Genomic DNA, 72,089 nt, shown 5'->3' with positions numbered 1-72,089 from the left:
GCCCTACACCTATGTGTGTATGGTAGCTTGCTCATGTTTCATTGGATGGCCCTATACCTATGTGTGTATGGTAGCTTGCCCATGTTTCATTGGGTGGCCCTACACCTATGTGTGTATGGCAAGCACTAATTGGACTCAGGAGGTTACAAAAAGAAGATCAGGGGAAGAAGGGAAAGTAAAGGAGGAAGAGGAAAGAAAGTGACAAGAAACATGGCTTTGTGGTCAAGTGTTTGCTGATCTTCCAGTGGACCTTAGCCAACTTCTCAACAACTACATTGGCTGGATTAACACCCACGTGTAACTGCAGCTCCACAGAATCTAATTCCATCTTCTGGCTTCTGCTGGCACCCTCATTCATATGGCACACATGTATAAAAGTAAATCTGAAAGAAGAGGAGACTAACAGAGGAAAGGCTACAGAAAATATGGTACATTTACACAATGGAGTACTACTCAGCCATTAAAACAATTACTTCATGAATTTCGCAGGCAAATGGATGGAACTAGAAAATATCACCCTGAGTGAGGTAACACAGTCACAAAAGAACATACATGGTACTCACTGATAAATGGATATTAGGCAAAAATCTCGGAATACCCTTGATACAATTTGCAGACTATATGAAGCTCAAAAAGAGGGAAGACCAAAGTGTGGATGCTTCCGTCCTAATTAGAAGGGGGAACAAAATAATCACAAGAGGAGGAGGATGTGAGGGACTTGGGGGGAAGAGAGGAGAGGAAGAGGAAAAAAGGAGAGCAGGATCAGGTGTGGGAGGAGATGGGGGAGATGGACAGGAAATTGAACAGATGTATGTAGCAATGGGGGGTGAGAAAACGGGGATAACCAAAAGAAAGTATCGGATGCCAGGAAATCAAGAGGCTCCCAGGACCCAACAAGGATGGCATTATTTGAAATACCCAGCAAAGGGAAGAGAGACCCTGTAGAAACCATATCCAGAGGTTAGGCATGGCCCCAGTTGAGGGATGGGGCCACCCACCCTTCTCAGATTCTTAACCCAGAATTGCTCCTGTCTAAAGGAAATACAGGGACAAAGAGTGGAGCAAAGACTGAAGGAAAGACCACCCAGAGACTGTCCCACCTGGGGATCCATTCCATATGCAGCCACCAAACCCAGTCACTATTGCTGATGCCAAGAAGTGCTTGCTAACAGGAGCCTGATATAGCTGTCTCCTGAGAGACTCTACTAGAGCCTGACAAGTTACAGATGTGGATGCTCACAACCAACCATTATACCAAGCATGGGGAGCCCAATGGAGGAGTTAGGGAAAGGACTGAAGGAGCTGAAAGGGTTTGCAACCTCATAGGAAAAACAGTATCAACCAACTATACACACCAGAGCTCCCAGGGACTAAACCACCAACCAAAGAGTACACATGAAGTGACCCATGGCTCCAGCTGCATATGTAGCAGAGGATGGCCTTATCTGGCATCAGTGAGAGGGGAGGCCTTTGGTCCTGTGAAGGCTTGATGCCGCAGCATAGGAGAATGCTAGGGTGGTGAGGCAGGAGTGGGTGTGTAGGTGGGGGAGCACCTTCATAGAAGCAGGGGAGGATGGGAGAGGGGGCTTCCAGAGGGGAAACTAGGAGGGGAATAATATTTGAAATGTAAATAAATAACAATAAAAAACTTTTTTCAAAAAGGAGACTAGAGAAGGTGATGGAGGTGTGAGCAGAGTATATGACACATGTATAATGAAGATGTGCACTGTACAAGGTGTAAAAGTCATGTATCTGTCCATTGGATGCTATGAGTTTATCAACTCCCTATAATCTGTAGGACATTTATCTTCTTCTACCACAGTATCCTCCACCACTTTCCCAAGAATAACCAAACAAACTATATCCAAATACCTTTGCTAAAGGTCTATAAGCCACAATTGGCCAAAGTCACTCTATGCACATTTAATGGACTTGTATGGAACTGTCTTCAATATACAAGCAGATGAAAGTTGAAGAAAGACCATTTAGAGGAAGAAGAGAACCAGTGACAGGTGACTAGAGAAAGTAATGGAGGTAAATGTGAGCTAAGTACAGGATACATGTATGAGAAAATGTCATCATGAAACCCATTATGTTGCGACATAATTTCAAAAGTAAAATAAATAAATAAATACATCACACCCCCTTCTCCTAAGGCTCAGAAACCATAATGGAAGAGTGAGGCAGAAATATTGGAAGAGACAGATGGTAGATTACCACAAAGAATTGGTTTTGACTATACAAAGTATGGGCACCTGCTATATTTTTATATGATCAACAATGCACTTGGTCTGTTAAAATATGAATAATGCATTGAGCCACCAAATTACAATGTCTGCAAGGTCACTAGTCACTAAAAGTGTCTTAGGTATATTGTAATAATATAAGACCACAACTGTATATGTGGTCCATGGTTGAATGAAATGGCACATTAATAAGCAACACACCACTATATACCCAGGAAAGAATTACCAGATCTGAACTTATAAGTCTACTTCACTTTGATGTCAAATTTTATTTAAGAACTAACACACACTGGAGGCTGACCAGGTGGTTTAATAAGTAAAGGTGCTTGCTGCCAAGTCTGATGGCCTTTATTCGATCCCTAGATCAGTAGGTAAAGGTGCTTGCCATGCAAACCCAATGACCTGGGTTTGATCTGCAGAACTCACCTAAAGATGGACAGAGAGAACCAATTCCACCAACTTGCTCTCTGGCCTCCACATTGGGCCTTGGCATAAACATACCCATGCATACTATTATTTATTATCATTATTACTGATATTATTGTTATTATTATTATGATAGTAACACAAAAACTTCTTCCCTTCCAGCATAATGAAGGTCTCTGTACCTCCCCCCATATACCCAAAACCTGGGCCAATCCAGTCTTCTAAACTCTGCCAATCTGAGGGCAAGCCAGTCTGTGTAACCTAGCCACTAACTGCGAGTACTAATCCCACCCATGAGAGTAAAGATGATCAAATTAAAGCAAGCTTTATTTTCTGTCAGACAAGGCTACCTCCCTAAAGCAGAGTTTGAAAATATAGCATTGAACATGGGAAAGAGTAGGGTTTCTATAGTCCAAACACTGCAAGATTAGGGTTTTCAAGGGTTGAGGAATTTCCAGAGGAACTTTGGTTATATAGGAATTTGACTGAACATTTTGAAATTATCTGGCAGGATATCTTATCAGGGAATATTCAAGGTGTGAGTCAAACTCCAAGCAGTAGGAAGCAAGTCAAATCTCAGAAACAGGTAAAGCACAGTCAACTAGAATTTTGCAACAAACAAAGAACTTGTTCTGACATTATAACAAAATGGCTTCCATCTTTAGATAGAGTCTGGTCTAGAGGCAGGCAGATTTCTGAGTTCGAGGCCAGCCTGGTCTACAAAGTGAGTTCCAGGACAGCCAGGGGCTACACAGAGAAACCCTGTCTTGAAAAACCAGAAAAAAAAAAAAAAAAGAATAGAGTCTGGTCCATTACATAAACTAAATGTAATTTTCCTGAAAATTGAAATTGAAGGTTAGTTCCTTCAAGTCTATGCTCTTCATTCTTTGGAGGAGGTCATTTTGTTTTGTTTGTTTTGTCTTTATTTGGTTTTTATTTAAAAGTCTATGCCAGCCCGGCGTGGTGGCGCACGCATTTAATCCCAGCACTTGGGAGGCAGAGACAGGCGGATTTCTGAGTTCAAGGCCAGCCTAGTCTACAAAGTGAGTTCCAGGACAGCCAGGGCTACACAGAGAAACCCTGTCTCAAAAAAACAAAAACAAAAAACAAACAAAAAAAGTAAATAAATCTTTTAAGGGGCTGGAGAGATGACTCAGCGGTTAAGAGCACTGACTGCTCTTCTGAAGGTCCTGAGTTCAAATCCCAGCAACCACATGGTGGCTCACACCCATCCATAATGAGATCTGATGCCCTCTTCTGGTGTGTCTGAAGACAGCTACAGTGTACTTACATATAATAATAAATAAAATCCTTTTTAAAAAAAGTTTATGCCATTATTTTTTGTTTTTTATTTATTCTTCTTTCAAAAAGTGCTTTTCAACCTCAGCCTCCCCTCAACTCTTCCACTGTAGAGACCACCTCCAGTAGATAGGCACAGCCCCTGGTCAAGGAATGGGGCTACCCACCCATCTCAAAGTTTTAAACGCAGAAATGTTCCTGTCCAAAGGAAGAACTGAGACTGAAGGAAGGCCCCATCTGGGGATCCATAATGTTTGCAGACACCAAACCCGACACTGTTGCTGTGGTCAAGAGGGGCTTGCTGACAGGAACCTAGTATGGCAGTTCCTTGGGAGGTCCAGTCAGCAACTGACCAATATAGATGTGGATGCTTGGAGCCAACCATCAGACTGAGCTCAGGGACCCTAGTGAGTGAGCTGTCGAAAGGACCAGAGGAGCAGAGGGAAATTGCAACCCCATAGGAAGAACAACATCAGCTGACTGGACCACCCCGTGCTCCCAGAGACTAGACCACCAACCAAGGAGTGTACCGGGAGGAAGCCATGGCTCCAGATACATATGTATCAGAGGATGATCTTGCTTGACAGCAATGGGAGGGGAGGCTCTTGGTCCTGTGGAGGTTTGATGCCCCAGCATAGGGGAATGCAGTGGGGCAATAGAGGGTGGCTGGGTGGAGGAGCACCCTCATGGAGGCAAAGGGAAGGGGGTGGATGGGTAACCTAGAAGTGGGATATCATTTGAGATGTAAATGAATGGAATGATTAACAAATAATTTTTTTTAATTTCAAACATGAATATGATGGAATATAATATCTGTGGGGAACAGATATTGAGAATGTGTATTGTTGACATGAAAACAGCACTGTAAAGGACCCCAATACTTCAGATCCACAGTAATGTCATAACCCTCCCCATGTAAGGCTCAGAGGGATAGCAAAGCTTTCCTCTGATCCAAGAAAGAGTGTTGACAAATGATTTTACCAGCATGCACAAAAAATAGCAACAACAAGATCCTATATAGACTACAATATGAGACTTCTTCCTTACAGAGACTTCCTACAGACACTAGTTAACTTTTCTTCTTTGTACCTTAATTAATCTGAAGTAGTTGGTGCCCTCCATCAGAGTTACTCACAGAGAAAAACCAAACTAGTTGTAGAAGTAGAAACAAAAGAAAGTAATGGGAATATGAACAGAGTACAATGGTGTGTGTGTGTGTGTGTGTGTGTGTGTGTGTGTGTGTGTGTAAAATGTCATAATGAAGCACATTATTCTATGTGCTAGGATGTCCATCACCAAAGAGAAGAGGTGACAAAGTTTTGGAAAGAATGTGGAGACACCATTGCATACACTAGCAAGATTTTGCTGAAAGGACCCAAATATAGCTGTCTTTTGTGAGACTATGCCAGGGCCTAGCAAACACAGAAGTGGATGCTCACAGTCAGCTATTGAATGTATCACAGGGCTCCCAATGGAGAAGCTAGAGAAAGTACCCAAGGAGCTAAAGGGATCTGCAACCCTATAGTTGGAACAACATGATGAACTAACCAGTACCCCGGAGCTCTTGTCTCTAGCTGCATATGTATCGAAAGATGGCCTAGTCAGCCATCACTGGAAAGAGAGGCCCATTGGACTTGCAAACTTTATATGCCCCAATATAGGGGAATGCCAGAGCCAAAAGAATGGGAATGGGTGGGTAGGGAAGTGGGGGGGGGGGTATGGGGGACTTTTGGGATAGCATTGGAAATGTAATTGAGGAAAATATGTAATAAAAAATATTAAAAATTAAAAAAAAGAAAGAATGTGGAGAATAGCAGTCACTTGTACACTGTTGGAGGGAACATAGACTGGAACAGTCTTTGTGGAAAATGATATGGAGGTTATTAAATAAATTTCAAAAGACCTATCTATTCTGTTACCCAAATCATCTCTTCTGCATATATGCACAGGTGAATTAACATCACCCCCTCATAAAGATTCTTGAAGTCCCATGTTTGTTTCAGTATTTTTCACAGTACCAAATGATGGCAAGAATTCTCTTTACTCTTGACTTATCCCTGGTGCCTGTATATCTCCATGAGCAAACCTGAGTGATTCTACAAACCTGGAACCCAAAGTTTTACTGAAAAAGCTCTAGAGAATGATAACCTCTTTGTTTTCTGAATTAGTTACTTTTCTGGAGACCGTGATAAAATCAAGTTGAGGAAGAGAGAGGGTCTTAGTTATTTTTCCGGTTGTTATGATTAAAAAAAAAAAAAACTGACAAAAAGCAACTTAAGGAAGAGTCCATGGTTACAGCTCATCATGGTACAGAAGTCAAGGCAGCAGGAAGCTGATATGGCTAACATATTGCACCCACAATCAAAAATAAGAAGGCAATGAATACTGTGCTCAACTGACTATCTCTACTTTACATAGTCTAGAAGCCCAACCAAGGGAATGCAATGGGCAGGTCTTCACATCTCAATTAATGTAATCAAAATATTCTCTCACAACTATGTGTAGAGGCCAGTCTCCCAGGAAACTATAACTCATCAAGTTGACAACTGAGAATCATCATCACCAAGGGTTTATTTTGACTTAGTTTTAAGGTGTAGTCTATTATGAAAGTGAGGATACAGTAGATAGGTGTGTAGTGGTAGACACATGATACAGATGGACGTTCTAAATCCATAGTCAGGAAGCAGAGACAGAGATCAATGAATAATGAAGTTACACTTAATTTCTACTTTACATTTAATCTAAGACCCTGCCCCATAAAATAGTATCACCTATATTCATGGTGTGTCTTTCCACTTCAGGTAAACATCTCTGGAGGAGCTCTGAAGACACACCTACAGGTATATCTCTTAGATGATTCTGAAACCCATCAACTTAACAGTCAAGGTTAAGGATAACACTGTTGAAGTGCTCTGTATCAGTAATCAAAAGGAGTCCTCTTGTTCCTCTTTCAGTAGATAATGGAAATCGTGTCTTACTAAGTGTAGTAGCTATTCCTGGTTGTCATCTTGGCTATATCTACAATCCAGAACTTGAAGGCTCACCTGTGATCCTAATCTTGAGGCTGGGAGATATAAGTTTCTGACCTGGATCTTGGCATGGAGATCTTGAGGCATAGTGGCTATGTATCCCAGAAGATTAAGACAGGAAGATCTCTGAGTTCAAGGTCATCTGGGACAAAGCAAGTCCCAGATCCAGAGGTAGTGGCACACACCTTTAATCTGGGCCACACCTTCTGCTGGAGGCCTACATAAGGACATTGGAAGAAGGAAGATTCACTCTTCTTCACCTGCTTGCCTTGTGGTACTGAGCAACTGCTAGATCCTTGGACTTCCATTCACAGCTGCTGCTGAGCACTGTTGGGGAATTGAACTGCAGACTGTTAGTCATCAATAAGTTCCCTTACTATATAGAGACTATCCATAAGTCCTGTGACTCTAGAGAACCCTGAATAAGTTAGCAGGAGCCCAAGGAAAGAGTTATCTGTTTATATCTGACAGGTACACAAGTGAATACATGAGCAAATCACAAGGAATCACAGCTTGCTGAGTGATGTCTGTGAGCTCCAGAGTTCCTTCGCAGTTAACAAGCTACTCCACACTTGAGCTCATTGGATCCCCAAGCTGATGGTTTGAGTTGAAGAACATGAGAAGCTTCATTCATCACTCATGGCACCTCCCTCTGCTGAAGAAATACCTGCGTGCCTCATTGCTAGTTCTGGCTCTTTTCTTGGGATAATATGCATGTGGCATATACCCAGGTCTGTGTAGATGTGTGGTGAAGAGTATTGGAGGGAAGTGAATGCATGTTCTCTTGGCATAGCTGGGCATAAGTCACCTCCTTTGAGTCTTCTGCTGCAGATGCCTGTCATCAGGAGACACAAATTATGAAGAGAATGCCTAGGTAGGATTCTAGGAAAGAAGAACAGAAAGGTAGGGAAAGCTCACCTGTGTGTCCACCTGGCTGCAGTTCTCAGGCTGAATGCATTCCAACTCATCATCTGGAAGAAAGGTGAGAGAGTGGGCCTCTTTCACATGAGCCTTTAAACTATATAGCTTTGTATTTTATGTTTCATAAATGACCAACAGAATCCTAGGGAAAGATGAAAACATGACGTAGCAGAGTCGCACCTCCCGCCTCTTCTGTTCGTCTCTGAAGGTCTCCTAAGTCCCCCAAGCATCCCTTTCCTCAGAGAGATGTACTCCACCTTACATTTACTGTTTTCCTCAATGTCCATGACTGGGCTGGAGCTGAGTAAAAAGAAGTTGAAAAGTTAAATTATCCCTAAGAAATGACATATAAGTAGAATTTTTAGGAGTTAAGAGTGTCCATTGAGCAGTAGAGACCCTGGCTTCAATATCCAGTACTCAGACAATAGTCTTAGATGGAGATGCAGAGGTGTATTTATTGGAAGAGTCAAATTTTCGTACCTCTTATATTTCACTTGGCTCATGATCTCACCACTGCTGGTCTCTACAGAAAGACAACGCAGTCTTAGAACCCACCAACCCCCATACACCACTCCCATACTAATCCTTCCTCCATCCCAGGACATACTACATTTGGCCCAATGGCGGCAGAGGCAGAGGAGGAAGAGGAGGAGAAGGAGGAGGAAGAGGAAGCAGACAGCAGCAACTGCGACCCAAACCACAATGGGAGACCCAGATGGACCTGCAATTAGAAAACAGAGGTGATCTGTTATTAAAGGTCTGTTACATTAGTTCACTCATTCAATCAAAGAATTATTGAGTGCCTACCTTATAGCAAACACAGAACTAGGTATTTAGGAAACTATAGGGAACCTACCTAAGAAAACAATATGTGATTGATCATATAGGTAGTGGCTATGATAAGTCTTATAAAATAGAGTCTTAGCCCAAGATGACTTCAACCCTGAGACCTTCCTGACTTCAGCTGCCTTCAGCTGGTATCATAAGCATGTACCAGCATGCCTAACTGATGAGAGAAATTAAATACAATACCAAAGTTCATTTGGGGAGGTGGTTCATAAAGGATAACACTCAGTCCTCTAGTGTTAGAGAAGAACTTCTTCCAGATAGTCTGGGAAGAGCATACACTAATCTTGACTGAAAGCCCGAGTGAACCACCTACAGAAAAGACAATCACCAGACAACAGGCAAAGGGCTTTACAATAAAAATTGGAGGTCAAACATGAAATATGACATTCAGAAATTGAAAAATGTTACAATCTACAAAGACATTTCTAAATTAAATAACAGCCTCCAAAGTGTCTAACAGCATACAGTGTCTAATATATTATATTTTGTTTGTTTTCTTTTTGTTTGTTTTAATAAAAGGGATGGAGCTTCGTAGCTAATCCTGGCAAACTCTAAATCAACATAGCAAGGTCTTGCACAATTGTGTGCACTTCTACTGCACTAGTCACAGCAGATAGGAAATTTACACAGGGCAGCTTGGATGCACATAAATTAGACAATGTAGTATGTAGGCAGAATGGAACTTTATACATTTGGAGAGAAAAATGAAGTCATGATGCCCATAAGAAACTGGAAATCATTATATTACACCAAGTAAGCCAGACTCGGGGATAATACCACATGGATTCACTCATGTAAGAAACTTACATTTAAAACTATGTGAGTGGAGGTTGGGGAGGCGACTCAGGGGGTAGGAGCACTGACTGCTCTTCTGAAGGTCCTGAGTTCAAATCACAGCAACTACATGGTGGCTCACAACCACCTGTAATAAGATCTGCCGCCCTATTCTGGTGTGTCTGAAGTCAGCTACAGTGCACGTATGTATAACAATAAATAAATCTTTGGGCTGGAGCAAGCAGTGACTGGGCAAACAGAGTTGACCAGAGCTGACCAGAACTAACAGGAACAATCAGAGCCAACCAGAGCAAGCAGAAGTCCTAAAATTTCAATTCCCAAGAAATGATCCATTCTTATCTCCTGTACAAAGCTCAAGGCTAAGTGGATCAAAGAACTCCACATAAAACCAGAGACACTAAAACTTATAGAGGAGAACATGGGGGAAAGCCTTGAAGATATGGCCACAGGGGGGAAAAATTCCTGAACAGAACAGCAATGGCTTCTGCTGAAAGATCAAGAATCAACAAATGGGACCTCATAAATTTCAAAGCTTCTGTAAGGCAAAAGATACTGTCAATAAGACAAAGAGGCCACCAACAGATTGGGAAAGGATCTTTACCTATCCTAAATCATATAGGGAATTAATATCCAATACATATAAAGAACTCAAGAAGGTGGACTCCAGAAAATCAAATAACCCCATTAAAAAATGTGGCTCAGAACTAAACAAAGAATTCTCACCTGAGGAATACCAAATGGCTGAGAAGCACCTGAAAAAAATGTTCAACATCCTTAATTATCAGGGAAATGCAAGTCAAAACAACCCTGAGATTCCACCTCACACCAGTCAGAATGGCTAAGATCAAAAATTCAGGTGACAGCAGATGCTGGCAAGTATGTGGAGAAAGAGGAACACTCCTCCATTGTTGGTGGGATTGCAAACTGGTACTACCACTCTGGAAATCAGTCTGGCGGTTCCTCAGAAAATTGCACATAGTATTACCGAAGGATCCCGCAATACCTCTCCTGGGCATATATCCAGAAGATGTTCCAACTGGTAATAAGGACACATGCTCCACTATGTTCATAGCTGCCTTATTTATATTAGCCAGAAGCTGGAAAGAACTCAGATGTCCCTCAACAGAGGAATGGATATAGAAAATGTGGTACATTTACACAATGGAGTACTACTCACATATTAAAAAGAATGAATTTATGAAATTCCTAGGCAAATGGATGGACCTGGAGGGCATCAACCTGAGTGAGGTAACCCAATCACAAAAGAACTCACATGATATGTACTCACTGATAAGTGGATATTAGCCCAGAAACTTAGAATACCCAAGATACAATTTGCAAAATACAAGAAAATCAAGAAGAAGGAAGACCAATGTGTGGATACTTCATTCCTCCTTAGAATAGGGAACAAAATACCCATGGAAGGAGTTACAGAGACAAAGTTTGAAGCTAAGATGGAAGAATGGACCATCCAGAGACTACCTCACCCGGGAATCCATCCCATAGTCAGCCACCAAACCCAGACACTATTGTATACACCAGCAAGATTTTGCTGAAGGGACCCTGGTATAGATATCTCTTGTGAAGCTACACCAGTGCCTGGCAAATACAGAAGTGGATGCTCACAGTCATCTATAGGATGGAACACAGGGCCCCCAATAGAGGAGCTAGAGAAAGTACCCAAGGAGCTGAAGGGGTCTGCAATCCTATAGGTGGAACAACAATATGAACTAATCAGTACCCCTAGAGCTTGTGTCTCTAGCTGCATATGTAGCAGAAGATGGCCTAGTTGGCCATCATTGGGAAGAGAGGCCCCTAGGTCTTGCAAACTTTATATGCCCCAGTACAGGGGAACGCCAGGGCCAAGAAGTGGAAGTGGGTGGGTAGGGGAGCAGGGTGGTGGGAGAGTATAGGGAACTTTTGGGATAGCATTTGAGATGTAAATAAAGAAAGTATCTAATAAATTTTTAAAAAAAGAAAATAGAAAAATTCAATTCCCAACAACCACATGAAGGCTCACAACCATCTGTACACCTATAATGTACTCATATACATAAAATAAAATAAATAAATCTTTAAAACTATGAGAGTTTGTATATTGAAACTAAAAATGGTAGCCATAAGAAAGAGAACTTAAGATATGTAGGAAACTGAAAGTGTAATGAAATTATGTAACAGGAAAGCAGCAGTGGGGACTATTTTGGGGGAGAAAAAAGAAGTAATGGCCTGTTTCTTCCTCCCAGTCCCATGTTCCCAGAAGTAAGACTCACACTCAAATATATTTACAAATACCTTAGCCATATAGCTAGGCTATTTTCTGACTAGATTTAACTAACAATAATCCCATTTATTCTAGCCTACATTCTGCCATGTGGCTGGTTACCTGTGCTCAAGTACCATGCATCCCTCACATCACATCTTCCCAGCCTACTTCTTTCCTTTCGTCTCCTAAGTGGCTATCCAAATTCCCCTACCTGCTGGCTTATGACCTTCCCCCTCAGTCCATCTCATATCTCCAATATCTTCCTGAGTCTCTCTTGAATCTCTCATTTATACTTACTATTTTCTAGAACCTTCTCTCTTCCTGCCAGTGTCCTACCTCCTATTTCCTGTCTCAGCTCATTGGCCATCAGCTTTTTTATTGACAGGTGATGTTTGTAAGAGATTCTCGATGCACAGTAATAACACTTATTGCCTCAAACTCACAGAGATCTGAGTACTGAAATAAAAGATATGTCTGCCTGTGACAATACCTGACCTGAAATTTTAATGTAAACATGAACTGAACAGTCAGGAGTGTCGTATACCTTTAATCTCAGCACTTGAGAGACAGAGGTAGGCAGTCTCTCAAGGTTCTATACCTTGAGTTCAAGGCCACCACAGTCTACAGAGCAAGTTCCAGAATGGGTAAACAGAGAAACCAGTCTCAAACAGCCAAAACAAAATTATTTGTTTAAAAAGAAAGCTTTATTTTCTGAAACTAACGCTTTCAAAGTTTCTATCACCATTGGCTAGTGCTGTACTTCTCACACACAATTCAGAAGGAATGTTGCAGTAGCAGTAAACAAGTGGTACAGCATCATTCAGAATGCATCTCACGGGGTTCCTGGATCCCACCAAGACTGGGCTGCCCAGGAGAGAGTGTGGAGTGCAGAAGCTAACAGCTTCTGGGACAGGCAGAACCCACAGAGCTTCTGGGGCAGACCATGTTTCGGGCTCCAGACACCCAGGCACCTTCCCTGCCAGAGGCGAGGTGTCAGCCCCACCCTGGAGGGCTTCACCACAGCATCTGGGGGAGCCATCTTGGGTTCCCTGATTCCACCAAGACTACTCTGCGCAGGTGAGAGTGTGGACTACAGAAGCTACACAGATTCTGGGACAAGCTCTGTTTCAGGCCTTCATCTTCTGCCAGGAGGCAGGTCCAAACACCAGATATCTGCTCACCTTCCATGCAAGAGGAGAGCTTGCCTACAGAGAGTGCTCTAACCACTGAAACTCAGGAGAGAGCTAGTCTTCCATGTCTACTGCTAGAGGCTAACAGAATCACGAGAGGAACAAGCTCTAACCAGAGACAACTATAACAACTAATTCCAGAGATTACCAGATGGTGAAAGGCAAACATAAGAATCTTATGTTCCTTGACAGAAACCAAGACCACTCACCATCATCAGACGAGGGCACTCCCACCACACCAAGTCCTGGTACCCCAACACACCCAAAAAGATAGACCCAGATTTAAAAGCATATCTCATGATGATTGTAGAGGACATCAAGAAGGACTTTAATAACTCACTTAAAGAAATACAGGAGTACACTGTTAAAGAGTTACAAGTCCTTAAAGAAAAACAGGAAAACACATCCAAACAGGTGATGGAAATGAACAAAACCATACTAGACCTAAAAAGGGAAGTAGACACAATAAAGAAAACCCAAAGTGAAGCAACACTGGAGATAGAAACCCTAGGAAAGAAATCTGGAACCATAGATGCGAGCATGAGCAACATAATAAAAGAGATGGAAAAGAGAATCTCAGGTGCAGAAGACGCCATAGAGAACATCGGCACAACAATCAAAGAAAATACAAAATGCAGAAAGATCCCAACTCAAAACATCCAGGAAATCCAGGACACAATGAGAATAGCAAACATACAGATAATAGGAGTAGATGAGAATGAAGATTTTCAACTTAAAGGGCCAGCAAATATATTCAACAAAATTATAGAAGAAAACTCCCAAACCTAAAGAAAGACATGCCCATGAACATACAAGAAGCCTACAGAACTCCAAATAGACTGGACCAGAAAAGAAATTCCTCCAGACACATAATAATCAGAACAGCAAATGCACTAAATAAAGATAGAATATTAAAAGCAGTAAGGGAAAAAGGTCAAGTAACATATAAAGGCAGGCCTATGGAATGACACCAGACTTTACAACAGAGACTATTAAAGCCAGAATATCCTGGACAGATGTTATACAGACACTAAGAGAACACAAATGCCAGCCCAGGTTACTATACCAACCAAACTTTCAATTACCATAGATGGAGAAACCAAAGTATTCCATGACAAAATCAAATTCACACATTATCTTTCCATGAATCCAGCCCTTCAAAGGATAATAACAGAAAAAAAAAATACAAGGACTGAAGCCATGTCCTAGAAAAAGCAAGAAAGTAATCCTTCAACAAACCTAAAAGAAGACAGCCACAAGAACAGAATGCCAACTCTAACAACAAAAATAATGGGAAGCAACAATTACTTTTCCTTATTATCTCTTAATATCAATGGAATCAATTCCCCAATAAAAAGACATAGACTAACAGACTGGCTACACAAACAGTACCCAACATTTTGCTGCTTACAGGAAACCCATCTCAGAAAAAAAGACAGACACTACCTCAGAGTGAAAGGCTGGAAAACAATTTTCCGAGCAAATGATCTGAATAAATAAGCTGGAGTAGCCATTCTAATATCTAATAAAATCAACTTCCAGCCCAAAGTTATCAAAAAAGACAAGGAGGGGCACTTCATTTTCATCAAAGGTAAAATCCTCCAAGAGGAACTATCAATTCTGAATATCTATGCTCCAAATACAAGGGCAGCCACATTCATTAAAGAGACTTTAGTAAAGCTCAAACCACACATTGCACCTCACACAATAATAGTGGGAGACTTCAACACACCACTCTCATCAATGGACAGATCCTGGAAACAGAAACTAAACAGGGACACAGTGAAACTAACAGAAGTTATGAAACAAATGGATCTAACAGATATCTACAGAACATTTTATCCTAAAACAAAAGGATATACCTTCTTCTCAGCACCTCATGGTACCTTCTCCAAAACTGACCATATAACTGGTCACAAAACAGGCCTCAACAAATAAAAAAAATATTGAAATTGTCCCATCCATCCTATCAGATCACCATGGCCTAAGGCTGATCTTCAATAACAACATAAATAATAGAAAGCCAACATTCACATGGACACGGAACAACACTCTTCTCAAAGATACCTTGGTCAAGGAAGGAATAAAAAAAGAAATTAAAGACTTTTAGGGTTTAATGAAATGAAGCCACAATGTACCCAAACTTATGGGACACAATGAAAGCATTTCTGGGAGGAAAACTCAAAGCTCTGAGTGCCTCCAAAAAGAAACTAGAGAGAGCACACATTAGCAGCTTGACAACACACCTGAAAGCACTAGAACAAAAGGAAGCAAATTCGCCCAAGAGGAGTAGACAGCAGGAAATAATCAAACTCAGGGGTGAAATCAACCAACTGGAAACAAGAACTATTCAAATAATCAACCAAGCAAGGAGCTGGTTCTTTGAGAAAATCAACAAGATAGATAAATCCTTAGCCAGACTCACTAGAGGGCACAGGGACAGCATCCTAATTAACAAAATCAGGAATGAAAAAGGAGACATAACAACAGATCCTGAAGAAATCCAAAACACCATCAGATCCTTCTACAAAAGGCTATACTCAACAAAACTGGAAAACCTTGATGAAATGGACAAATTTCTAGACAGATACCAGGTACCAGAGTTAAATCAGGATCAGGTTAATGATCTAAACAGTCCTATATCCCCTAAAGAAATAGAAGCAGTCATTAATAGTCTCCCAATCAAAAAAAAAAAAAAAAGCCCAGGACCAGATGGGTTTAGTGCAGAGTTCTATAAGACCTTCAAAGATCTAATTCCAGTTCTTCACAAACTATTCCACAAAATAGAAGCAGAAGGTACCCTACCCAATTCATTCTATGAAGCCACAATTACTCTGATACCTAAACCACAGAAAGACCCAACAAAGATAGAGAACTGCAGACCAATTTCCGTTATGAATATCGATGCAAAAATACTCAATAAAATTCTTGCTAACGGAATCCAAGAACACATAAAAACAATCATCCATCCTGACCAAGTAGGTTTCATTCCAGGGATGCAGGGATGGTTTAATATACAGAAATCCATCAACATAAACCATTATATAAACAAACTAAAAGACAAAAACCACATGATCATCTCCTTAGATGCGGAGAAAACATTTGACAAAATCCAACACCCATTCATGATAAAAGTCTTGGAAAGATCAGGAATTCAAGGCCTATATCTAAACATGATAAAAGCAATCTACAGCAAACCAGTAGCCAACATCAAAGTAAATGCTGAGAAACTGGAAGCAATCCCACTAAAATCAGGGACTAGACAAGGCTGTCCACTTTCTCCCTACCTATTCAACATTGTACTTGAAGTCCTGGCCAGAGCAATTTGACAACAAAAGGAGATAAAGGGGATACAAATTGGAAAGGAAGAAATCAAAATATCACTTTTTGCAGATGATACGATATAAATGACCTTAAAAATTCCACCAGAGAACTCCTAAACCTGATAAACAGCTTCAGTGAAGTAGCTGGATATAAAATTAACTCAAGCAAGTCAATGGCCTTTCTGTACACAAAGGATAAACAGGCTGAGAGAGAAATTAGGGAAACAACACCCTTCTCAATAGTCACAAATAATATAAAATACCTTGGCATGACTCTAACTAAGGAAGTGAAAGATCTGTATGATAAAAACTTCAAGTCTCTGAAGAAAGAAATTAAAGATCTCAGAAGATGGAAAGATCTCCCATGCTCATGGATTGGCAGGATCAATATAGTAAAAATGGCTATCTAGCCAAAATCAATCTACAGATTCAATGCAATCCCCATCAAAATTCCTACTCAATTCTTCAACGAATTAGAAAGAGCAATCTGCAAATTCATCTGGAATAACAAAAAACCTAGGATAGCAAAAACTCTTCTCAAGGATAAAAGAACCTCTGGTGGAATCAGACCTAAAGCTTTACTACAGAGCAATTGTGATAAAAAAAACTGCATGGTACTGGTTTAGTGACAGACAAACAGACCAATGGAATAGAATTGAAGACCCAGAGATGAACCTGCACACCGTTGTAACAACGGTTACTTGACCGTTGACAAGGGAGCTAAAACCATCCTGTGGAAAAAAAGACAGCATTTTCAACAAATGGTGCTGGCTTAACTGGCAGTTATCACATGTAGAAGAATGCGAATTGATCCATTCCTATTTCCTTGTACTAAGGTCAAATCTAAGTGGATCAGGGAGCTCCACATAAAACCAGAGACACTGAAACTTATAGAGGAGAAAGTGGGGAAAAGCCTCGAAGATATGGGCACAGGGAAAAAATTCCTGAATAGAACATCAATGGCTTGTGCTGTAAGATCGAGAATTGACAAATGGGACCTCATAAAATTTCAAAGCTTCTGTAAGGCAAAAGAGACTGTCAAAAAAGGCCACCAACAGATTGGGAAAGGATCTTTACCTATCCTAAATCAGATAGGGGACTAATATCCAATATATATAAAGAACTCAAGAAGGTGGACTCCAGAAAATCAAATAACCCCATTAAAAAATGGGACTCAGAGCTAAACAAAGAATTCTCCGCTGAGGAATACCAAATGGCTGAGAAGCACCTGAAAAAATGTTCAGCATCCTTAATCATCAGGGAAATGCAAATATAAACAACCCTGAGATTCCACCTCACACCAGCCAGAATAGCTAAGATCAAAAATTCAGGTGACAGCAGATGCTGGTGAGTATGTGGAGAAAGAGGAACACTCCTCCATTGTTGGAGGGATTGCAAGCTTGTACAACCACTTTGGAAATCAGTCTGGTGCTTCCTCAGAAAATTGCACATAGTATTACCGAAGGATCCCGCAATACCTCTCCTGTGCATATATCCAGAAGATGTTCCAACCGGTAAGAAGGACACATGCTCAACTACGTCCATAGCAGTCTTATTTGTAATAGCCAGAAGCTGGAAAGAACCCAGATGTCCCTCAACAGAGGAATGGATACAGAAAATGTGGTACATTTACACAATGGAGTACTACTCAGCTATTAAAAATAATGAATTTATGAAATTCCTAGGCAAATGGATGGACCTGGAGGGCGTCATCATGTGTGAGGTAATCCAATCACAAAAGAACTCACATGATATGTACTTACTGAAAAGTGGATATTAGTCCAGAAACTTAGAATACCCAATATACAAGATACAATTTGCAAAACACATGAAACTCAAGAAGAACGAAGACGAAAGTGTGGACACTTTGCTCCTTCTTAGAATTGGGAACAAAGCACCCATGGGAGGAGTTACAGAGACAAAGATTAGAGCTGAGACGAAAGAATGGACCATCTAGAGACTGCCATACCCGGGGATCCATCCCATAATCAGCCTCCAAACGCTGACACTGTTGCACACACTAGCAAGATGTTGCTGAAAGGACCCAGATATAGCTGTCTCTTGTGAGACTATGCCGGGGCCTAGCAAACACAAAAGTGGATGCTCACAGTCAGCTATTGGATGGATCACAGGGCCCCCAATGGAGGAGCTAGAGAAAGTAACCAAGGAGCTAAAGGGATCTGCAACCCTATAGGTGGAACAACAATATTAACTAACCAGTACCCCACGGAGCTTGTGTCTCTAGCTGCATATGTATCAGAAGATGGCCTAGTCAGCCATCAGTGGAAAGAGAGGCCCCTTGGTCTTGCAAACTTTATCTTCCTCAGTACAGGGGAACACCAGGGCCAAGAAGTGGGAGTTGGGGGGGAGGAGAGTAGAGGGGAGGGTTTGGGGGACTTATGGGGTAGCATTGGAAATGTAAATGAAGAAAATACCTAATTAATAAAAAAAGAATGCATCTCACCATGGATAGGTAAGGACTGTTACTCCCAGGATGAATATACTTGTATCTGCCAAAAAAATTAACACATAATATTCAAAAGATGTTGTGAGAAAAGGTTAAAGACTTCCTTAGTGAAAAAGCTAGTATAGGCTCTTTCGTTTTCAATATCACGATTAAATAGGGAGGTGTGCGTGTGTGCATGTGAATGTGTATGCACTAAAGTAATTTATACAGCCACAACTGAGTGGAGCATCATATATCATGATGGGTAATATCTGTTCTCCAAAAGAATACATCTTCATCTGTACTAAATTCACATGAGTAGCAGAAAATATTCAGAGTAATATCCAGATGCAAATAAACAATTCCAGTCAGAATAGCAGTGCATTGTGCATCAAATAGCACACAGCAGACATAAAGTAGACTTGATATATCACACATGGCATCCCTTGGGACTGCTCTGACCACAGAGACAATGACCAGCTATCAGACATTCTTTCCTGGGATTGAAAGCTCAAGGGGGTCACTAGGCAGTGACCAGCAGTAGGATTTCTTTTTCAAAGAGGCAAAGTGTCTGTAGGTCCTCTCGTACCCAGGGCTCACAGGGGCTATGAAGAATGTGTTGTGGTCCTGTTGTAAGCAGTTATGAGGAAAAGAAGCATTTCCATCTCTGCAGAGAACAAAGATCTAGAGAAATAAGGTTCGTGACAGACAAGAGTCACATTTCTTTCTGAGAACCCCTCGGGTCCAGAATCAACAGTAAGGGATGGCTTCTCCTTGTAAACACTTAGAAGTGAAAAGATACTGTTTTTAGCTGCTGGTGGTACAGGCCTTTAGTCTTAGGACTCAGGAAGCAGAGGTTGGTAAATCTCCGTGAATTTAAAATCATCCTTGTCATATATAGATTTTAAGGCCAGGCACAGTTACACATGAGACCCAAACCACCCCCTCAAAACACACACACACACACACAGACCCTGTTATTTTAAAACATTATCAAAATTGGCCATAATATTCAGTCTTAAAAAACAGAAGACAATATGAAATTAAAAGGAAATTCACCAACCTATAAATATCATGAAGCATGTTTCCTATTATTTTCTGTGAAACACAACCATAAAAGGCTCTATATAGGTACAGAATGCTGCTGTCATTTCCATGATATATGATGATAATGTAAATGTACCTCAGTCAGTCCTGGAGGGGTCCTGCAGAAGATGGTCACAGCACTGCCTGTGGAAATCACAGTTCCTGGTACTGCCCAGATGGAAGGCTGGGGAGAGTGCGGTTCCCATCACTTAGAAACCATAGTCAGCATTCTGAAGTGAGGCTAGGCCACAGTCAGCACAGAGGGAGGATCACAAACCTAAAGAGGGTCAGGGTATGAATCTAAGTTGGTAGACCTCTTGCCAAATATATGCAATGCCCTGAGTTCTATGCCCATCATCACATGAATGATGTGGCTGTCCAAGTATACAATGCTGGTACTAACAGAGTAGAAGTAGAAGGATCAGAAGTTCAAGATTATATGGGGATACACATCAAGTTCAACTATCATACAGATAGTTGAGATCCTGACTCAAAAAAGTAGAGAAAATGGAAATTAAAAAGGAAAGGATAAAATAAGAGAAGAGGAAGCAAAGGGAGGAGAGGACATCAGAGGAAAAGGAAGAGGAGAGATCAATATGTAGGAGCAGAAATACAGGACAGGGCCTGTGACGGGCCATGTGCAGTTCACTGAGGTAGGCAAAAGAGAATAGGCTGAAGAACAGTGTTCATGGCAATTACTCACCTGTCATGATCAACTCCAATTTGTCATTATCTTGTGACCATTTGCCTCCATTGTAGAATGTACATCAGTAAATCCCAGCATTGGTGTGCATCGTATTCTTCAGACTGAACTCGAAGACTTCCTGGGTTCCTCCCTGTAGGGTGTAATAATACCATATTCCACTGGATACATGATGATAATGTAGCTGTACCTCAGCCAGTCCTGGAGGGATCCTGCAGAAGATGGTCACAGCACTGCCTATGGAAATCACAGTTCCTGGTACTGCCCAGATGGAAGGCTGGGGAGATGGCCCTACAGAGACACAGAAAAAGAAGTCTAGTCATCTAATGTCAGGGGAGTGTGGTGCCCAAGGAGCTAGGAAGTAACTCCCACATCAGTCATGAATCAAGAAAATGGCCACACGGACATACACACAGGACAATATGGTGGAAGCAATTGCTCTGTTGACATTCAATTTTCCCAGACAACTGTAGTTTATGTCACACTGAAAGGAAATTAACCAGCAGAATTTCCGGCATGTTTCAATAGGCCTAATCATCTTTACTGTTTTCAAACAACCTAAGAATTACTCTCATACCTTAGTGCTATCTAGTAGCTTCTCTCCTTGTCTCCTACCAGCCCAGGAATCAATCCTGAGGACTGACATTATTATCACCAAACCTTGACACTCTCATGGGCCAGTCAACATGGTGTCCCATTAAGTCACTGGCATATGTCTTACTTTGCTTCTTTCCTCCCTCTAAAATCCATTCTTTATATATGACTCCAATCTTACAGATAACCTGGGAGCCTCTGAATATATATCATGCTTTTCTGTGTTACCCCCTCCTTGCACACCAGTTATTTCAATTCTGTCCCATGGATTATGTGTCTTCCCAGGAGCAGGTCTCGATAAGAGAGCCAAACACAGTCTACATGAGAAGACATGGAGAAAAAATTAAAACAAATTCAAAATTAAATATCTATACCCTCAGAAGAAAGTGTGTGTGCAACATTCTCCTGAGCCAGACAGCACGTGGGCATTAGTAGTCCATGGTGGAGAACCCATACCCTAAACACAGCTGCAATAGTAAGGACTAAACATAAAGGAAGCAGACAGGGAGCTGCCAATAAAAACCCCATCTCAGGGTCTGCTCAAGATGCCTCCTCAAGCTCCTTCCATGCTATTCCCAGCCAAGTTCACTTCCCCAAGGCTAAAACAGAGAACAGACTCACCATCATGTGCCCAGATCTTCTGCTCCATTAAACATACTGAAACAGGGAGGAGGGGGGCAAGACTTGGTGAGAGAAGTCTGTCCTATTATACACTGATCCCAACCCAGAGCTCAGATAAAAAAGACCATGGCGCTCAGACGACGGCGGCTTTTCTCTGAAGCGCACAGCTTTCGTCAGGCTCTCTCGGCTCTCTCCCACCTGCTTGCTACCCAGGACCGGTGCGCGGGTCTCCGCCATGGCCTCTGAGACAGAGAAACTTCTGTGTCTTAACACATAAAGCGCAGAGATTCCTGCTGATTTTGTGGAGCTGCTGCCACCGGATAATATCGGTGATATCGAGGCGGTTTCTTTGGAAACCAGCGTAGGCCAAACCATCGAAGTATATGGAGATGTAGGTGTCGATTGGGCGCATGGTAGCCAATACCACTCTCCTGTTATTGCTCTGCAGCCGCTTGTGGGCGGCAGCCTGAGTAGTAAAGATCATGATAAGGAAATGTTTGTCGTTCAGACACGAGAGGAGGTGGTGGGCTACCAAGACTCAGACAACCTACTATTCAGTACTGAATTTGGAAGCCAGATGGTTTTGCCAGTTAATGAAGACGACTATCTCCAGCCGACTACTGCCTCTTTTACGGGCTTCCTGGCGGCAGAGAATGGTCAAGATGAGCTCAGCCCCTATGAAGGGAATCTCTGTGGTTTGACGACCTTTATCGAGGCCAGTGCAGAAGAAGGCGTGAATGCTGACCTGGGTGACAAACAGTGGGAGCAGAAGCAGATCGATCTTCTTGATGGAGAATTTCCCTTCACCATGTGGGACGATGTTAATGAAAAAGAAGATCCCATAGCTGAAGAAGAGGCTGGTGAGTCACCCCCCGATTATTCTGAGTATATGACAGGAAAGAAATTTCCTCCTGAAGGAATACCTGGCATTGATCTTTCTGATCCCAAACAACTGGCAGAATTTACTAGCATGAGACCCAAAAAGCCAAAAGGAGACTTTCCAAGACCTATAGCATGCTCTCATAAAGGCTGCAAGAAGATGTTCAAAGATAATTCTGCTATGAGAAAGCACTTGCACATCCATGGGCCGAGAGTGCATGTCTGTGCAGAATGTGGCAAAGCTTTTGTTGAGAGTTCCAAGCTGAAATGTCATCAGCTTGTTCACACTGGAGAGAAACCCTACCAGTGTACCTTTGAAGGCTGTGGGAGACGCTTTTCCCTGGATTTCAATTTGCGCACACATGTGCGAATCCATACTGGAGACAAACCTTTCGTGTGTCCATTTGATGCCTGCAACAAGAAGTTTGCTCAGTCAACAAACCTGAAATCGCATATCTTAACCCATGTTAAGAATAAGAATGACCAGTAAAAAGAAGTGAGAGTCCTTTTGAGGCCTGGGAAGTATTTTACAGTAATGTGCCTGAGAATAAATATGCCCCTAGTTTGAATAGTTTCTAGGAAAGTTATTGCAAATGAATTTTGTACATATCTGAAGTTTATGTTTTGATAGATCAAAAAGTTAAAAGTTTTATGTTCATAAGATGCTCTATTTTATACTGCCATGGTGTTTTTGAAAAGTTTGGTTTCAACAGGAGACTAATTCACAAACCTCATGTTGTTGCTAAAGATGGCCTGCATTCTTTTTATGCTGAAGTGTTTTGAGATATTTGGTTAACAAGAGACAAAACTGTGAACCTTATATTCTTAAGATACCCTATCTTCTACAGTGGTAATTTTATGAAAGTTGCTTTCAACAAGAGACTGTTTCAAGAAGTAGATATCCCAAGATGACCTGTTTTATTCTGCAGTGATATTTTTATGAAACTGCTTTCAGCGGACTAATTCAAATGGTCTGTGCTATTTTGCACTGAAGTTTTTTGAGAAGTTTGATTTCAGTAGGAGACTAAATTACAAACCCTATTGTCACTAAGATGTTCTGTGTTATTCTGTGAGATGATTTTTTTGTGAAGTTTGGTTTCAACAGGGGACTAAATCACAAACCTCATACTGCTCAGGTATCCTATCTTCTGCAATGGTGATTTTTTTTGGAGTTTGGTTTCACCAAGAGACAATTTCGCAAACTTTATATGCTAAAATGATCTGTATTATTCAACAAGGTGTTTTTATGAAACTTGCTTTCAACAAACTTCATTTTGCTAAGGTGCCCTGTATTACTCTGCAATAGTGTTATTGTAAAGTTGATTTTGACATGAGAATAACTCATGAACCTCAAAACATAATGTTGCTAACATGTCCTGTTTGTTTAGTGGTGTCTTTTGAAGTTTGGTTTCAACAGGAGACTTAATTCATGAGCCCCATTTTTGTTAAGATGTCCTGTCTTATTTTGCAATGTTTTTTTTTTCTGTGAAGTTTGGTTTGGACAGGGAATAATTTATGAAATCCATGTCAAATTACATTTCTTTATACAAATGTGTGAAATGGGATTCTCAAATATGAAGTTTACTTATAATATTTTAAAATTGTGTGTTCTAAATGCTCATGTTTATACTTTTAGGAATATGTTTAGTAATTGTATATCTGATGTCTGTGGAGTTGATGTTTGTAAAGAATTGACAGCTTTATGCATTCATATTATTCTGATAAAGAAACCTTAAGTTTGACAGTATTCCTTGATAACGGAGACATTTTGTACAAGTTTCTTCTATCTGTATTATACAGTATAGAATGTTATATGACATAATTTTATTAGCCATTTCTTTTAGTCACTTTATCCCATCCCCGAATATTATTTAGAGTGCTGTTGTTGAGTGTAATTTCTTTGATCAATTAAGAAGTTTGTGTTGATTACATAATATCTTGTCTTGACATTGATTGCATGTTTGATGGATATTTTCGTGCTATAGAAAAAACAAAAATAAAACTGTTTGAAGAATTAAAAAAAAAAAAAAAGACCATGGCAAGATGAACAGGCTGAGATCAGAAATGGGCCTTTTGCAGCCATTAGGCCAGGTCTTCATAGAGGAAAAATTTTATTAAAAAAAAAAAAAAAAACAGCCAGTGTTTTAAACCTGGGAATCTGTATTCGTTATTCTCTAGCTAAGAATAATGACCCCTTTGATACTTACCAAATCCAAGAAGTGCAGCTACAAGGCCCATGGCAGTGATTCATGCCAGATCTCCTCATACACACACAAAGAAGTAGTGACACTGTCTTCACAGGGGAGCACACCCATCAGATAGAGCAGACTAGCATTCGGAAACCCTGTCAAGAATTATGACATCCAACAGAACAGGAAGGGGATAAGTTCTTGCACAGACCTGACTCTGACTCATCAACTCTATACCACAGATCTGAACCAGGCAATGGTTCGTCTATACACTTCCAGTTTTAGCTTTAAATCCTCAAAGATGTTATGAGTATGAGTATACTATCCTCTGGCATTCCTATACATGTGTGCATTTGTGGGCAGTGTTTGAGAGAAAACAGTGATATGCAAGTAGAAGACATGGATCCCAAATGTCCCCCCACAAGTCTACTGGAAGTGTTAGACTAGTCTGGACAGAAAATAAGCAGACATGAAATAGGAGAACTTGGAATACAGGAGTGAAGAGCCAGGGAAGGTAGTGAGCAATGCTTCTGTAGTATGTGCATATTCGCAGTAAATCATTCTCCTGACTAACGTCAGAGCCGAGGTAGTTAGTAGAAGCTAACTACAAGTCCCTACAGCTGACAATGCGAACAACAGAAAACATAACTCAACTTAAAATCAGACTACAGAACTAAACAGAGTTCTCAGAGGAAAACAAATGCCTAAGAAATATTGTCAGAAGTGTCCATCATCCTACCCATCATAGAAATTCAAATTAAAACTATCTGGAAATTTCATCTGATTCTAGCCAGAATGGCTGATTAAGAAAACAAAAGGAGAGCCAGGACACATAGGACAGGTGGGGAAAGACTCCCAGAGGCATGTCTGCAGCTACACCATGTGGCACAGATGAAGGGAAGACACCAGGGGCCAATCCACTGCTCCTCACAGTGGAAACCACGACAATGTGCAATTATGTGATACAGCGATGGTAGAAAAAGGGAAGTGGAACAGTTTGAGCGTTATGAATGGAGAAAGAACTAGAGATTCAAGGGTGGAAAGGAATAACCCAATGTGGTAGCATGCCCTGCTACCTGAGGCCATGGTAAAGTCCTAGCCCATGCTGCAACTGATGGTCATGTCTGTGTCCATGGCCATGCAGCAGCTGAGGTCTGTGTCCATGTCCATGGCTTATATTACCACTTATGGCCATGTGGTTATCCCTGGTCTGGGCTCCATCTGGGACAATATTTGATACCCAGGGCTGTACAGTGCTGGCCCCAACACTCACTGGCTGCAACATTGTGGCATCCTAAGCACACACTTTGCTGTCTCATCTGGACAGCACAGTAGATCTGGCCTTGATTATAAAGGCACCATGGAGCAAACTGAGGGTGCGAGAGCAGGAGGGCTGGCCCACTCCCCTACCACCTGCAATACTCAAGAGAGAGGGACCCACACCTCAACTGAGCTGCACATTAGATCTGGCCCTGATAGTGAAAGCATCCATACATAAGAGCACCTACAGAGCATGAGAAATGGAGACCTTGCCAGCTGAGGCATTGGGTGAGCAAACCAGGGCAGTGCTAGAGAGCTCAGCCTGGTGGTATGGGTGTGGGAGCTGGTGGGCTAACTAACTCCACTACCACCCAGGCCCAAATCCAGGGCTATTATATGACTCACTCCAACAGCTACATCTATAAACTGATGGAGCATGCTCAAGGATTTGTCTTTTGGATCCAAAGATGCAGGATCTTGTGACACAGGGCAACAAGAGGATATTCAAGAGGAGTCCCCATGAGGGGCCACTGTAGAATATTAGGAGAAGCCAGAGACCTTGAACCAAACTAATGAACATTTTCAAGTAAAGACATGTGGACAAAAGAGTATATTATATGACACACTACAACTCATGAGTTTCCACAATGAAATTTTTTTATGTTTTCTTTGGTTTGGTTAAATTTTTATTGATTTTCATTTTCTTTTAAAAGGGAGGCTAAAAGGGCAGATGGTGGATACAAAGGGACGGGGAGATAAGTGGGATTGGGGTACATGATGTGAAACTCACAAAGAAGGGATAGAAAGCTAAAAGGGAGAGAGGAAGGAGAGCAAGGTGGGAGGGAGAGAAAGAACAAAACACTGCTAGGTATTTTGGAGGAATTGGGGAACTGTGGAGAGCCGTGCCGCAAGCAATCACCATTATAAGATGGCACTGGCCTCTGTTGTGCCTAACTAATAAACAAGCCTTGTGCACAAGTGCAAGAGTGAACTCACGCCTAGTCACTGCCCACAGGGCGTAGTAATGGGGTGATGGGCGAGCAACAAATCAGGAGCTGACACGCCACATCAGGTGCTGAAACGCCACGCTGAGGGCTATATAAGCAACACCATTTTCCGGGGTCTGGGTCTTCCCTCTTGAAGAAGCAATAAAGCTTTTTGCTGCAGAAGAATGCGATTGTCCGAGTGTGTTCTTGCCGGCGAGAACCATAGCTCAGGACAGGGAACCTTCATCTACTGTGGGCAGGAGTACAAATTTGTGCAGCTGAAAGACTCTAAGACTCCCAAGGGGAGACACCCACTCAAGCCTCGGGACAGCCGCGCACCCAAGAAGACACTGGGACTAAACTTAAGATGTAGAGAGTAAGATTTAATACAGCAGCAACAAGAAAGCACATAAAAAGCACATAGACCAGAGCCCTATAAAGCAACAGCAAGCAAATACATGAACTAGAGCTCTGGGGTCGAAACCCACACACCCAGCATGGTGTAGAGGAGATTCGACAACTAGCCCAAATTTTCACAGGCTTTTATAGGAAGGAGGCAAGGGGGGAGCAGGGCAGGGAAAATACAGGTTTTACGTCACTAAGAGATTCAGCCAAGGGTTTTTTTCAAAGTGCTTTTCGCAACGCGTCCCACACTTTGGCCATGTACTTGATTCATTGGAACTGAGGTTTTTACTCACACCCTTATCTCAAAAATGTCCCTGGCACAGTCCTTAGTTGGGAGGGGTTGGACTGGGTTCGTTCCAGGAAACCCTTATCTCAGAAATGTCCCCGGAACAGTTTTCATTTGAGAGGGGGTCTGACTCTGGTGTGAGAGTTCAGAATGTACTCTGGGGTGAGAGTTCTGGTGGTCAGTAATTTTCCTCTTTCACAGCCACTGTGGAAATCAGTGTGGTGATTCTTCAGAAAACTAAAACTGAATCTACCATATGAGCCAACTGTATGACTCCTGACAAATACCCAAATGATTCTATTTCCTACTGCAGAAACACAAGCTCTTCCATGTTCATAGTAGCTCTATTCAGAGTATCTAGGGGATAGAACATCCAAGAGATCCCTCAGATGATGAGTAGATGACACAAATATGACTTGGATAAAGATGGCTCCCGCCGGGCGTGGTGGCGCACGCCTTTAATCCCAGCACTTGGGAGGCAGAGGCAGGCGGATTTCTGAGTTCGAGGCCAGCCTGGTCTACAAAGTGAGTTCCAGGACAGCCAGGGCTATACAGAGAAACCCTGTCTCGAAAAACCAAAAAAAAAAAAAAAAAAAAAAAAAAAAGATGGCTCCCATAGGCTCCAAGATGTGGATGCTTGACTGTTAGGGAATGGCACTATTTGAACAAATTAGGAGGTATGGTCTTTTGGAGGAAGTATGTCACAGACTGTGGGCTTTGAGGGTTCAAAAGTGCTTGCAAAACCCAGGGTCTCTGTCTCTGCCAATTTACTGCTCCAGTATCTGCTACATCCACTCCAGTAGTGACAAGCACAACAGGCCCCAAAAACCTGGGCGCTGTCCTGAGGCGAAAAGTTCATGGAAACTTAGTCTCCTGGAATCATGGCATCCTGTATAAAGAATGCTCCAATGTCCTTGCTTTAGTTGGTAAACTGATCTGTGTGCTTTCCCTTAATATTGCTTTATTACAAGTGCTTCTAAGGATTGATATTTTGACATATAGCTAAATTGGATTCTAGGCAGTCCTTGATTCGACCTTGAGCATGGATAGCTAAGTCACTGCCCTACACAGAAATTTACCATTATCTAGGAAGAAGGAAGTTTGTGACCAAAAGAGGAACCAGAGTAGATACTTAGAACTATAGATAGCTGAGTTACACCCATACACAGGTATTTACAATGGGAAGGTGGACTATACAATAGAATAGAGTAGGAACTATGGCAAGGGCATGAAGCCCTTGCCCCTGGCTTCTAAGATTAAATGGACCTTAGGCAGAGCTGTTTTTTATCTCAGTTGTTAACATTGAATTTTACTCCAGTTGATTCCTGCCAGTTCTTCCATATTTGCATTCCTCTGTTTTGTGTAAGAATCCAGTAACCTCTTTGTACCTTGCCAGTGTGTCACCCAACTTCCCTATTTTCTTCTGTAAAAAAAAGTTTGATGCTCTATTTAACAAATTACATTCAGATCCACACTCCCTTGTGTCGAGTGTCTGTCAATTCCCACCAACTCCTTGCCCACCTGCAACTAGAGACCCGTTCCACACAGACAAGGGACCAAGAGGGTCTGCGGCAAGTATCTGTCTGTATGCCACCACGCTTCCTGCCATGATGTTAATGGACTAAACCTCTGAAATTGTAATCAAGTGCCCAATTAAGTGTTTCCTTTCATAAGATTTGCCTTGGTCATGGTATCTCTTCACAGTAATAGAGCAGTGACTATGACAGACACCTATATAATTTGAGACTTTATTCAGCTATAAAGAAAAAGGCAGTAAGGTAAGCAGATAAAGGTGGAAAATGTTATACAGAGCAAGGTCATCCAGACCCAGAAAGACAAATATTACTTGTTTTCATTCATATTTTGATCTAAGTGTTGAGTCTTTAGATGAATGTGTGGTAGGAGGGATGTTGTGGGAGTCAGAGGATGGGGAAGTCAGTGTTGCAATAATGTGTGTGTGTGTGTGTGTGTGTGTGTGTGTGTGTGTGTGTGTGTGTGTAATCTCCCTCAGCCTTGAAGCAGGCTGATCCAGACTTTGACCTTGCTGCCACTAAGAAGGAAATTACCTAGGGTGGAGCCTTCTGACCTAGATGGCTCTATTGTTCTGTCACCTGCTGAGAGGTAGGTTCCCTCTGAGATATTCCGGAGGAACATCCTATCCTGCACGTCGCCTTCAGGCTGGCTACAGACACCAAGAATGGACTGGCAGGGGATGGGCCTTCCCCCTTATAAGCACACTCTCTTAGTAAACTGGCGGGCCTTGATCAGGACCTTTGTCTTGGCTTCATTAACTCTCTTGCAGTCTAAGTCTTTTTCAGCCCCAGCCTGCCACCCAGGTGTACCCAGTTCAAGTAGGCCACAGGCCGGCATACAACACGTGTGTGTGAAATTTGAAGCACCTGAAGAATCCAGAGAAGTAGAACAGGGCCATTGGTAGGGTGAAGAAAGATTCTAAGGGATTTAGGATAGCAGAGCACAGTTGATGTAAAAGGGAAAGATGGAAAGAGTTTAACTGCAGGTACCCCACCCAGGGGATTGTGTCCTCTAGAAGGAATTAAATGTGATCAAAATTCAGTGTACGTAATTCTCAGTGATCTTAGGGGAAGAAGAAATAGACAGAAAAATGGAGTGTATGTCCTAAGATGGCAGTAGGCATGAAAAGAAAACACAGGAGAGGACCCAGGTAGTTCATGAAAACACTAGGGGGAGGGGTGAAAACAAAGTCTAATGCCACAAAATAGGAACAAAATCTCAGATACATTTGCTGATCAAAAGATAAATCTAAAGACTCCTAAATTCTTTTATCCCCATCTTCCACAGGATTGCCCAATCTCTGAAATGCAGGACCCGATGGAGACCTCCAATTAAGACCTCCAATTAAGACTTTATCCACATAATGTCTGACTGTAGGTCACCTGCTGCATCTGTTCTCCTCTGGTAGCAAGGAAGCCTCTGCTGATGAAGTCACACAGCATGTGACTTAGTGAAGGTTTCCATTGTTCTGAAGAGAAAACACAACCAAAGCAACTTTTATAAAGGACATTTAGTTGGGGCTGGCTTACACTTTCAGAGGTTCAGTCCATTGTCTTCATGGCAGGAAGCATGGTGCTGAAGAAAGAACTGAGTTCTATATCTTGATCTGAAGGAAGCTAGATGGAGACTGGCTTCTGTGGATAACCTGGAGGAGGTTCTCTTCTGCATTGGGTGGAGCCTGGGCATAGGATCTCAAAGCCCATCAGTGTTGATTCACTTCCTTCAACAAAGACATACCGATTCCAACATGGACACACTTCTAAACAGTGTCACTGCCTAAGGGCAAGTCATCCAAACCACCACAGTATGGATCTATGAGTACTGCAGGCTAGCATTAGGAATTATTTTATTGCTTTTTTTTTTACAACAGCCATGTTTGGTTCTCTCCTAGATATTTGGGCTATCCAGTCTAGGGTTCCTGGTTTTCCAAGCAGTGATGTGAATAGGCTCCTTCTTGTGGAGTGGGCCTCATCAATGGGGTCTGTACCAGGTCCTCTTCATGCACGTTATGGCTGTTAACTTGATGTTTTTGTGGGACAGGTAGAGCTCTAACTCTTTTGCCTACTCTTAAAACTCTTTCCCGGGGCTGGAGAGATGGCTCAGTGGTTGTGAGCACTGACTGCTCTACCGAAGGTCCTGAGTTCAAATCCCAGCAACCACATGGTGGCTCACAACCATCCGTAATGAGATCTGACGCCCTCTTCTGGTTCATCTGAAGACAGCTACAGTGTACTTAGATATAATAATAAATAAATCTTAAAAAAAAAAAAAAAAAAAAAAAACTCTTTCCCATCCTTCGGGTTTATACCTGTGCCCAGAGCAGAATCTCTGCTCTGGATCCCCACCCACTCAGCGCACACCCAGTTGCAGCTCGACCCCTCCCCAGGTGTTCAGACACATCCAGGATCGCAGGTGAGACCTGAAACCCCACCCCAATACCTGGCATAACTGGGACCCAGTGACACAGGTCTCCACCCCCAGCCAGAGACTCATGTGCCTTCCTCTTTGCACCGGTGCCCAGAGCACAGCCTCTGCTACAGATCCCCACAAACTCAGCCCACACCCAGATGCAGCTTTACCCCCAGGAGTTCTTTACCCCACAGCCAGGATCATAAGATAATAGGATCGCAGGATCACAGGCTCGTAGAAGGGACAGGCTCCAGTCAGAGACAGCAAGGCCAGTTAACACCAGAGATAACAAGATGGTGAGAGGCAAGCACAAGAAACCAATACTACATGGCAACATCAGAACCCAGTTCTCCCTTCACAGCAAGCTGTGGATGCCCCCACGTGCCTGAAAAGCAAGGTTCAGAATTAAATTCTTATCTCATGAAGATGATAGAGGGCTTTAAGAAGGACATAAATAACACCTTTAAAGAAATACAGGAGAACACAGGTAAACAAGTAGAAACCCTTAAAGAGGAAATATATAAATCCCTTAAAATAATACAGAAAAACAAATCAAACAGGTGAAAAAATGGAACAAAACCATCCAGCATCTAAAAGTGGAGATAGAAACATTAAAGAAAAACAAAGGGAGACAACCCTGGAGATGGAAAACCTAAGAAAGAGAACAAGAGTCACAGATGCAAGCATCACCAACAGAATACAAGAGATCAAAGAGAGAATCTCAGGTGTAGAAGATACCATAGAAGACATTGACAACAGTAAAAGAAAATGCAAAAAGCAAAATGTTCCTAACTCAAAACATTCAAGAAATCCAGGACACAATGAAAAAACCAAACCTAAGGATAATAGGTATAGAAGAGATTAAAGGTACCTAACTGAAACTGCCAGCAAAAGTCTGTAATAAAATATAGAAGAAAACTCCCCTAATCTAAAGAAAGAGATGCCCATAAATATACAAGAAGCCTACAGCACACCAAACAGACGGGACCAGAAAATAAATTCCTCCCAACTCATAATAATCAGAACAAATGCACCCATGGAAGGAGTTACAGAGACAACGTTCAGAGCAGAGCCTGAAGGAATGACCATCCAGAGACAGCCCCACTTGGGAATCCACCCCATAAACAATCACCAAACCCAGACACTAGGCAGATGCCAACAAGAGCCTCCTGACAGGAACTTGATATAGCTGTCTCCTGCGAGGCTCTGCCAGTTAAGCTCACATACTGCTCTTGCAGGACATAAGTTAGTTCACAATACCTGTGACAAACAGCTCATAACTGCCTGTAATTCCAGCTCCAAGGGACCTGATACACACACACACATGCACTCGTGCAATCATGTACAACTACATATGCATTAACAATTGAAATTAGAAGTCAGTAGATTTATGATATGCCTAAATTATTATTTAATTTTAAAAAACACAAAACAGCAACAGTTTCCATTATCATTTCCCCAACCTCTATCCATTTTCCCAACAACTTTCTAGGGCACCATTATTGCCTGGCACTGGATGGAGCACAAGGTCCCCAATGAAAGAGCCAGAGAAATACCCAGAGAGCTGAAGGGGACTGAAGCCCCATAGAAGGAACATCAATATGAACTAACCAGTACCCTCAGAGCTCCTTGGAACTATACCAATCAAAGAAAACACATGGTGGATCTTGTGGGTCTAGCTATATATGTATCCGAGGATGGCCTAGTCGGTCATCAATGGGAGGAGAGGCCCTTGGTCCTGTGAAGGCTTTATGCCCCAGTATAAGGGAATGCCAGGACCGGGAATGGGAGTGGGTGGGTTGGGTAACAGGGGGAAGGGGTAGGGGATAGGGGATTTTTGGAGGGGAAAATAGGAAAGGGGATAACATCTGAAATGTAAATAAAGAAAATATCTAATTAAAAAAAAAAAAAAAAAGAATGCTCCCAGAGACTAGTCTAAGTCTGGAGGAATAAAACCATTGTGTCTTTTTTTTCTTTTGTTTCTAAAAATTTATTATTATTTATGTGTATTTGTAGAATTGTAGATGTGAGTGTAGTGCCTGTGAAAGCCAGTAAAGGATGTTTGATCCCTGTAGCTAGAACTATAGGCAGCTGTGAGCTGTCCTTTATGGGTGATGAGTGTTATGAACTAAATTGATCTTCTAGAAGAGCAAGAACCACTCTTAACCCACTACCCTCCTTTTCTTTTCTTCAGATATCAAGAGCATAAGATTGTTTTGCGAAAGTGTTCACAGGGCCCCATCCCTCCCTAAGAAACTGTTGTCATAGTGGCTGGGGAAAGAGGAGTCATTCTCTTCACTGGTTGCTCCAGCAATAAGGCCTCCAGCTATGTCCATTCAAGCAGCCCTATCAAACTCTTTGGATCAGATACACACATACACACACAAACACAAACACACACATGTACAAACTCACAAACACACACACACATGTACACACATACACAACCTTGCATGCATGCATGACATGAAAGTGAAAGTGTGTCTTGTTGGGATGAGGTTCCATGGGAACCAGAGGGAGGAAGAAGGCAATAATAGGAGGTGAGTTTGATCAATATATATATATATATATAAAATTGTCAAAGAATAAATGAATAAATAATTTTAGGCTGACAAATTTCCGTGAGTTTGATGCCAGCCAGGGCTACATAGTGAGTTCCAGGGCAGCCAAGCTTACATAGTGACTGCTTCAAAAAAAAAAACAGGGGCCAGTGAGATGGTTCAGCGAATAAAGGCACCTGCAACAAAGCTGATGACCAGAGTTTGATCCCTGGGTCCCATATGGTAGAAGGAAAGACCAACTGTTGCAAGTTGTGCTCTAATACATGTGCCCAGACCTGTGTACACACACACACACACACACACACACACACACACAAATAATAATAATAGTAATAATAATAATAATAATAAAATAATAAATTAATTAAATTAGCTTTAATAAATACAAATTATAGCCAGGCAGTGGTGGTCCATGCCTTTAATTCCAGGACTTGGGAGGCAGAGGCAGGTGGAGCCCTGGGTTCAACTCCCAGCACTGCATTAATCTGGTATGGTGATGCACATCTGTATTTCTAGTACTCAGGAGGTAAAGGCAGGATAATCAAAAGTTCAAGGCCAATCCTCAGCTACACAGGAAGTTCAAGTCCAACTTGAGCTACATGGGAGCCTGTTCTCACTGTGGAAAGCAACTGAGGCAGTAACAGAAGGATAAAGAGGTGATATGCCATGTGTTTCATTGCTGTGAAGAAACACCATGAGCATGGCAGCTTTTGAAAAGGACAACATTTCTTTAAAAAAAAAAAGATTTATTTATTATTATAATCTAAGTACAGTATAATCTAAGTAGCTGTCTTCAGTACACCAGAAAAGGGAGTCAGATCTCATTACAGATGATTATGAGCCATCATGTGGTTGCTGGGATTTGAACTCAGGATCTTCAGGAGAGCAGTCAATGCTCTTAACCACTGAGCCATCGTTCTTGCCCAAAGGACAATATTTAATTGGGGCTGGCTTATAGGTTCAGAGGCTCAGTCTATTATCACCAAGGCAGAAGCATCGCAGCATTTAGGCAGGCATGGTGCTGGAGGAGCTGAGAATTCTACATCTTGTTCTGAAGGCAAACTAGAGAAGACTGCTGTCTTCCAGGCAGCTAGGAAGAGGACCTCAAAGCCCACCCACTCTCACCGTGACACACCTACTCCAACAAGGCCACACCTCCCAATAATGCCACTTTCTGGGCCAAACATATTCAAGCCAACACACTATGTAAGAAACAGAGCCTCAGAGATAAGAATAGAATGGTGGACACTCCACCCTAACCAGTTAGAATGCCAATAGACATTAGAACTTTGTCTATTGACAAAGCTTACTCAGCTATTAAAAAGAATGAATTTATGAAATTCCTAGGCAAATGGATGGACCTGGAGGGAATCATCCTGAGTGAGGTAACCCAATCACAAAGGAACTCGCACAATATGTACTCACTGATAAGTGGATATTAGCCCAGAAACTTAGGATACCCAAGATATAAGATACAATTTGCTAAACGCATGAAATTCAAGAAGAACGAAGACCAAAGTGTGGACACTTTGCCCCTTCTTAGAAATGGGAACAAAACACCCATGGAAGGAGTTACAGAGACAAAATTTGGAGCTGTGACGAAAGGATGGACCATCTAGTGATTGCCATATGCAGGGATCCATCCCATAATCAGCCTCCAAACGCTGACACCATTGCATACACTAGCAAGATTTTGCTGAAAGGACCCAGATATAGCTGTCTCTTGTGAGACTATGCCGGGGCCTAGCAAACACAGAAGTGGATGTTCACAGTCAGCTATTGGATGGATCACACGGCCCCCAATGCAGGAGCTAGAGAAAATACCCAAGGAGCTAAAGGGAACTGCAACCCTATAGGTGGAACAACAATATGAACTAACCAGTACCCCGGAGCTCTTGTCTCTAGCTGCATATGTATCAAAAGATGGCCTAGTCGACCATCACTGCAAAGAGAGGCCCATTGGACTTGCAAACTTTATATGCCCCAGTACAGGGGAACCCCAGGGCTAAAAAGGGGGAGTGGGTGGGTAGGGGATTGGGGGGGGGGTATGGGGGACTTTTGGGATAGCATTGAAAATGTAAACGAGGAAAATACCTAATAAAAAATAAATTAAAAATAAATAAATAAACAAATAAAATTAAATTAAAAAAAACCAAAGCTTACACTAGACAGAGCTTACATTGCTGAAGAAGAATTCAACCTCATCCTGGGAGCCCTGTGAGGTTTTATTGTGCCATAATTATGAGTGGCTGCCTTATAGCTCCGGGCCATACTGAGTTGTCACTGGAGGTCCACCACAAATGAACAGGGAACATCCCTGAACAACCATAGGATTCAGCATTGCCCAGATGGACAGTTAAGAATCCTAGAAGAAAGACAGATGACAGTCACAAAACTAATAGTCAGGTTAGAGGCAGGGATCCATAGGTAATCTACCCGTTTAGCATGCATGAGACCCTGTGTTCAGTCCCCAGTGACACATTAACTGGGTATGGTGTCACTCTAGAACAGCAGTTCTCAACCTATGGGTCTCAGGCCCATGTATCACATATCCTGAAAATCAGATACTTATATTATGATTCAAAACAGTAGCAAAACTATACTTAAGAAGTAGCAATGTAATAATGTTATGGTTGGGGTCACCCCAACATGAGAAACTGCTTTAAAGGGTACAGCCTTAGGAAAGTTGGGATTTCTGAGTTCCAGGGATACATAATGAGATCCTGTCTCAAAAAGAGAAAATGATAAGGATGAAAAAGAGATTAAACACCTCCAGTTCTCAAGTGGTAGGATTATAGATCTGTCCCACCACATCCAGGGAAAACATGATTATGGTTGGTGGTCACTACATGAGAAACTGCTTAAATATCACCTAATAATTTCTACAAGCTGACATACAGTAAGAAACATTAATGGAGAGAAATAAGATTGTTTGATGATTGTCTTAGTTAGGGTTTCATTGGTGTCTCTTCACAGCATTATCATCATGGTTTTTGTTCTGGTCAAATTTCCACCTGAGCCATTTACAAGTCTTTGCCACTATGAGTTTGAACCCATTAAACAACACAGTCTGCATGTCCGTAGAATGCACAGATGCCTAATAGTGGGTTTAAAGATAAAACTCTCCATTCCAAAAGAACTGGAAATACAACTAGTTGAGACAGAAATGTTGAAAGTGGGTGTAGGGTGCAGGTCTATAATCCTAGGTATGAGAAAGGCCAAAGCAAAATGATCAAAAGTAATTCTGTGGGTTCTTATCTCAATATAAAAAGCAAAAAAGAGAGCTGAGGTTATAGCTCAGTGATGGAGTGGCTGTCTAGAATCCAAAAGTGGGGGGTTGGGGTCATAGGGCCAACAGTAGACAGAGTACCTACCAGTATCCACCAGTAAGAGGATTGTGGGGGCATTGTTGGGCATTGGGCTATACACAGACAGTCTTGTCTCCAGTAGAGCTGAGGTGGAACCCCGGTGAAACCCAGTGGTGATCATTCACCTACATGGGATGGAAGAAGTTCCCTCATGTCTCCTGGAACTCAAGGCTACTGTCAAAGTTACTGCCCCCACAGGAGAAGCGTGCCTAGTAGTCACTTAGACAATGTCTCAAGCTTCTGACCTTCAGGCTAGACTCCTCCCTCCCCTTCTTCTCCCACACCCCTTAGTTCCCTACAGGGCATGGCTCAGCAACAGAGCACATACTTAGAATCCCCCAGTGAGAGGCTGGGCACCTACTTAGAACCCACTTAGGAAGGCCTCAGAACAAAGGACAGAAGCCAAGCATCTATCCTTCATGAGGCCTTCTTTTTGATCCCTAGTATAAGAAGAAACCAAACTGAAGACATTTTGAATAAAACTTCCATTTTGAATAGAAGTCAAATAAAGTTTAAGTTCCCAAGACCTCCCTGGGTAACTAACATCCCATTTTGCAAATTAAGACCCGAATGCTAGGCAAGTCACCCAGATGCAGTTGAATAACCCAACCGATGGGAACAGGATAAGTGGGCCATAAAGACAAGTTCCTAAGGAAGTCCCTGATCCCTAAATCCTGACTGGCGGGATAACTTGGCACAGATGTTTGTGGTTTTGAAGCTTAAAACCTCTGTAGCATTCTGGCCTGGGGTCACAGTTCAGCTCCCACGTCTGAGCTGCAACCCTGATCAATCAGCAGCAGCTTAAGCACAATGCAGTTTTGTCATCTGCTTACATACTTATTAAGGTGAACATTTGAACATGCAGTCGTCTCCCCGGTCTGTGCTGCTATCGCTGACTGGTCAAGTTTGTATCCCTAATTCAAATAAAGATCTTGCTTTGCTGCACTCTTGTGCCTGCTTGGGTTGCTTTACATTTTCAGACCCTAACATTAAAAAAGATAAAGGAAAGGATGCAACCCCGTGTCCCCTCCCCCACCCTCACAACTCTGCATTGTGGAAATGACTTCTAGGCTGTGGTCAGAGAAGATAAGTGAAAATCTAATCAGATGTCAGTTAACAGCCTATGAGAGAGGCTGGGAAAACTACTGAGATTTAGAGCACCTCTCTAGCCAACATAATGCCTTGGGTTCCATCTCCAACATCACATAAAATCGATATGGTGGCACACACCTTCATTTGGGAGGTAGAAGGCATGATGTAAATTCAAGGCCATCCTTGGCTACATACTGAGTTCAAAGCCAGCTGTAGTACATATGACTCTGTTTCCAAATGAATAAAACAAAGAACCTCTGAGAAAGACTGGGTGTGTAGCTCAGTGGTAGAGTACCTGCCTGACATAAATAAAGCCCAGGGTTCATTCTCCATTACAGAATGTAATTTCCTCTGCTAAGCCAGAGTGAATATTGGAGGGGAGAGATCAAGCTTGGGAAATGGCTCAGTGGCTAAAAGCACTTGTCAGACAAGTGTCAGGGCTAGGGTTTGAACTTCAGAGCACACACAAATGCTGGGTGGTCACGCAGGTAAAGAAGCAAGGCTGCCAAATGTACTTAGAAAAGGTGTGTATAACCCAAACCTAATTGAGTTCTAGGTTACTAAACTTTCCCTCCCAAGGCCTGCCTGCCTCAAGGATGCACTACCTCCATGTTGCCTCAAGGAGGTGCCACAGCACTACTGCATGGCAGTTTCCTCTGAAAAGGAAGCATAAGATATAGGATGTTCTAAAAGGAAGTAAAACATTCCATACTGCAGGTAAGCTCATTAAGATCTGGAAGTAAATAACTCAAAATATGCAGGAAATCCCTGAAACAGACTAGATTCACTAGACTCCTTCCTCAAGCATATATAAGCAGTAAGGACTGAGAGACCCTCTAAGACCAGCCAAACAGTGGCTCAGTCCAACTGAGCTACTTAGAAGAGACAATGTGGTAGTTTGAATAGGCACGTCTCCATAGACTCAAGATTTGAATGCTTGGCCCATGAAGAGTGGGACTATTAGGAGGTGGAGGTGTGGCCTTGTTGGAGTAGGTATGACCCTTTTGAAGTGTGTCAGTGTAGGTCAGGCTTTTAGGTCACCTATACTCAAGCTACACCCAGGATGGCACACACTCTCCTTCTGCTGCCTACGGATCAAGGTGTAGAACTCTTGGCTCCTCCAGCACCATGTCTGCCTGCATACTGCCCATGTCCTGCCATGGTGCTAATGAACTAAACCTCTAAAAATGTAAGCCAGTTCCAATTAAATGTTTTCCTTATAAGAGTTGCCAAGGACATAGTGTCTCTTCACAGCAACAGAAATCCTAAGACTCTCCAAACTGTCCATGTGCTCCAGCTTTCATGACCTCTCACTCATGTCACTCATGCTGTCACTCATGATGGGGTGGGCTTTTGATGATGGCACTGTCTTTGAGTCACTTCTGCTCCTATAGTACAGGCTGGCCTCAAACTCATGTGCATAGTGGAGGCTGACCTTAAACTTCTGATCCTTATGCCTCTACCTTCTAAGTGCTAGATTACAGATAAGCCACAAAACACTAGATTCCCGGTGGAGGTATGAAGGAGAAAATGTCCCCCATAGTCTCAGACATTTGGATGTCTATTCCCTAGTTGATGGTGCAGTGTGGGATGGATTAGAGGGTGTGGTCTTTTGGGAGGATATGAGTCACTGAGTTAGGCTTAGGGGCTTAGGGGTTTAAAAGCCTTGTACCATTCCCATTCAGCTTTCTGCCACAGGCTTATGGTTTAAGATTCAAACTCTCAGGTTGATGTTCCAGCTGTCCTGCCTGCTGCTATCCTGCTTCCCCATGATAGACTCCTAATTCTCTGGAACCATAGCCCAAATAAACAACTTTCTTCTTCTTCTTCTTCTTCTTCTTCTTCTTCTTCTTCTTCTTCTTCTTCTTCTTCTTCTTCTTCTTCTTCTTCTTCTTCTTCTTCCTCCTCCTCCTCCTCCCCCTTCTTCTAACTTTGTCTTTAGTGTAGCCAGCAGCAGCCACGGGTTACTGGGTTCCTGAAAGGAAAGCTGGGGGTGGATGGGAAGGGTAGCAAGAAAAATAATAAACCAAGACAAAGATCTCTGATCAAGGCTCAATGTTTAATTCTAAAGTCTGAGTTTAAAGGGGGGAATCCACCCTCCACTTTGCCAGGATCTCGTCAGAAAGACAAGCTCACCTGCTCAGCAGGAAGCTGTAGATGTGGCAGGAAAATAGACTTCACCTAGGTTAGAAGACTCCACCCTAGATGGGCTAGCCAACTGTGGCAAAACAAGGTCTGAACTAGCCCACTCAAGGCTAGGGGAAGGGCACAATTTAGTCTTTGTGAATTTCACATCATGCATCCAATCCCACTCATGTCCCCATCCCTTCATGTCTGCCCTTCCCCCTTGCAACCTCCCCACATACACAGAATAAAATAAAAAATATAAAAATAAAAACATCTCATCATGGAAGCTGAAGTATGTTACGGTGTGTCACACAGTATATTCTTCGTCCACACCTCTTTACTTGCAAATGTTCATTGCAATGAAGCTCTTTCTTCTACAAGCTGCTTTGGTCATGGTGTTTTATCACAGCCACAGAAAGGTAAGCAATACACTCCCATTCGTGCTTCTTCACAAGCATCTCTTCTGGAGTTCTAAGGAAGACTCATCCACAGTGCCAACTCCTGCCTATGTTGCGGCCTTCCTTTTTTCCAGTGCTCTACATATGGCTTGAGCATGTTCTTGGAGGTTGGAGTGAGGGAAGTTTGGCCCTCAATTTGCTGAAATCAAGGTGATGGAACCAGAGATAGAACACAGATGGAGGTGTTAGATCACTGGAAGTGTTGCCAGTCCCTGATAGGGCAATAAAACTCACTGGCCCACCAAGATGGGCTCTAGTGGAATCCTTACTTCGGTCTGTCATCTGGGATAAGTACACATTTGTTCACATCTCCTCAGGAAGAATGCCACACACCATTCCTGGATTAAGGTTTACAGGCAAATTCATTATGCCTCAGATGCCTAGAAGGTATATTACAGTGAATCAGAACACACAGGTCCAAGTGTGCACTTGGGTATCGTGCTCCCTGCCACATGACTGCCTTCATGTGAAGGCAGAAGACCTGTGACATCTCACTTTTACCTGACATTATCTGATGTGAATAACAGAGCTGAGTGGCTGTCTTCATCCACTTTCCATTACTGTAATGAAATATGTGAAGCTAGATAACGTATTTAGTTCACACTTCTGAAAATGGAAAGTTCAAAGTCAGGCAGCTCCAGCAACTCAGTCTCTTATGAGGACCTGAGATGATGGCATCATGGTGGGAGTGTGTGCAAGAAGGAGATGCCATGCGGTATCGAATGCATGAGGTCCTGGGTTGAGTCCCCATCACTGGGGGGGGAGGGCTAGTATGGTGGCTCACGCCTATAATCCCAGCATTCATAAGACTTAGGCAGAAGAAGGATTGCCACAAGTGTGAGGCCAACCTAGGCTACATCCTGAGTCCCAAGCTAGCATGTACTACAGAGTAAGACCATCTCAACAAATAGAAGAAGAAAACAAGAAGCCTGAGAGAAGGAAATTACTAGAAACCCAAAAGAACTCCAAGTCCCTCCAAGGGCATCAACACTTCCAATAATCTACTCAGTGCCTCCACTCCCATCATTTTCACATTAGCACACTGGGGACTAAGGTTTCCCAGGCCAACCCCTCAAGGCACATGCAAAACACATGTGTTAGTTAGGGTTCCTATCGCGGCGAAGAGACACCATGACTACTCCAGTTCTCATAAGGAAACATTTACCTGGAGCTGGCTTACAGTTGAGAAGTTTAGTCGACTATTGTCACGGTGGGAAGCATGGCAACACACAGGCAGACGTGGTGCTGGAGGAGCTGAGAGCTCTATATTGAGATTGACAGTAAACAGGAAGAGAATGAGACACTGGGCCTGGTTTAAGCATCTGAGTCATCAAATTAGCCATCTTTCTAACCCCCTGTACTGGTTTTTCAAATACATTTTGTCAACTTTCCTATCTCTTAGGGTACTGCTGTCTTCAAGCCATCTGGGACCTTGAGATTATGGTCCTCAATGTCTCTTGGGTTTGAAAAGGAAGTAGATAGTGTTCATGAGGGTCTGTGGTCAGAAGCAGCCACATCCATCTGCAAGAAAGAAATCCCCCAGCACCAGTGTTATTCCCATAATCAGCCACCCTGGAAGCCTGGGCTCCACATGGATTTAGACTTTTAGCCCTTTAGATGGACTTCGTCTCCCAGGGAAGACACCCTGTGGTGGTTAACATTGTCAACTTGACAGTATCCAGTGTCACTTAAGGGATAGAAGTCTGGTCGTACAGAGGGAGTTTCAAGGTGAGTTAATTGCAATGTGAAGACCCACACAGTGAGCATAAGGAGAGCTACCACTACGGGCTGGAGACCAAGACTGAATAAAAAGCAGAACCCAGAGGCTGCTGAGGTTGCCACAAAAGCCGGACAACCTGAGTCCAATCCCCAGAACCCATGTCACGGTGGCAGGAAAGAACTGGTTCCATGCAAGTTCCATCCACACACAGCCATGATGCGCGGAACCCTGGAACGGCCAGCCAGACTAAAACTTCCCTGCCTTAAGTTGCTTCTGTCAGAAATGCTGTCCCAGCAAGGCAAACCTCAAACAAAAAGACAATGACAAATTAGTGACAGAAATGCTTATTTCCATTTATTTGATTGTTAACATTGATTGTAAACACAGGGTGTGACAGACCTGTAATCTCTGGACCCCAGAGGCTCAAGACAAGGAGACTGGGAGTTCAAGTTTAGCCTGAACTACATAGTCCATACAGAAGGATAAAATAAAACCTATGACTCAGAGCTGCCACTATGGGTCAGAGGCGAAGGTCCTCGCTACCAAGTCTAACTGAGTTGGATCCTCAGGAACTCACAAGGAGGGACCAGATTCCCACAGGTTGTCCTCTGACCTCCATCATGTAATGCACATACAAGGGCATGTGCACATACATGTACACATACACTCACTCTAAATAAACATTTCTATTTTAAATCTATGAATCAGCTGTTTGGAGATTTCACTGTTTTGCTTCAACAGAATCTTGTATAGCCCAAGCTGACAGAGGATGGCCTTGAACTCTTGATCCTCCTGCCTCTCCCTCTTAAGTGCTGGAGTTACCGATGTGTGCCACTACCCCTAACATGTTACTGTAATCAAACAACAAGAAGAGTCTACAGTTAAGATTGCACAGGAATTGGAGAGACCCTGATCCCAGGTCACATTGGTTTTCTGCGGCAGCAGCTAGCAGCTTTTCATCCCATTCTGTCCTGAGCGCTTCGGGGCTAACCAAGACAGGGTCTGTGCCAGGGTTTACACTGGATCACAGCCACTGTCCAGCACACAAGGTGTCCACAGCTGCCCTGAGTCTGGTGAGAGCTGCAGGCCCACACCATCCCTAAAGGAGCAGTGACCCTTTGCAGTTTGCAATCAAGAGCTGTCTGGTTCATTTGGTTGTCAACCTGACATTCGTAGAGGACACAGAGAGACCCTCATGTGAAGAGCTGCTTAGACCAGACTGCCCTGAGGGATTGTCTGTGGAGCATTTTCTTGATTGCTAGCTGATGTGGGGGGGTAGACGCCCACTGTGGATGGTGCCATCCTTGGCCAGGTAGGCCTGCACAGGTACCTGGGACAGGCATAGTAATACATGCCTTTAATTCTAGGCATGGCAGGTCTCTGTGAGTTCAAGGCCAGCCTAGTCTACATAGCAAGTTCCAGGAAGGCCAGGGTTACAAAGTGAGACCCTCTCTGTAAAAAAAAAAAAAAAAAAGATAATAATAATAAAAATAAAAGCAAGGTATATGACGTATGCCTGTGAGCACACCTCCATTGGTATCTGCTTCAAGTTACTGTCCCGAGTTCCTGCCCATGACTTCCCTCTTTCATGATAAACTATAACCTGTAAGTTAAATAAGCCCTTTTTCTCCCCAAGTTGATTTTGGTCATGGTGTTTATCACAGCAACAGAAAGCAAACTAGAACAACAGCCAAGTCAGAGAGGAGGCAGGAGTATATAAGGGCCCACAAAAATCTATAGCTATGCCTGCCCTTTAACAGTAAACCAATCAGTCCCCCACAGCAGCTTTGGTGTCCACTGTCTTTGGACACTGCCCATAACCAGAGTCTCCTCTATCAGCCTCCCCTTTTAGATTCCTAAAGGAGGCACCTGATGGACCATCTCCCCAGTAACCAACCAACAGAGTCCATGCCTGAGCCAGTGCCTACCTGTGGTCCAACTCAATGTAGCCAGCTAACAATAAATGCTAGAACTAACATTGCCACCTAGAGGATGATGAGGGCATAGCAGCCAGCATCCACAGACTTGAGTTCTAATGGTGCAACACTGTCCCTAGAGGATGATGAGGACATGGCCGTCAGCATCCACAGTCTTGAGATTCTAATAGTACCAATACTGCCCCTAGGGGATGATGAGGGCACAGCAGCCAGCATCCACAGTCTTGAGATTCTAATAGTACCAATACTGCCCCTAGAGGATGATGAGGGCATAGCAGCCAGCATCCACAGTCTTGAGATTCTAATAGTACCAATACTGCCCCTAGAGGATGATGAGGGCATAGCAGCCAGCATCCACAGTCTTGAGATTCTAATAGTACCAATACTGCCCCTAGAGGATGATGAGGGCATAGCAGCCAGCATCCACAGTCTTAAGATTCTAATAGTACCAATACTGCCCCTAGAGGATGATGAGGGCACAGCAGCCAGCATCCACAGTCTTGAGATTCTAATAGTACCAATACTGCCCCTAGAGGATGATGAGGGCATAGCAGCCAGCATCCAGTCTTGAGATTCTAATAGTACCAATACTGCCCCTAGAGGATGATGAGAGCATGGCCAGCAGCAGTCTTGGTAACACAGCTCCATCTGGGTCTCTGAAGGTTATCTGGGAATGGCATGTCCTCTCCCAGGGGACCCATGAGCCATGGCCAAGCCCACCAAATGGGCACTTTCAGTCCAAAGCCTGCGGGCTACTTCCTCGTCTTCAGCCTCAGGAGATGGAGCCTTCTCTCTGAGTCCATCAAAGTACTTCCCCGAAACATTCTCCAGTTCTTCTGCCACGGCCAGATATGTGCTAGGCTGGGCTGCCAGCTGGGGACTCTTGAACAGCAGCCAGAAGAAGGGCCCTACAATCAACCACAGAACAGTCAAAAAATAAAAATTCCCTGCTCCACCCTCAAGGAACCCAAAACCCAGCCTTGGAGGCTAGAAGCTGCCCTCAAATCCCAGGGAACCTACCTCCAGGCCTTTGTGTCTGCAGTTCCCTCTACCTAAAGGGCCCGTCCCAGGCAACACCCCACAAATTCCTCCAAAAGGAGAGATGAATCCAAAAGCGGCCTCCTATAGGAAGCCTCCCTGAGTGTTCCCAGAAAAATGAAAGCACATTTTCCTCTATTCTATGTATTGTTCCTGGAAATAATCTTCTTTCTTCTCGGGCAGGGCACATGTCTCAGACAGGGCATGTGTCTCAGGCAGGGCATGTGTCTCAGGCAGGGCATGTGTCTCAGGCAGGGCATGTGTCTCAGGCAGGGCATGTGTCTCAGGCAGGGCATGTGTCTCAGGCAGGGCATGTGTCTCAGGCAGGGCATGTGTCTCCAGCAGGGCATGTGTCTCCAGCAGGGCATGTGTCTCCAGCAGGGCATGTGTCTCAGGCAGGGCATGTGTCTCAGGCAGGGCATGTGTCTCAGGCAGGGCATGTGTCTCAGGCAGGGCATGTGTCTCAGGCAGGGCATGTGTCTCAGGCAGGGCATGTGTCTCAGGCAGGGCATGTGTCTCAGGCAGGGCATGTGTCTCCAGCAGGGCATGTGTCTCCAGCAGGGCATGTGTCTCCAGCAGGGCATGTGTCTCAGGCAGGGCATGTGTCTCAGGCAGGGCATGTGTCTCAGGCAGGGCATGTGTCTCAGGCAGGGCATGTGTCTCAGGCAGGGCATGTGTCTCCAGCAGGGCATGTGTCTCCGGCAGGGCATGTGTCTCAGGCAGGGCATGTGTCTCAGGCAGGGCATGTGTCTCAGGCAGGGCATGTGTCTCCAGCAGGGCATGTGTCTCGGGCAGGGCATGTGTCTCAGGCAGGGCATGTGTCTCGGGCAGGGCATGTGTCTCAGGCAGGGCATGTGTCTCCAGCAGGGCATGTGTCTCGGGCAGGGCACATGTCTCGGGCAGGGCATGTGTCTCAGGCAGGGCATGTGTCTCAGGCAGGGCATGTGTCTCCAGCAGGGCATGTGTCTCAGGCAGGGCACATGTCTCGGGCAGGGCATGTGTCTCAGGCAGGGCATGTGTCTCAGGCAGGGCATGTGTCTCAGGCAGGGCATGTGTCTCAGGCAGGGCATGTGTCTCAGGCAGGGCATGTGTCTCAGGCAGGGCACGTGTCTCAGGCAGGGCATGTGTCTCCAGCAGGGCATGTGTCTCGGGCAGGGCATGTGTCTCAGGCAGGGCATGTGTCTCCAGCAGGGCATGTGTCTCGGGCAGGGCATGTGTCTCAGGCAGGGCATGTGTCTCAGGCAGGGCATGTGTCTCAGGCAGGGCATGTGTCTCAGGCAGGGCATGTGTCTCAGGCAGGGCATGTGTCTCAGGCAGGGCATGTGTCTCAGGCAGGGCATGTGTCTCAGGCAGGGCATGTGTCTCAGGCAGGGCATGTGTCTCCGGCAGGGCATGTGTCTCCAGCAGGGCATGTGTCTCAGGCAGGGCATGTGTCTCAGGCAGGGCATGTGTCTCCAGCAGGGCATGTGTCTCAGGCAGGGCATGTGTCTCAGGCAGGGCATGTGTCTCAGGCAGGGCATGTGTCTCAGGCAGGGCATGTGTCTCAGGCAGGGCATGTGTCTCAGGCAGGGCATGTGTCTCCAGCAGGGCATGTGTCTCCAGCAGGGCATGTGTCTCCAGCAGGGCATGTGTCTCAGGCAGGGCATGTGTCTCAGGCAGGGCATGTGTCTCAGGCAGGGCATGTGTCTCAGGCAGGGCATGTGTCTCAGGCAGGGCATGTGTCTCAGGCAGGGCATGTGTCTCCAGCAGGGCATGTGTCTCCAGCAGGGCATGTGTCTCCAGCAGGGCATGTGTCTCAGGCAGGGCATGTGTCTCAGGCAGGGCATGTGTCTCCAGCAGGGCATGTGTCTCCAGCAGGGCATGTGTCTCAGGCAGGGCATGTGTCTCAGGCAGGGCATGTGTCTCAGGCAGGGCATGTGTCTTAGGCAGGGCATGTGTCTCAGGCAGGGCATGTGTCTCAGGCAGGGCATGTGTCTCCAGCAGGGCATGTGTCTCAGGCAGGGCATGTGTCTCCAGCAGGGCATGTGTCTCAGGCAGGGCATGTGTCTCAGGCAGGGCATGTGTCTCAGGCAGGGCATGTGTCTCAGGCAGGTCATGTGTCTCCAGCAGGGCATGTGTCTCAGGCAGGGCACGTGTCTCAGGCAGGGCATGTGTCTCAGGCAGGGCATGTGTAGTCCAGGTTGGCCCTGACCTCAACTCACTATACAGCTAAAAATGAACTTAAATTTCTTTCCCTCCCGCCTCTATCTCCAGGGTGTTGGGAGGCGTATCCCAGTGTGTTTGATTTTATGTGGTGCTGGAGATCAAACCCAGAGCTCCAGAAAGACAGCCAAGCAGTTCGCCAACCGAGTGACATCTCCAGCCCTCAATTCTGTGGCCTTCTCATGCTAAAATTCTTAATATACGCCCACTAAATGACTGTCGGGCATTATAAATGCCTGCCACAGTGCTCTGCTGACTCGGACTACATTCTTGTACTCCTTCTCTCACACAGTTGATCCCAAGCGCAGCCTCCTCCCTCCAGTCCTCCCAGTTTGCCTTCCTGCTTTCCCTCTCCCTCAGATCCACTCCTCCTCTGTTTCCCTTCAGAAAAGAGTGGGCGTCCCAGGGATATCAACTAAACACAGCATGACGAGCAAGACGCACTAAGACGAGGCACAATCCCACACGAGCTACACAACCATAGCATACACACAGAGGACCTAGCACAGACCTGTGCAGGCTTGGTGATAGCTGCTTCAGTCTCTGGGAATGAGCCCTACTTAGTTGATTCTGTGGGCCATGTTCTCCTGGTACTCTCAATCCTGCTGGCTCCTACAATTCTTTCTCCCCCTCTTCTCTGGGATTCCCGAGCTTCAAGAGAAGGGATCCCATGAAGCTTTCCAACTGCAGCTCTCTCCACCTAATGTTTGGCTGTGGGTCAGACTAGATTCTCAGCCAGACACTGTGCAGAGCAATTTATGGGCATACTCGGCTGATTTTCCCAGTGACTGTTAGGGTAGACCCATCATGGACCTGACACTAATACTCAATGCAACAAGCATGGCGAGGCATGTCTGTGATCCTAGCACTCAGGAAGCAGAGGCAGGAGGATCAAAATCTGGTCTATACAGTAAGAGGCTATTAAAACTAGGAGGTGTAGGCTGAAGAGACGGCTCAGTGGTTAAGAGCACTGATGCTCTTCCAGAGGTCCTGAGTTCAAATCTCAGTAACCACATGGTGGCTCACAACCATCCGTAATGAGATCTGACGCCCTTTTCTAGTGCCTCTGAAGATAGCTACAGTGTACTTAGATATAATAATAAATAAATCTTTAGGCCGGAGCGAGCAGAGGTCCTGAGTTCAAATTCCCAGCAACCACATGATGGCTCACAACCATCAGTACAGCTATAGTGTACTCATATATACATAAATAAGTAAATAAATAAATCTTTTTTTAAAAAAGACTGGGAGGTGCATTTTCCTGAGTCACTTAGTTTTGAGTGAAGCCAGGGTTACTCAGTGCACAGCCTGACTCCAGGAGTCAAGATATATCCTCCAAGATAGTTTTCTTATTCATCAATGGGGCTCTAGCTCATTTTTGGCTGATCTGAGGCCAGAACCACATAGAACAATGACCCATCTGCTACCCAAGGAAGACATGAGAGAGGTAAAGCCAGCAGCCAGGTGTGGTGGCACACACTTGTAACCCTAGCACTCAGGAGGTGGGAAGATCAGAAGTTCAAGACCAGTCTCATGTCGGTAAGACCACGTTGAGAAAAACAAAACTGCCAAACATGATGGCACATTTATTTAATCCCAACACTCAGGAGACAGGGGAAAACAGATCTCTGTGAGTTCAAGGCCAGCCTGACCTACATAACAAGTTCCAAGCCAGTCAGAAATATATCATGAAACCCAGTCGGAGAAATAAGAATCAAAAGAAGTAAAGTGACAGGCTCTGAGCGAAAGTCTCAGATCCCCCAGGAGAGGGCTCTGTGAGGGACACCAAGCTGGAAGGGACTCACCAAGCATGAAGCCAGAGAAGGCAGAGTTGTGCATGCCCGTATGTCGTCCCAGCTCTGTCCTGGCCACACCAGGGTGCAGTGCATTGACCGTCACACCAGAGCCTGAGAAAAACAGAAACATCGGTGGTGAGCACTGGGGAGATAGTTCAGTTGTTAAGGAGCCTTCTGCAAAGCAGGAGGGCCTCAGTTTGATGTCCAGAATACAGGTCAGAACACGTGTCAGTGGTGGCGCATGCTTGCCATTCCCAGGGAGTGCTGAGGAAGCAGAGATGGACAGATCGCTGGGGCCCACGGACCAGCTAGGTGAGCTTCAGGCCAAGGAGGAGATGCTGTCTCAAATGAAAAACCAAGTGGATGACACCCAACACTGTCCCCTGACTTACACCCGCACACCCCACAGGCATGTGCACATGCTCACACACACTTGCAAACAGGCACTCACAAAGACTAGTGAAAAAAGACTAGGCTGGCCCCACTCCACCCAGGGTCTTCCCCAGCCTGTGCTGCCTCCCACGCTTGAGCCCATATTATCCTCCATGCTTTGAAACCTCAGTTCCCAGTGGCTTCCCCTGAAGGCCTGAAAGACCCACATTTCTGGACTCCCCCACCTCCACCAGAGTCTGAAGCAGAGGACTGGAGTCTAAAATATTATAATTGTGACTATCCCCCAAGGGTGCCTGGCACTGTTTGCTGGTCACAGACAACTCTTGAGAAGCAAGTCAGGGGAAACTTTTTTAATCTCTGAGACTGGAAAGAATGGGGGGGAACCATCTAGAAGGATGCCTGAATTCAACCCACTAGATGCTGAGAGCAACCTCGCACTGACCCAGTCGTGACACGCATGTCTGCAAGCATTCACACATGTCCCTTATGGACCAAAACCACTCCCCGTCTGTACTGGCTAGTTTTGTGTCAACCTGACACAGCTGGAGTTATCACAGAGAAAGGAGCTTCAGTTGAGGAAATGCCTCCATGAGATCCAACTGTAAGGCATTTTCTTAATTAGCGATCAAGGGGGAAAGGCCCCTTGTGGGTGGGACCATCTCTGGGCTGGTAGTCTTGGGTTCTATAAGAGAGCAGGCTGAGCAAGCCAGGAGAGGCAAGCCAGTAAAGAACATCCCTCCATGGCCTCTACATCAGCTCCTGCTTCCTGACCTGCTTCAGTTCCAGTCCTGACTTCCTTTGGTGATGAACAGCAGTATGGAAGTGTAAGCCGAATAAACCCTTTCCTCCCCAACTTGTTTCTTGGTCATGATGTTTGTGCAGGAATAGAAACCCTGACTAAGACACCGTCCCCACCCACAGATTTTCAGCACCAGAGGCTTAGAAGTTTATCCAAGAAAAGCAAGATAAGCATGTCTGATGAAGGCAGGCTGATTGAAACTAAAGAGCAATCATTAGACCCACGATTTATTAGTGATGTCTGCCTCCGGCACTGGAAGGGGACACGGTGGGACAGGTGCCATCCATTTGACCACATTGTTTAAAGCTACTACTTGCCTCTTCATCACCAGCTCAGAGCTATAGAACTATCCGAGACACAGTGAAGAAGGAAGAAGATCAGAAAATATCACCATTTACACACCTTGCAGCCGGTGGCTCAGCTCCTTGGTGAAGAGGACAACAGCTAACTTGCTCTGGCAGTAGGCTGCCTTGGTGTCATACTTTTTCATCTGCCAGTTCAAGTCGTCGAAGTCTATGTGCCCAGCAACATGAGCCAGGGACGAGAGATTGATGATGCGTGATGGGGCCGAGGCCTTCAGCTTATCCAACAGCAAATTTGTCAATAGAAAATGCCCTAGAATGAAGAACAAGGAAATATTTTTCTTCATGGCAAACATTCTTTCTCTGCTTAATGTGTATGAGTGTTTTTGTCTGTATGAGTGCCTGCAAAACATGCATGCAGTGCCCGTGGAGACCACAAGAGGGCAGTGGATCCCCTGGAAGTAGAGTTACATATGTTTGTAAGAGACCATGACAAGTGTTAGGAACACCAAGCCCAAGTCCTTTTCAAGAACAGCCAGTGCCCCTAACCACTGAGCTATCTCTCCAGCCCCACTATTTTATTTTTTTCATACGCAGCAGTATTATAATCCTCATCTTCCTCTAGATCCCCACCCACTTTGTTGTTTTGTTTGGAGTTGTTTTGTTTTCAGAGGAGAAAAATAAAATCTTCATATTTAGGTTCAGTTGGTTTTTCTTTTTTTCAAGTGTAATTTATTAGGGTAGGGGTGGGCACATGTGTCACAGCATGTGTCACAGCATGCATGTGGAGGTAAGGCAACCCTTCAGGAGTTGGTTTTCGCCTTCTATCATGTAGGTCTCAGGGATCAACCTCGGGTCGTGAGGCCTAGCAGGAAGTGAGGATATGAGGGCAAGCTGGCTCTGACATCTGTCATCCATTAATCACCAGGGTTGATCTCAGCTGATCCATCTGGGGCGGCAGGCATCCCTATCCTCCCTCAGTGCCTCACACACATCCAGAAGCTGCACACTTGGTTGAAGTAGATTCCCTTCTACCTTCCACCAAGAGTGGATGAGTGTCTGTGCTCCTCCACTAAAGCGGCCAGGCAAGCTCTCAGAGAGGCGCAGGACACCAAGCCCAGTGTCTTAGTGACTGTTCTACTGCTGCGAAAGTACACCCTGACCAAATCAACTCACAAGAGAAAGCATTTAATTGGGGGCTTGACTAGTTTTAGAGAGTTAGTTTGTGGTAATCATGGTGGCAGGTAGTCAGGCATAGTGTCAAAGAAGGATCTGAAAGCTTTTCACACACACACACCCCACAACACGTCTCCTCCAACAAGGTCACGCCTCTTAGTCCGTCCCAAACAGTTCCACTAACTGGAGACCAAGCATTCAAACATAAGTCTATGGGGGCCATGCTCATTAAAACCACCACACCCAGGTTGGTTTGTTTTGGGTTTTTTTTTTTTTTTTTAATCATAGCTACTTCTGGTGGTGAAATGATAGCTTCCCTTTCATAGCCTTCCTTCCTTTCTTCTTGCCTTCCATTAGCAAGAATAAGGATTTGGGAAGAATTCAAAAGTTTAAGATAAAAAAAAATCATCCAATCAATAAATAGGCTCATGAACTGAACAGACAGTTCTCAACTAAAGAAATACAAATGGCCAACAAATATTTTAAAATGTTTTCTGTCTCTTCAGCTATCAGGGAAAGTACTCTGAGATTTCATCTCAGCCCAGGCCATCACCAAGAAAATAACCGACAAGTGCTGGCAAGGACAGACGTGTGCCAGGAAGAGGAGTCCTTACTCATTGCTGGTGGACGGTACACTGGTGAAGCCACTACGCAAGTCAGTTTGGAGACTTTTCTTCACAGAGCCACCATATGGTCCAGCTCCACCTCTCCTGGACAAAAACTCAAGGGACCACAGAGACACCTGGTCATGGGTGCTTATCACCACAATGAGTCCAATGGCCAGAAAATGGAGCCAGCCTAGAATGACCATCAACAGATGAACAGATAAAGAAAATGTGATAACAAGACCCTGTATTCTGAGAAACAAACAAACAAACAAAAACCAGGCTAAATGGCATATACATACAACCCCAGCACCTAGAAAGTGGAGGAAGGAGGACCAGGTGTTCACAGACATCTTTACAAGTTCAAGGCCAGCATAGGTCTCAAATGAGATGCAATTGGGACAAGAGCATGATGCAGGAGATATGGGTAGAGTCAGAGAGAAATACTGGATAGATAAAGTCATTTTATTTTATGTATTATGAAATTCTCAAAGTTAAATTAATTTTATTTTTTTAGTTCTTTGAGACTGGGACCCGGGCTAGAGAGTTGGCTCAGAGGTTAAGTGCACTAGCTGCTCTTCCAGAGGTCCTGAGTTCAATTCTCAGTAACCACATGGTGGCTCATAACCATCTATAATGAGATCTGGTGTCCTCTTCTGGCCTGCAGACATATATGCAGACAGAATGCTGCATATATAATAAATAAGTAAGTCTTTAGAAAAAGAGAGAGAGACTGGGACTCACTATACACAGCCTTGGACAGTCTGGAAGTTGCTATGTAGACCATGCTGACCTAGGAATTCATAATGATCCACCTGCCTCTGTCTCCCTGGTGCTAGGATTAAAGACATGCACCACCACCTGGCTGAAGAATAAAAAAATAAAACATTTGTGACAGATACATGCAATGGAGAAATAAGAGGCCATAAAAAATTGAATCAGGGCTGGAGAGATGGCTCAGCAGTTAAGAACACTGGCTGCTCTCCCAAGTGACTCAGGCTCAATTCCCAGCACCCACATGGTTGCTCTGCTCACAATCCTATCCTACAGGATCTGATACCCAATTCCAGCCTCACAGGGCACCAGGCATGCACGTGGTACACAGACATACATGCAGGCAACACCCATATGCAATGAATCAAGAAAGAGGTGAGGCAGGGGAGGGGAGGGGAGGGGAGGGGAGGGGAGGGGAGGGGAGGGGAGGGGAGGGGAGGGGAGGGGAGGGGAGGGGAGGGGAGGGGAGGGGAGGGGAGGGGAGGGGAGGGGAGGGGAGGGGAGGGGAGAGAGAGAAAAGGAAGGAAGGAAGGAAGGAAGGAAGGAAGGAAGGCAGGCAGGCAGGCAGGCAGGCAGAGAAAGAAAGAAAGAAAGAAAGAAAGAAAGAAAGAAAGAAAGAAAGAAAGAAAGAAAGAAAGAAAGAAAGAAAGAAAGAAAGAAAGAAAGAAAGAAAGAAAGAAAGAAAGGAAGGAAGGAAGGAAGGAAAGAAAGAAAGAAAGAAAGAAAGAAAAGAAAGAAAGAAAAGAAAGAAAGAAAGAAAGAAAGAAAGAAAGAAAGAAAGAAGTCACTTTCATTGTCAACCTTGTACAATGTAGCCTGAAAACAGAGCCTCAAAGTGGAGCCGCATAGGTCCTGTTGGCTGTGCCCCTGTCTGTAGGGGTATCTTGATTATGAACACTGATGTGGGAGGGTCTTCTCTGAAAGCGGGAGTTTGCTGTTTGCTCCTTTTGAGCCCTGCACTAAGAGTGAGGAAAGCCAGCTGAACACGAGCATGCACACATGCATCTCTCTGCACTTGACTGCAGATGTGCAGTGACTAGCCACTGCAGGTCTTGGCTGCCTTGCCTTCCTCAAGTGACGGACTGTAACCTGGAACTGTGAAGCGGACAAACCCTTTCTCCCATAGCTGCTTTTCTGCCAGGGTGTTTTATACAGCCACAAAAATAAAACTATGAAAGGTGACTAACTGGGGGAAGAAAGAGAAGGGTGGAGGGGAAGCTAAGTGGGGGAGAGGAACAACCGAGACCAAGGTAGGAGGGCACACACACATGAAAATGCCATCATTTATATGACCTCAAAGTAATTTTTAAATAGTAGGAAAAAGAAATGAGGATTCACCCAGTCTATGGTACAAACATATACGTTAATAAATTTTAAAAGAATGGAGCAAGATTCCACACACACCGCAGCGTGGGTGACTCCACATCAAGAACCAACTCTCATCCCATGTAAAACCAGCCCAGGCCTCACCCAAGTAGTTGACACCAAACTGCATCTCAAAGCCATCCTCAGTGGTCCAGTGTGGGCACCGCATCACGGCTGCATTGTTGACCAGAATGTCTACTCGCTCCTCCTCTAGAAGACATGGGTGAGGTCAGATACATCAAGGTGGACTCCACCCCTGCCTGAAGGTAGGACAGTGTCCCACACACGTTCCTGTCTACCTGGCGCCCGGGAAGGTGGATCTTTGAGGAGATGATCGCGCGCGCACCGCTTGGGTAAGATCATGGAATGGGTTCTGATGCAACAGAGCTGGCTGCTCTCCTCCGAAAGGAGAAGGGCCAGGCTAGGACACGGGGAGGATGCTCCACGACAAGAGGCCAAAGGTGAGAGTGATGGGCCCTGACTGGTAGAAGTAAGTTACTGGGGGAAGGTCTTGGAAACTACCAAAGTGTCCTGAGTTCTAGCCCCACTCTCTGCCCGCTCACTTAGTCAGCCATGATGTGAGCAACCTCTACCTCATCTTCCCACAGCCATGTACTGAGCCTGATCCCTAGGAGTTCAACACATAACCTTGACTGTCACAGAGATGATCTAGATCGAGTGAGGTCCTCGGGGCTAGGGATACAGCTCAAGTTTACTGCTTGTGTAGCATGCACCAGGCTCTGGCTCCCGTCCCCAGTACCACATGAAACAACTCTAGTGGAAATACCTATAATCCATACAGGAGGAGGCTAAGAGGATTAAAAGGCTGGGGCCATCCTATATAGACAGGGAGTTCAAGGACAACCTGGGCTAGACACGTTGTTTCAAACGAACATAAATAGGGACTGGAGTTAGGAGTGCATACATATTGTTCTTAAAGAGGATCCTGGACACTTGATCTGGCTGACATCACGAAACGCTACAAACCAAGCAACCTGAACAACAGTAATTGGGGCTGGAGAGATGGCTCAGCGGCTAAGCCACTTGCTGATTTTGAAGAGTACCTGGGTTCAGTTCTTCGCACTGATATGGTAGCTGCCCTAGGTGGTTTTATGTCAACTTGACTCAAGCTAGAATCATCTAAAAGGTGGAAACCTCAATTGAGAAAATGCTTCTATAAGATATGGCTGTAGGCAAACTTTAGGACATTTTCTTAATTGGTGATTGATAGGGGAAGGCCCAGCCCACTGTGGTTGGTGCCATCCTTGGGTTGGTGGTCCTGGGTTCTATAGGAAAGCAGGCGAAGCAAGCCATGAGGAGCAAGCCAGTAGGCACCACCCCTCTATGACCTCTGCATCAGTTCCTCCTACCTCCAGGTCCCTGCCCTGTTTGAGCTTCCTTCAATGTTGAAATATAAGCCAAATAAACCCTTTCCTCCCCAAACTGCTCTAGGTCATCGTGTTTCATTTCAGCAACAGAAACCCTCACTAAAACAGTAGCTCACAATTGTCCATAACTCCAGTTCTAAGGGATCCAATGCCTTCTTCTAGTCTCCTTGTGTACCAGGCACAAACGTGGTAAATATAAATACACGCAGGCAAAGCACTCATACAAATAAAATAAAAATAAATACATCTTAGCCAGGCAGTGATGGTGCACGCCTTTAATCCCAACACTCTTGGAGGCAGAGGCAGGAGGATCTCAGTGAGTTTGAGGCCAGCCTGATCTACAGAGTGTGTTCCAGGATAGACAGAGAAATGCTGTCTTAAAAAAACCTACCCCTGTCCAAAAAAAAAAAAAAAAAAATCTTTAAAAGAACCAGAAATGGATGGCCAAGATGCTGAGAAGCCAGGATCAGGATCTTAGCAAGGGCTAGACCAGCTGGGGCTGACAAAGAGAATCTGCCCCAGGCCTTGGCTAGTAGATGGCCAACTCCACCCACATCTTCCCTCTGTGCACAGCCCTCTGTGTCCCAGTTTCCCATAATGAGGACACCAGGGACACTGACCTAGGGCCCATCCTGATGACCTCACTTCAACTTGATAGCCTCTACAAGAGCCAATCTCCAAACAAGGTCACCTTCTGAAATCCTAAGAGTCAGAGCCTCCCCCATGGAGACATACTGAATCCATAACACTTCCAAGAGAGTGTCAGCGGACTAAGGAATTGGGTGTCTCCACCGAAGAGATGTGGACCAGGATCTTACTTGTCACCCAGTGGGTGAGTGGAATATAAGGCACCAATGACGAACACAAGCTCCAAGCCGCAGGTGGCAGTGCAGGCTACCAGGGAAGCTGGGGCAGGATTACAAGTTCAAGGCCAGCCAGGGTCATAAAGCAAAACCTTGTCTCAGGGCTGGAGAGATGGCTCAGAGGCTAAGAGCACATACGGCTGGCTCTTGCAGAGGAGCGGACTTCCGTTCCCAACAGTCACATCCGTCAGGAGTCCCAGCTTCCTGTAACTCCAGCTCCCGAGTACCCATTGCCCTGTCCTGGTCTCTGCAGGCACCCGTACAGACACCCGAACAGACACACATACAGACACACGTACAGACACACCAATATATGTAACCAAAAATAAATAAGTAATAAAATAAGTCACTGCTGAGCCTAGTGGCACAGGGCTTTAATCCCGGCACAGAGAGACTGCTTCTCCTTTTAATTCAGCCTGGGACCCCAGCCTATGGGATGATGACACTGCCCAGTCAGAATACGTCTTCAGTCTTCTCATCCCAATTAACTGCCTTTGGAAACTCCCTGACAGACGAGCCCAGGAGTTTATCTCCCAGAAGATTCTAGAACCAACTACCATCCGTGGACAAAGTCCCAGGTTTGATTCCCAGTTGGCGTGGGGGTGTGGGGAGGGATGGAGGCACATCCTATCTGCAACCAGGCAGACAAGAGTTCAAAGCTTAGCTCTCAAGCCTGATAATCCTGGCCAGCCTAGGCTACAGAGTGAGACTCTGTCTGGAAAAAAAAAAAAAAAAACCTGACTGGATTTTTGACACTGGCCATTTCACATTGCTTCTCTGAGACTCAGTTTCTTCCTTTATTAAAAAGGATAACAGAGCTGAAGAGATGGCTCGGTGATTAACAGCACTGACTGCTCTTCCAGAGGTCCTGAGTTCAATTCCCTGCAACCACTTGGTGGCTCACAACCATATGGGATCTGATGCCCTCTTCCAGTGTGTGTAAACACAGCTTCAGTGTTCTCATACAAATAAAATAAATAAAACCTTTATAAAGGGGGGCTGGAGACATGGCTCAGAGGTTAAGAGCACTGTCTGTTCTTCCAGAGGACCTGAGTTCAATTCCCAACAACCACATGGTGGCTCATGATCACCTGTAACGAGCCTCTTCTGGCCTGCAGGCATATATCCAGGCAGAATAACTAAATAAACAAAATCTAAAAAAATAAAAAATAAATAAAATGGATACTAGTACCTGCCTGCTAGAACCAGGTAATTACTAGTTAATCACCAAGTATATTCTAAGCACCTATTATTGGACACTGGAAATACAGGGTGGACAGGAGAGTTGAGGTTACCACCTTCCTGAAATGAATATTCCAGCAAGACTGAAAACCAAACACACTCAAAAGAGAACTCTCCTACTTCATCAATAAATAAATTCTGACCACAGATGGTTTCTCAGGCCAATAAGTGGTTTCATTTTTAAAAAATAAAAATAAACTCTCTTGGACTAGCGATGGCTTGGTAGCTGAGAGTACACACTGCTCTTGCAGAAGACACAAGTCCAATGTGGTTCCCAGCACCCACATCAGGCAGTTCACAACCTCCTGCAACCCCCGCTACACAGGAGAGGGATCCAAAACACCCATCTTCACAGACCCATAGAGATACACATAATTAAAAGTAATGAGACGTTTTTTACAAAGAACTCACCAGAGGTAGCTGTGCTGGGAACAAATGGGCTGGAAAATGGTTCAAAGAGCAAAGGCGCTTGCCAACACCGTGGCACAAGTGGACAGATATGCGCGCGCGCGCGCACACACACACACACACACACGATAAATAATCTAAAACATATATATCAAGAAAAAAGCCAGAAGTGATTGCTGAAGGGTGGTAATCGTAGCTATTCAGGACACTGACTATTCAGCACAGCTCAGAGCCAGTCTCAAAAGTTTAAAAAAGGGCAATGGAGACAGATGGCTAAGGAGGGAAAGGCACTTGCTGCCAAGACTGACTTCCTGAGTTCAAGCTCCAAAGCCCACATGATGGAAACAAAGAACCAACCCCTCTGACCTCCACACATACACTGTGGTAAATGTATGCACACATGTGCACATATGCACGCATGCACTGACTGCTCCTGCAAATTGTACTCTGATCTCCATATGTGTGCTGTGACAAATCTACACCCACAAATGCTAGATGGATGACAGATAGATAAATACATACATACATACATATATACATACATACATACATACATACATGGTAGATAGATACAGATACACAGATGATAGATGATAAAATATACATACATAATAGATAGGTAGATAGATACATTATAGATAGATAGATATAGATAGATAGATACATACATACATACATACAAACAAACAAACATACATACATACATAGATACATACATACATACATAGATACATAGATTATAGACAATACATACATACATAAATACATACATGATGGATAGATACATAGATGATAGATACATACATACATGATATATACATACACAGATACACAGATGATAGATACATACATGATAGATACATACATACATACATGCATACATACATACAAACACTGACAGATGGATACATGGATGGATGGATAGATAGATAGATAGATAGATAATTACAGTAAATATAACTTAAATGTTAACAAATGGCTGGAGAAGTGGCTCAGAGGTTGAGAGCACTGGCAGCTCTTCCAGAGGACCTGGGTTTGATTCCCAGCTCCCACATGCTGGCTCACAGTCCTCCATGCAGTTCCAGAGGCCCTCTTTTGGCCTCTGCAAGCACTGTACGTGAGTGCTGCACATACATGTATGTAATAAAAACACCTATACACATAAATAATTTTTTCATTTTTCTTTTGTTTGTTTTTTCAAGACAGGGTTTCTCTGTGTAGCCTTGGGTGTCCTAGAACTCACACTGTAGACCAGGCTGTCCCCAAACTTAAAGAGATTCTCCTGCTTCTGCCTCCTAGGTGCAGGGGTGATTAAAGGCACACACCACCACTGCCCACCACACATAAATAATTTTTAATAAATCAATTAAAATAAGGAATACACTTTGTACTTCCTGGCAGTTGCTTCAAGATGGAGCTATGGGGCTAGAGAGATGGCTCAGTGGTTAAGAGCACTGACTGCTCTACCAGAGGTCCTGAGTTCAAATACCAGCAACCATATGGTGGCTCACAACCATCTAAAATGAGATATGATGCCCTCTTCTGGTGTGTCTGAAGACAGCTACAGTGTACTTACATATAATAAATAAATCTTTTTTTAAAAGATGGAGCTATGGCCCTATTCAAAATACTGATGCATGACAGTTTGACATCACCTAAAAGGTTGTCACCCCTCATTGTGACAGAAATACAGAATTTGCCAGATGAGCCCTGGGATTATCCAAGGTCACTCACAAGAAAGCTCAGGCACTGCCCTCGAGCAGCACACACATCATCATGTGACCTGATACATAGAGCGCTTCTGACTCGTCACTGCCCTCACATCACCAGAAAGGCTGGGAGCAAGGATGAGTCGGTGTCCTGCCCTTCTCCATTACCCTTCAACTTCAGACCCAATTCTGAAATAAGTGCAACCTCATCCAGCTGCTAGCCTTGCGAATTGTCCACGGCAGCACGGTGTCCCACTCCCCAGATCTGACTCTTGGCTCTCCATTTGACTCCTGTCTCCCAATCACACTGTAGATGCTGTGGTTTTAATCACTGTAACACATCCCCACCACTGGGTCCATCCTTCATCCTGCACAGTCAGGGTCTACTCTGCCATGAACTCCCAAAAAGATGCCATGGGACTAAGTGAGAATGGAGCTCAGGAGTAAAGCATTTGCCTAGAGTCTCCAGGTGAGGAAGCAGTAGGGCATTGCCTAAAATCCCCTACTGAGGGGCTGGGGGTGTGGCTTAATGGTAGAGTGCCTGCCCAGAATGAACTAGTAAAGGGCTGAGGGTGTGGTTCAGCAGCAGTCTTTAACCTAGCATTCCCAAGGTCCTAAGTGCTATGGCACAGTGGTGCACACCTGTAAGCTCAGCTCTCAGGAGTCTGTGGCAGGAGGATTTTGAGTTTAAGAGCAGTTTAGATAATACATAAGACCCTGTCTCAAAAAAAAAAAAAAAAAAAAAAAAACCTTTTCAAGAAGCATGTTGAACTCCTGACCTACTGAGATATTGTGTGTAACATAATGAGTTAAGATGGGGACAGGGACAGGTGTGGTGGTGTATGCCTTTAATCCTCGCACTCAAGAGACAGGGGCAGGTGGATCTCTGTGAGTTCCAGGCCAACCCATCTACATAGACAGTTCCAGGCCAGCCAGAGCTACACAGTAAGACCCAGTCTCAAAAAAATAAATTAATAAAAATGTTCATTTTTTTTATTTTTTTTTTAAAGTGGTAAGGGGAGGTGTATATGTGCCACACACACTCTGATGAAGTCTGCTTAGCAGGCCGAGAGGCAGAGTTTCATGGAAGCTCACCTCCTGGAGTCTTGGTGTTCTCATTAACCCATATACTCATACCCTATTCCCGAGTTAGTCTGGTGTATGGAGCCACGTGCTCTCTTTTAGTATTATCTTATTATAAGTGCCTTTTAAGATTGAAATCTGACATAGCTAAGCCTTCACCAGTGTTCCAACGTCCTAGAAGGTCCTTGAGCTGACCATGGGCTTGGAATTCAGTAAGAATGTTGCCTATTCAGTGACATTCAGAATTGCCTCTGGTATTAAACTATCACTTAGAATAAAAGCCAAGTCGCTCCCATATACAGGAATTTACAATGGTTTAGGAAGTAGATCGGGCTGTGGTTTTAGAGTATTGCATTATTCATGAGATGATTAGCTAGAACAGAACTCCCTAATTAGAACCATGACTTGGGTGTGAAAGCCCTTGCCCTAGGAGTGAAAAGACCTCACACCTGGCTTCTAAGACTACAGCTGACCTTAGATAGGGCTGACTTTGTCTCAGTTATTTTATTGCCCAGTTCCTGCCAGTCTTTGTGTTTACATTCCTCTGTTCTGTGTAAGAGTCATTAAGCATCCGGTAACCTCATTTGTACTTTGCCGACGTGTCACCTAACTTCCCTATTTTCTTCTGTATAAAAAGTTTGATGCTCAATTTGACAAATTACATTCAGATTCTACACAACCTCTCCTGTGTGCATCTGTCTGTCATTCAATTCCTGCCAACTCCTTGCCCACCTGTGACCAGAGACCCGTTCCATGCAGACAAAGGGACCCAGAGGGTCTGCGGCATATATGCCATGCCTTGACTCATGCAATCTTCAGAAGCCCCAACCGCAGAGCAGGGAGAATTCTTCCCCCCAAAGGCCTTCAAGCTCGAACATCAACTCACTTCTGACTTTAAACTCAATCCAGTCTGGAACCTGAAACCTCTGCCCAGGACCTGCATGTCCTGGGTCTCCAAGCTGCGAGCAACAGCTCTGGGTCTTGTCAGCTCTACAACTAGGTGAGCCAATTCCTTGTAGAGAGTGTGTGTGTGTGTGTGTGTGTGTGTGTGTGTATGTATAGACATAGTCATTCATAAATACATACACACTCACATACATACATACATATCTTTAAGATAAAATAATATCACCATAACCATGGCAACTTACAAAAAATGTATTGGAGGTTTACAGTTTCAGAGTGTTAGTGTTCATGACCACCAAAGTGGGGAGCATGGCAGCAGACAGACAGGTATGGGGCTGGGTCAATAGCTAGAGCTTCTATCTGATCCATACACACGAGGCAAGAGAAAGCTAACTGAGAATGCTGTAGGCTTCTAAAACCTCAAAGTTCACGCTCACTGACACTCCAGCAAGGCCACACCTCCAAATCCTTCCCAAAAGTCCTAGCAACTGGACACCAGCATTCAGACACATGACCCTGTGTAGGTGATTCTCACTCAAACCACTGCTCCCTCCTACTCTGAGAGAATGTCAACAGTCCACAAGCCAGGTCATGATGGACTCTCCCAAGCAGGCACAGCTAGCTGATCTTATGAAGAGAACAGAAAACCAGGTAGCAGCCGCATTTAGCCAGCGGACCCCGTTGGCCAGCCTCTGCTCCAGAGCTTACAGGCTTTAGGTACCTCAGAGGCTAACCTGAAGCTACAAACCTTGGCTGGAAAAGTCAATGTCCTCTTGCCTACCTTTAATGATCTTCCTTGCAAACTCTCGGATGGACTTGAGGGAAGCCAAGTCTAGGTGCTCAGCACGTACACGGGGATTCAAGGTCTCTCCCCGAATGTCCTTTGCAGCCACCTCGCACTTCTCCATGTCACGACAGGCCAGAATAATGTTGCCTCCTGGAACAGGAAAAGAGAACACACCTAGCCTACACATCTGTCCAACAGAAATACAAGCATACACTCACCTTAATCCTGCACACAAGTGTTCTCAGTAACACAGTCAATAGCCAAAAGATGGAAACTCAACTATTCCCAGGCTTGGTGATGTAGACTTCAAATGGCAGTGACTCTGGAGGCTGAGGCAAGAGGATTGCAAGTTCAAGGCCTGCCTAGGTTACAAAGTATGTTCAAGACCTGCCTGGGCAACTTGGTAAGAACCTGTCTCAAAAAAGTCAAAACAGGGCTGAGGATGTACTTCATCTCACCTGCCTAGAATCCCCCAGTGAGGGGCTGGGGTGTGGCTCAGTGGTAAACCACCTGCCTAGCAAACAAGACACCCTGGGTTCAATCCCCAAAACACACACACACACAAAATAGCAAATGTCCACCCACTAATCAATACATAAACTAACTGCAGTCTATCCATGCAATAGCATACTATTCGGCCATAACTGTAGTAATGCACTGACATATGACAAGGTGAACGGACCTTGAAACTGTACACTCAGTGAGTCAGACATTCATACATGCATTCATTTATATGCAATGTCCAGAAGAGGTAAATCCACAAAGAGAAATGATGCAGGTTTCCTGGAGCTAGGAGATTTGGGGGAAGAGGAGGTGTTATGAAAATATTCTAAAGGCATGTGGGAAGACGAAAATATTCGAAGGACGTATGGAAATGTGCTACTGTTATTCTGAGAAATGCCACCAGAGGCTATCCTCTGTCCTCCACAAGGATGTGCACGCATATGCACATGTGTACCCACCTCCCCCCTATACACACAAAGCAAACATATCAAGATATACAAATACTAAGGCTGGCAGTTGGCTCAACAGGTCACAGCACTTACTGCTAAGTCTGAGGACCAGGGTTCAATGTCAGGACCTACACAGCAGAAGGAGAGAACCAGCTTCCATGGCTGTCCACACAGACGGCAAACTCGAACCCACTCCACCCCAACATACACACACTACATAATAAAAACAGGTTGGGTTTCGGATTTTTTTGAGAATGTGAATTATGGAGTTGTTAGGGTGTGTGTAGTGTCTGCCTTTATTCACTTAGCACAACATCCTGTAGAATCATTACACAGAAGCATGTCTGAATTCCTTTCCTTTTGAAAGCATAGTAATATTCCACTGTATGGATGAGCCATATTCTGTTTATTTGTCTGCAAATGGATACCTGGAATGCTTCTGCCTTCGAGGTATTATAAACAAGGCTGCCATACACAACACTGTGCACATAACTCTTCAAACCCCGGAGCAGGTGCTGCTCTTACCTCTTTTAGCCAGCTCCAAAGCAGTTTGTTTCCCGATGCCTGTATTGGCTCCTGTCACGATAACAGTCTTCCCAGGTATGGTGGCCTTGCTGGGACAAGCCCCACCAGCGACATAGTCCCTGAAGGTGAGAAACAGCACAGTGAGTTCTGTCTGCCTCGTGCCTGCCTCAAGATTTATGAGCTGGGGCAAACCACTTGTAAGCTCACATCCATCACCAAAGCACCCAAACACACGGGAGTCCTCGTCATGGCCTCAGAAAAGCATTATACGTTGGAACATCTCCAAGAGGTCACAATCGTTTATTTATACTTTTATAAAAACAAAAGACAATAGCCAGAAGTGGTAGCACACACTTGCAAGCCCAGTACTCGGGAGGCAATGGCAGGAATACCAGGAATTTAAGGTCATCATCCTCAACTGCAGAGCAAGCGCAAGACCAGCAAGGCTACATGCTGCCTTGTCTATAGATGGATGGATGGACAGACCAGACCGACAGACAGACAGAATGCATGACGTTGGAAGGAGCATGTGTCAGAAGGGGTCCATGGAAGTTGGAGAACATGATTGGGAAGCGGGTGTGTATACATCAAGAAGCTGGAGAGATGTCTCAGCAGTAAGAGCACTGCTGCTCTTACAGAGGACCCAGGATCAGCTCCCAGCACCCCACACGGTGACTCACAATAACTCCAGTTCCATGGGATCTAACATCTTCTTTTAATCTCCGACAGCATAGCATATGCATACATGCAGGGGGGTGGGGAACACCTCATGTAAGCTGTTAGCGATGACAGACACGTATGCCCTTGGTCCCAGCACTCAGGAGGCAGAGGCAGGTAGATCTCATGAATTCAAAATCAGCCTGGTCTATATAACGAGTTCCAGGCCAGCCAAGGCTTCATAGTGAGACCCAGTCTGAAAAACGCAAGGAAGGAAATAAGGACGGGGGAGGAGAGGAAAGGGAAGAAAGGAAGGAAGGGGAGGCAAACAGGCTGGGCAAAGAGGAAAGGGTAGAGAAGAAGTAGTGTGGTCCAGAGATAAAATGAGCACAAGATCCATGCTCCACCCCTTCTCCCTAGGTGACCTTGAAGAGGTGACCCGCCCTCCTCTCCCGGAAAAGCCGTACTAGTGGGTGAGCGGGAAGAATTCGTCTGAGGACCTAGGACAAGGGATCCTTCTCTGGCCTTGTTCGGCACTCCCCTGTCGCAAACCTACCACCAAGCGCGCAGACTCACTTGAGCAGCACGGTGCCGCCGATCACCGTGCCCACTACGGACACCGGCAGCAGAAAGCGGTTCATCCCAGGCTGGGGAAAAGGGTGTCCGTGGGTCTGCACTCCAGGCCACTCCGCAGACGAACGCGCTGCCCAGAAACCCACGTGCGCTCGAGTAGCGTGAACGTGGAATCGCACAGCCACCAGAACCCGGCTTTGGGGAGTGACCAGATGTGGGGGCGGGGCTTTAGGAAGTAGGCTCACGGCGCACTTAATGCTGGGAAACGTAGTTTCTGGAGATGGGGTGCGGCCGAGGTTGACAGGCGTGTCAGCTACCAGATCAAATGTTGTCACACTCAACCAATTCAAAGGCGTCCTGAAGTTGAGGGAAAAAAGAAAGAGAGAGAGAGAGAGAGAGAGAGAGAGAGAGAGAGAGAGAGAGAGAGAGAGAGAGAAAGTGAGAAAGTGAGAAAGTGAGAAAGTGAAAGTAGCTGGGTGGTGGTGGTTCTCGCGTTTAATCCCAGCATTACGGAGACAGGGGCAGGCAAACCCATAAGTTTGTGACCCGCCAGTTCTACAGAGGGAGTTCTAGGACAGCCAGATCCATGCAGAAGAATAGTATCTGGGAGGAAGAAAATAAATAAAGTAGATAGATAGATGGATAGATAGATAGTTTGGTACCAAGCATTTCCATTTCCAGACATCGAGAAGGTGTCCTAGTTAGGATTACTATTGCTATGATAAAACACCATGACCAAAAGCGAGTTGGGGAGGAAGAAGATAACTAGAAAGGATTACAGGCTGTGATCCAGCTAGTCCAAAAATGGCTGTCTACCAATGACCAAAGTTCATGTAGAATGAAACATGGTTTTTCTCCTCTAAATAATAGTTAATGATAGCACTTTCTGTGTAGGCCTTGTGAAGGAGGGAAGAAGGCTGGGACCTGGACCCCTGGGTCTGAGGGAGGAGGGTGAAGTATAGATTCCTGAGTCTGAGGGAGAAGGGTAGGATTTGGACTCTTGTGTTTAAGAGTGGAAGTCTGGGGTATGGGCTTTGGATCTGAGGGAGGAAACTGAGACCTGGACCATTGGATTTGAAGGAAAAGAAGGATACTGGCTTTAAAACAACAGTGAGATGGTGCATGGGGTAAAGACACTTGTCATACAAGCTTTGCAACTTGTGTTTGATTCCTAGAACATGGTGGAAAGATAAAATCAACTCCCAAAAGTTGTCCTCTGTCCTTCCACCACGGCATGTATGTGTCCACACACTTATACACCAAAAGGAAAGAATAATATATTTAAAACATACCAAAGTGTTAGTGTCTAGAAGCAGGAGAGGAGGAAAGGAAGACAGACAAACAGACAGACAGATGGAAGGAAGGAAGGAAGGAAGGAAAAGAAAGGAAGGAAAAAAGCTATAGACAGTGGGCAAATACATCCTGTCACTACAAAATGTCAGCACACTTGACAGCTGTTTGTCTTCATGAAGGTGACAAGGAGATAATATTTTTCAATTATCAGATTGGCAACATTGAAAATTATAATAAATAGTCAGTGTTGTCAAGGATCAGGGGAAACTCCCTGTTGGTGGGAGTCAATTATCTGGTGTTCCTGAAAGTCTAGTCAGACACCTGTCACAGGATGATCCGTGTATACTGTTGACCCAGACATTCCCTTTGTAAGAAGTTATGCTTAGGAAATGATTGGTCATTCCAAAAGAAAAAAGAACAACTGGCCTTAGTGTGCACTTGTGAGTGCTCACTCACACTTCTTTTTTTTTTTCTTATAAAAAACAACATTTAATTGGGGCTGGCTTACAGGTTCAGAGGTTCAGTCCATTATCATAAAGTGGGAGCGTGGCAGTATCCAGGCAGGCATGGCACAGGAGGAGCTGAGAGTTCTATGTCTTCATCCAAAGGCTGCTACTGGAAGACTGCTCACTCACAACTTCTTGAAACAATTATTTAACACCTCTTGTGTTCCAAACACAGTCACTGAACTCAGTCCTGACCACACAGTTTCCCTAACAGTAACAGTAAAGGGTAATTCTCCTGGGACTGGAAAGGTAGGTCAGTGGCACTTGCTGCTGCTGCTGCAGAGGATCCCAGCACCCAACAACCATGTCTAACTCCAGTTTCAGGGATTCAGACACCCTCTTCTGACCTTCCCAGGCACTGCACAAAAATGGCTCAGAGACAATTCAAGTAGGTACAACATTCACACATAAGATAAATAAATAACTTTTCATTTAAAAAGAGTGTTTTTCAAATCTGAGAGCCTTCATCTACCACAAGTGTGAGGAGGTGTCCTAGTTAGGATTACTATTGCTATGATAAAACACCATGACCAAAAGCGAGTTGGGGAGGAAGAAGATAATTAGAAAGGATTACAGGCTGTGATCCAGCTAGTCCAAAAATGGCTGTCTACCAATGACCAAAGAATTCAGTAGTTGTTCAGTCCAAGAGGCTGGTCTTCGGTGTGTGCCAGAATCTTGAAGAAGGAGACTCCAATGACAGTGAAACAATGGACTTGGAAAGACCGTGGTTGGAAAATTGGCACCTGGAGTTGGGTGTTGCTGTGACAGACCTGACCATGTGTTTCACGGAGGATTGTGAAAGAACCTTGGAACTCTGGGCTAGGAAAGCCTTTGAGTGTTGAGAGCTTAGTGGGCTGCTCTGTGGAAGCTTAGAAGATAATGTTGAGAGCACACCAGCACTCCTCCACGGCCTCTGCATCAGCTCCTCCCTCCCAGTTCCTGCCCCGTTTGAGTTCCTGTCTTGACTTCCTATGATGATGAACATGATATGGACGTGTAAGTCAAATAAATCCTTTCTTCTCCAACTTGCTTTGATCATGGTGTTTCATCTGACTAAGATGGTAAGAAGAAGACAAGCAGAAAAGCCACAGTGGGTGCTACATTTTTTGGTTTGTTTGTTTGTTTGTTTGTTTGTTTGGAAACAGGGCCTCTTGTAGTCTAAGCTGGTCTCTAACTCACTATGTAGTTGAGGACAACCTTGAGTGCATTCAACCTAAAATCATCTACTCCTAGAACAGACTCCTACTGAGAATGCTCTTAGTCCTCTCAACTGCTCTAGGATTGGAGCCACTCCTCCACAGAAGCAGGAAGCAGCCACAGACGATGCACAAACAAACCACTGCATCTATGTTGCAATAAAGCTTTATGTAGAAAACAAGCAGAGAGCCAGGCTTGCCAGCCCCTACCATGCAATTTGGAAAAAAAAGAAAATGTCAAGAAGGCATTTGTTACAAGAACCTGTTCCATAGTGAGTTCCAGAACATGGGCTGCCTAGAACGCGGTTATTACAAAGAGGAAGATGCAAGCAAAGTTCTGCTTTTGAAGACCTCCTACCCAATTCCCAGACACACCCAAGGTGGGTGGAATGTCTCTGTGCACTTCAGGTTGACTGTGCACTCTTTGCCAAGATTGATATTGTCAAGGAAAAAAAAAAAAAAAGGTGCCCACTGGGTGCTGTCCCGGTGCTGAGAGTGTGCCCCATAGGGTCCTCTGATTTCCCAGGGCGGAAGTTTCAAGACACCCAGTAAAGGTCTCTCTCAGCCCCTCCTCCCCTCCCTCACTTCCTCCCTACCTTTCTCACTCTCTCTCCTTTCCTTTCTTCCTCCCTCCACCTCCAACACTTGTTTTTTAAAGTGTGGCCCAGACTCCCTGTGTAGCTGAGGATGACCTTGAACTCCCAGTTCTCCTGCCTCCACCCCACTCTACCCACCACATTTGGTTTGTACAGTGCTGGGTGATATGTTTTGTAAAACAAGGTATGATGCAGCAGGAGGGGGTGCCTTAGCAGGCCCATGCTGAGGCATCCCCACCCCTTGAGGTACCAGCCATACAATGGGTCTAGTATAAAATAGTTTATTTGGGGGCATGAGAAGGGGAGTTGAGAAAGGAGTAGAGACATTAAAAAAAAGAGCAGACAGAGAGGAAAGAGAGAGGGGGGAGAAGGAGGAGGAGAAGGAGGAGGACTGGGGGGGGGGCGGAGAAGGAGGAGGAGGGGAGAAGGAGGAGGAGGAAGGGAAGGGGAAGGAAAAAGGAGAGGCTGACCAAGAACACATGTCAAGAGAATGGGGGAAGGGAGCAGGGAGAGAGATCAGAAGTAGGAGTCAGAGCTCCAGAAAGCCCAGTCTTTTTATAGGAAGCCAGGCTCTGATACCTGACTATTGCTAGGTAACTGCTGGGTGGAGCCTAGAAGAAAACGTTAACATGCTAACACTTTTGGTTCCTGACTAAGCATTCTAACTGCTAGGAAAACTTACCTATTTAACACAGTACTGGGAATCAAACCCATGGCTTTGTTCATGAATGGTAGACAAGCAATCTACCAACTGAGCTAGATCCTCAGCTCCCAGAGAGGCCCTTGTTTGAAGCTACTGGATAAGGAAGTCATTTGTTACATGGCCACAGCTGGTAAAACACACATTCTGTTTATCACTACATCTTGTTAGAATAAACCTTGAGCAAACTCTGTCAGACCCAGACAAAGGTCCTATGTTGAAACTCCAACCCCTTTCCCATCACTGAGTTGCCAAACTTAGTCTCCCACTATGATCCACATCCTGATAGCTGGAGCAAGGCGGCTTAAACATAAAATAGCCTTATCTGGACAAATTATTCCAGGAGGAATTGCGGACTTAGCATGTGGCTACCTGAAGCTGTGTTAACGTCCCATGTTCCAAACCTCCCTTATAAACTCCAAGTATCCCCTTCCCTTTTTTGTCAGACCCCTTTCCTGATGTATCAGCCCCTGACTGTTAGAAATAAACAGTCCAGTCTGTCGAGGCCAGTACCCTGTCTCTTTAAGTTGCCTCATAAATCTAACATACCACACACCAAGCAGTCCACTCATGTTCCAGTAACCCAGAGAAGAGAAGGGAGGCGAGAGATGGAGGAACCAAGGCTGGGTGAGAAAGGAGGACTGGGGATGAAAAGAAGAAAGAAAAAAGAAAAAAGAAAGGAGAGTTGGTGATGTTGCCTGCCAGGACCACAGAGCCTGGGCAAAGATAGGCTGGGGGCAACCCTGGAGAGGGCAGAGGAGGCCTGGGCAGGGAGGCAGGACACCGCTGGCCAGGAAGGGTGCTTCCAAATGTGAGAAGAACTAAGAACTAGGCAAGAAGCAGAAGGCAGAGATGCATCTGAAGTGGGGAGGAGGTGGCAGCTTGATTTCAGGGTGACATTGCATAGATGGAAGAGATGAGTCTGCAGTCCTCAAAAAAAAAAAGGACCTAGATTATGGCCTTAAGGCCAGGCTGCAAAGCTTGTCTGTGGCTTGGAGGGTATTGGGGAGCCACAGAGAAATGAAAGGTCATGAGCAAGGTGACTGTTTTCATGACAGGGGAGGTGTTTGTTTGCTCACTTTGCTTTTTGTTTTCATGTCTGTGTGTGTGTGTGTGTGTGTGTGTTCATGTGCGTGTGTGTGCATGTGTGTGTGGGGGGGGGGGTTGTCATAACTTCTTGTTTTCAGGCTCAGATCCAGACTATAGACTGAAGAGGAGCCACAGCTCCAGCATCAGCTCCCTCCACGTGTGTT

General features: G+C 44.5%; 2 protein-coding genes and 1 pseudogene across 4 annotated transcripts; 1 reads left to right on the top strand and 2 right to left on the bottom strand.

Moving 5' to 3' along the window:
• Positions 1–7,682: 7,682 nt before the first annotated feature.
• LOC147003750 (leukocyte immunoglobulin-like receptor subfamily B member 5) lies at positions 7,683–20,859 on the bottom strand (annotated as a pseudogene).
• Positions 20,860–22,026: 1,167 nt separating this feature from the next.
• On the top strand, positions 22,027–23,160 carry LOC147003749 (transcription factor YY2-like). The gene is given in 1 exon segment (XM_085841091.1): positions 22,027–23,160. A coding segment is annotated over 1 exon segment (1,134 nt).
• Positions 23,161–43,410: 20,250 nt separating this feature from the next.
• Positions 43,411–66,751, bottom strand: Rdh13 (retinol dehydrogenase 13). Of its 3 annotated transcripts, XM_085842414.1 has the most exons (8): positions 66,549–66,751; positions 65,996–66,228; positions 65,316–65,434; positions 63,832–63,987; positions 55,557–55,661; positions 51,632–51,844; positions 50,047–50,148; positions 43,411–45,909 (listed from the first exon to the last, which is right to left on the bottom strand). In XM_085842414.1, the coding sequence occupies exons 2-8, from the start codon at positions 66,022–66,024 to the stop codon at positions 45,665–45,667; spliced, it is 969 nt and encodes a 322-aa protein (XP_085698540.1). In that variant the 5' UTR covers positions 66,025–66,228; positions 66,549–66,751; the 3' UTR covers positions 43,411–45,664. The 3 variants fall into 3 exon arrangements, with proteins under 3 accessions (XP_085698540.1, XP_085698539.1, XP_085698541.1); XM_085842413.1 differs by lacking the exon at positions 65,996–66,228; XM_085842415.1 differs by lacking the exons at positions 55,557–55,661; positions 65,996–66,228.
• Positions 66,752–72,089: the final 5,338 nt, after the last annotated feature.

This window comes from Mus caroli, unplaced genomic scaffold (genome assembly GCF_978045245.1).
Source record: "Mus caroli unplaced genomic scaffold, Mus_caroli_1 scaffold_8, whole genome shotgun sequence".
In the NCBI taxonomy this organism is placed as follows: Eukaryota; Metazoa; Chordata; class Mammalia; order Rodentia; family Muridae; genus Mus; species Mus caroli.
This window is presented reverse-complemented; position numbering and strand designations above follow the sequence as displayed.

Excerpts from the sequence above, each read along its gene's own strand:
- Rdh13 (XM_085842413.1), bottom strand. The coding sequence starts at position 66,613 with ATGAACCGCTTTCTGCTGCCGGTGTCCGTAGTGGGCACGGTGATCGGC. Across the intron at positions 63,988-65,315 it reads TTTGGAGCTGGCTAAAAGAG|GAGGCAACATTATTCTGGCC; the intron begins GTAAGAGCAGCA and ends TTCCTGTTCCAG. Across the intron at positions 51,845-55,556 it reads GTTTGGTGTCAACTACTTGG|GGCATTTTCTATTGACAAAT; the intron begins GTGAGGCCTGGG and ends TCTTCATTCTAG.